At 38.2% G+C, this 72089-nt stretch overlaps 1 protein-coding gene and 1 long non-coding RNA gene across 3 annotated transcripts; both read left to right on the forward strand.

Moving 5' to 3' along the window:
- Nucleotides 1-680: 680 nt before the first annotated feature.
- Nucleotides 681-32764, forward strand: RFT1 (RFT1 homolog). The gene is made up of 13 exons (XM_063291873.1): nucleotides 681-842; nucleotides 6702-6787; nucleotides 8426-8542; nucleotides 9670-9859; nucleotides 10877-10978; nucleotides 11597-11731; nucleotides 13760-13838; nucleotides 16387-16437; nucleotides 21664-21794; nucleotides 23243-23387; nucleotides 25508-25613; nucleotides 30791-31040; nucleotides 31894-32764. Exons 1-13 carry the CDS (start codon nucleotides 780-782, stop codon nucleotides 32059-32061), a joined length of 1623 nt encoding a protein of 540 aa, XP_063147943.1. The 5' UTR covers nucleotides 681-779; the 3' UTR covers nucleotides 32062-32764.
- Nucleotides 32765-41618: 8854 nt separating this feature from the next.
- On the forward strand, nucleotides 41619-46277 carry LOC134492258 (uncharacterized). Of its 2 annotated transcripts, XR_010067412.1 has the most exons (5): nucleotides 41619-41980; nucleotides 42236-42397; nucleotides 42870-42966; nucleotides 45518-45584; nucleotides 46178-46277. It is a non-coding gene; the product is annotated as an uncharacterized LOC134492258 (long non-coding RNA). The 2 variants fall into 2 exon arrangements; XR_010067411.1 differs by lacking the exon at nucleotides 42236-42397.
- The last annotated feature ends 25812 nt before the right edge of the window (nucleotides 46278-72089 follow it).

Genomic DNA, 72089 nt, shown 5'->3' on the forward strand with positions numbered 1-72089 from the left:
GTTGATCTGGAGGGGCCCAAAGATTATTTTGTCGTGGAGTTGGTCCATCGGGTCACCAAGAGTCAGACACCACTTAACAACTGAACAACAACTACTTTGGGGGGAGGGATACACATATTTGCATGTGCACAAACACTAATGTAATAAAATCTCAGTTTTGGTTTAAGTTACTACCAGGATGTACGGGAGCACCATATACAAGATTAAACTTCGGCACGTTTAGGCTTAGAGGGCATTTCAAAGAAGCCCCTCCGCTGGAAAGTCGTCAATGGCAGGCGATGGTCCCAAGCTGAGTGGGGATGCAAACCCGTCCCAAGTCCCAGATCTTGATTCCCAGTACGCCTAACTCCTGGCTGCAGGTCGGACTTGGGAACAGAGACTTGGGAACCAACTTCCCCAAACAACGCCCCAAAACACATCCGCACAGTCAGTAAGAAGACAACCGGCCAGTCCAGAGAAGGGGCACCTTCCGCGTCACGAGCCTTCCCAGATAGATTCCCGGTTTTGCCACGTGTGACTTTTCAGGGGTGGGAGCAAAAATCAAGGACAGCGCAACAGTATCGACGGCTAATCGAAGGAGTAAGTCGAACAAGCGCCGAAGCCAGCCTGAATGGCCCTTGCCGCCGCCTTTTCCTCCCCTCTCCGGATGACGGGATCCGAGCGCGACTGGGAGGAGCCATTGTCTGCTTTTCCTCTGACGAAGCTGCAAGGGAAGGGGAAGAGATTGGAGGGACTGCGTGGAGAGTCGTTTTGCATGGCGCGGAGGACGCCGGTGGAAGATGGGCTCTCAGGAGGTGCTCAGGGATACCGCCAGGCTGGCCTCCTCCAACGCCCTCTTGCAGGTACCCGCCAGCAGAAGATGGGAAGGCGCGAATGGAGACCAGAGGGCGCGGGGCAGCCGCCTTTCGCTCTCTTCCCGCCTCCTCTCCTGACTGCCGGCCTCTCCTTTCTCGACGCGGCTTATTTCCAGGAGAGATGGTGAATCTCAAGCTCCCGTTTGAGAAGAGGCTAACGTGGCCTGGGCGCCACAGACACTGCAATAAGTTGCTGGCGGAGCCGGGAGGCAAAGTGACTTCAGTAGGCAAAAATCAGTGGTGATGTGCGGTGTTTCAAAAGCTTATCAATTGATCTTGGCATAAGTGATTGAAGACTACAAGTCTTTCCCTCAAGTGCTGGGGCGGTCTATGACCCGTGAATCATAAGAGTGCAACGGCTGGAAAGGATTTTAGAGATCACTTAACTGCAACCTCCTCCCCACTGCAGGAATCCACTGCTCCAGCATCCCAGAGATGGCTGTCCAGCCTCTGTTTAAACACTGCCAGCAAAGGAGAGTCCAGAGCTTCACAGGGGAGTCTGTTCCCTTGCTGAACAGCTCTTTAAGAATTTTTCTTGATGTTCAGTTGAAACCTAAACCCAGTGTTTCTTCTGTTGTGTCCTGGAACAACTCTGAACAGTTCTAGCCTGCCTTCTACAGGGCAACCCTTCAGATGTGTGAAGATAGCTATTATGCCTTCCCAGAGTCTTCTCCAGGATAAGCATAACCAGCAGTCCCAACCATTCCAGGGCCCTTAATGTCATAGTCACTCTCTTCTGGACACACTCCAGTTTTCAATGTCCCTCCTTAAATGCATCCTGGCTTCATCAAGGCCCCAACTCCTTTTTGTCTGCACTGCTGGCCTGTATGGTCTCTCCTGCACACACTGTAGTCATGCCTTTGATTTTTTTTTTCTTTCTGTTCAACTGTTCTGCATTTGTTTTTCTGTTGAAATTCATCTTGCAGGTTTCTGCCTGTTGTCCCAGCTTGTCATTCTCCTGAATCTTGAAATTGTCCTTTAAGGTGCTTGGTTTTCCCTCATCTGTGTGTCATCTGCAGATTTGATAATCATATTACCTCATCTCTCATCCAAATCATTTATAAATACATTGGACAGGACAGGGCCTAGAATGCGGCCCTTTGATATGTCACTTTCCTCCAATGTGACATGGAACCCTTGACATACACTTACTGGATATTCAACTTTGGTTGGATATTATCCAGTTCTGTATCCATCTGATGGTAGCATAGTTAAGCCCATGCTTTGTCATCTTCTGTACAAGAATCTCAGGGGAATCTTTGGTGAATGCTTTACAGAAGTCACGCTATCTTATGTGTACTACATTTCTTTGGCCAACTAAACTGGTCACTCTACCAAAGGAGGTTAGTTTGGCATGATTTATTAAGAAACGCATGCTAGCTCCTGCTGAGCAGTGCATTATTTTTCAAATGCTCACAAACTGACTGCTTCATAATCTGTTCCAGAGTTTTGCTCAGTATTGACATCAAGCTGATAGGTGTCTGTCATTATCTGGGTCCTCCCCCCACTATTTGAATATAGCAGCAGCGCCTTCTCTGGCACTATGCTCATCCTGCATGATTTTTCATTGACCACAGAAAGGGACTCCCAAAATGACATCAATACGCTCCCTCAAGGTTCTTACTGTAATTAATCTGGTCTTTGAACTTAAACCCATTCATAGTAGTTTAGTACTTAGTAAGTAAGTACTATGTACTTACATAGTACTGAGCCTTAACTTTACTTACCTTCGGTTGCTGTTCCCTCCTTGGGTCAGTTCTGCCTAGGTCCATCTGAACAGAGTTCCCTTCAGGGAGAAGGCCAAATCAAAGTAGGGGTTGAGAAGCTCTGCCCATTCCCTGTCACTACTATCTAGTAGTGCACAATCTAGCAATGGGGCTTTCTGTTTCTTTTAATTCCTCTTACTACTGCTGCAAGCCAAACATTCTTTCGTAATTTAGCTTTTCTTACTTATTTTCTGCAGATATTAGCTACCTGCTGTACACCTTCTTGGTGATTACACCATCTTACATTTCCTGTACATGTCCCTTTAAACTCTTGGTTCAGTTGAAAACTCCCTATGCTACCTTTCTGGTTTGCTAAGATGCCCCATACGCACGCGTGCGCCCACACACACACACACACACACATTCATTCATTCATTGGAATGATGTGTGATTGTGCTTCTTGTATCTTAACTTGGAGAAGTTTCCAACCTTCCTGCATTCACTTTGACTTAAGGATCTCTCCATGGATCCCTCCTAATATTTATCTAGGCTTGTGGCAATTAGCTATCCTGTAATCTAGTGTGCATGGCAAACTATGTGCCAATTTCTTTTTCCTGTAGTATCTTGAACCCAAAAGGGTGTAGTTGTTCCTCCCAAAATTCCACTGCTCTTGGGTCTTCAACAAGTTCTCCCCTATTAGTTCGGATCAAATCTAGAAGTGTCAGTCCCCTTGCCGGAAGAGTCAGGGAAACAGTGGGTGGTACTGACCGGAGACTTCCTCCTGAGAGGGCCTGAAGCAGCAATCTGTTCACCAGAGAGCCTATCAAGAGATCTGTGCTGCCTCCCTCTGTCATGCATTTGATATATGACAGAAAGGCTGACAAGATTTGCTGACAAATAGCTCTTTCTGTTGTGTGGTGGGGAAAACAAAGATATTATTATGCGGGTGTGCTGTAGACTGTCAAACCAGACAGGAGGGAGAAAGCCTTCCTGGGCCAGATTACAGAATTTTCAAGAACAGATATAAAAATAACTGGAAATTGTAACTACCTGCACATCTATTGGAAAAACAACTTTATTTATTTTTTTAATTTTTATCCCACCTTTATTATTTTATAAATAACTCAAGGTGGTGAACATACCTAATACTCTTCTTCCTCCTATTTTCCCCACAACAACAACCCTGTGAGGTGGGTTGGGCTGAGAGAGAGTGACCGGCCCAAGGTCACCCAGCTGACTTTCATGCCTAAGGTGGGACTAGAATTCCCAGTCTCCTGGTTTCTAGCCCAGCACCTTAACCACTTGACCAAATTTGGCTAAGACTTCAGAATCCCCAGAATTTCCCAGGTCTTGTCCTTTTCAGGGCAGTCTCTGAGGCTGGCTGCAGCTGTTCTTCATCCAGAGATCCAGAAACCTCATAGATTCTAACCTCATCCTGGAGTCTATCCAAACCTCCAGAGCATAAGAGTTTTTCTTGTCAGTTTCTGTTTGGCTTTATCTTCTGGGAAGCTTCTTGATGCCATTGTCCCTCCATAAGCATTTCCTGTGCTCAATTCAAAAATTTCCCTCTTCCCTGATAAGTTGGAGGGGTGGACATTGTTGCCTCTAGCTCCTTTGTTTTCTCTTCCAGGAGGGCTATTAGCCTGCACTTGTTGGTCTTGTTATCTTCAGGAAGGGAAACAGACATGCAGGTGATGAGAACAGTTTGTTCTGTCTCCCTGTGTCTCTGAGAAACAATAAAAACATCCCCTGCTAAATTCCTCACTTTCTTATATGCCCCCTGAAGTTGTCTCAGCTGGGTCAGCAGCAAACGATGTTCCAATCACAGTCAGCAGCACTCAGGGAACAGTAGCAGTTGGTCAGTGGCCTCTCCCCCTCTTTTGTTCTTCCTTCCTCTTCCTCTGCTTTCTTCTTCCTCTGTTAGTTAGAACAATACAGAACTGCTCCTTTGAACATACTTAGTTTTGTATTTTAATCTCAGTTAAATTACGACATTATCACAACTAAGAAAAAATGGAATTTGCTTCTTATCGCTTGAAAATACACACAGTTTTGTTATTTAAGAAGTGATTTATTTAAACATTTCTGGACTGCCAACTTCCGAAGTTTTAATGGTAGTTCTGTTTTCAGTTATTATTTCTAGCAGTGTTACAAAAAGTGCAGAATGACCATGGTAATTTTGGTATCAGTTTCATGGTTTTCTGCATATTTTTCACGAAGGAGATATATTGGGCATAAGGGTTCTGAGCATTGCTTTCCCAACATTTCCCAGAAATTCCCAGCATTTAATCTGAGAAAGTAATTCATAAAAACTACCTATGGATTCAGTTATTTAAAGACATTTGTGGCAAGTGACAGAATATGTAAAGGCTAAGCCTAACAAAGAATGTTTGCCTCAGAGAGAATTGCATATCAGCATCACATTTTTTAACGAATACTTACCATTGCATTTAAAGCTGTTTCTGTTATATCTCTTCTTATCCTCCTGTTTTCTCTATTTCTCAGATTAAATAGGTAATTTATTTCATGTTCAGTTCCATGCAAGGAGTCAGATGGTTCTCATTTCAGAGAATTGGATGCAGTTCTTATGCTCTCATTTTACTATTTTATGCAGAGTTGACAATGAGATAGGTAGCATAAGAGGATTTGGATATGCATGTATTGTAAGGCTAAACATTTTCCCTGATGTTCTTTCTAGTGATTCAATTAATGTCAAAACTAATTTAGCCCTACAAGAGATGTGCACAGTAGTAGTACATTGTTGAGTTTCTTTTATATATGTATATAATTTTATTGAAGAAATCTTTTACAAGATAAAAACAATACAAAAATTAGAAAAGAAACAAGAAAATAAGAATAGTGGATAAGTAAGAAAGAAAATAGAAAATAGAAAAAGAAAGAAAAAATATTATAAAGAAGCAACTTCTGATCTTTTTGACTGTGGTTATAAATGCATTTATATTTTACTCTCTCTAGGGTTACATCATAATTTCCTTCTTTCCATAAGCTGCCCTTTCTCATTTTCAAACCCATAAATCACAAGTTCTTCTTCTCTTTTTTCAGCAAAAAGCCCATAAGGAATTTCTAGTCACTGATAAATGTAGTGTTGATTTTTCTCTAATCAAACAAGTTAATTTTGCCATCTCTGCTAGTTCTGTTATCTTCACCAACCTTTCCTCCATTGTGGGTATTTCAGAGTGTTTCCATTTTTGTGGATACAATAGTCTTGAAGCTATAATGGTCGAGCAGCTACATTGTTGAGTTTCCATGTTCAAAATAAGCAAATCAAGAGAAAAGACACCTAAAACTGCTGCCTCTAATCTGTAGTGCTAAACCAGGAACCAAGGAACCTGTTATGTAGAAGAATTCTATGAATACAAGAGGATTGTAATAGAGGCAGACTCAGGATTGAAAATATTACTTGCCCTTTAAACAACTGATGGACAATCATCCTGCAAAGGCTACCAGCATTGCCCTATAGTAGTGTTTCTCAACCTTGGCAACTTCACGATGGGTGGACTTCCCCAGCTAGCCTTGCTGGCTGGGGAATTCTGGGAGTTGAAGTCCACGTATCTTAAAGTTGCCAGGTTGAGAAACACTGCCCTATAGATAAGCACTAGCTTCAAATGAAGGGCATATTTAATAGCTGTATGGCAATTAATTAAGGATCATTCGAGCCAAGCTATAATTACAATATTGTTTGTAATTATTTTCCATCCTATCATGTAGAATCTTATATAAAAACTAGCAGTAATGCTGATGCCTTTTTTATAAACCTTTGGCTCAGATTTTACCATTCTGTTCTAGAACCTAATACTGTAGGATGGTTCCTTTTTCATGCCTGTAAGGTTTATTTACTTATACAAGCTAATATTTTCATTTTATAATGAATGTTATTAATATTACAAATCAAACTAGTATAGTTAAGTTCTAAATGCATTCCAAGTGTTTCATATGCCGTGGCTGTGATTGGGTCTAAAGGTGAGAGAACAATAGTTTGGACTTAATCCCTTATAAAGGCTTGCTCTCACATATATAATCAATAAAATAAAACAAACAAAAAAATAAATGCCTGTTGAAATCTGAGTTGATTTACAGGTTGAAAGTTAATGTTTGATTAATTTCACTTTTCTTTTTACAGGTGCTATTCCGGTTAATTACGTTTGGGTTAAATGCTTTTACTTTACGTTATGTATCAAAAGAAATAATTGGTCTTGTGAATGTAAGGTAATAAATCATACTCATTTTATTAAAAAAATGAAATATTAATGGTTCCAAATTATAATAGTTTTGCCTCTATTTTATGTTTGGAATGAATTTGGGTAAAATTTCCAACTTTCTATTACTTGGCAGGATCCTGCAAGGAGACGTTTTGAATTTTATGGATGAGTCAATGTCTGCATTGAGGTCTAAATTCAAATTTGAGTTTGTGATTTAGTTTCTTGAATAAATGCCTTTTCCTCTAAATTATATAATTATCTAGTGGCTTTTGAAAATGCTGTGTTTGCAAAGCATTTCTGATTTTAATAGGTATTCAGTAGTTCTGAGTGTTTCTTGAAAAGACAGTTTTGCTGTTTCTTCATTATTTCAAAATGTGAAATATACTGGGTTTAACTGTACACTATATATTCCCAAATTTACCAGTTTCCCTACCTTCCCTTAATTCACAGAAACCTTGCCTTAAAAAGAATAGCCATGTCTCCAGTACTACATTCCTGTCTTTAAAAGAGAGCTGTGCTGTAGCTTGATGCAGACTTAGTGATACCTTAATGTAATATTTTTAGTATAGTTATTCTAGAGCAAAATTACTTCTGAAAGAATCTGCCATTAAAGATGTAACCTGATCCACCAAAAGCAATAGAACTCTACCAGAGACTTAAGAAAACCTTGAATAATGTTTTCAACGTACACTGTTTTATGATTTTCACTTTATATATTTCTTGATTTTAATGTTTATTATGAGACACTCAGGAAACTTGTTTTTAGACAGGTGAAAAATAAAAGTAAGTTTATTTTTAGTTTAGTAAGTTTAGCAATGCTGTAAATATTGGGGATGTGTAGATAAATCTGTGGTGTAAATTAATAAAAACCAATTCCACTTTTCTTGATACTGTATAATATACTCAGTGAGTTACCCACAAAATAGTAAAATATTGTAGGATTACTTTGTTTCTGTACTTACAGTATTACTAAGAAACTTAGTGTAACATTTAAACATAACTTAGGATCCAGTGAAAAGAAACTTAAGCTAACCTCCCAGGGGATCATTCCCAAGCATGAATATATCTTCCAGTTGTTGTATTCTGCAGTTCTGTCCATTTCAGTTGCATTACCCCCCGCTTAGCAAAATACATGTAATCAAAGTAATATCGAAAAAGTTCACCGAGATTTTTGATATAACCTCAGACTTTTAACAGCTAAATTTAAGAATTCTTTGAAAGAAATGCCTATGGATTTATAAAAGGTTAATTTCAAAAAAGTGGTCTAAAATATAAATACCAATTTGAAAATGCATATTGGGGCACTTCATATTGCCTCTGTTTAAAAAAAAAGGAAGCAGGAGGAAAATCATTTATAAACTTACTAATATTCAAAGATCTAAGTTGTGCCTGACACAACACGTATACAATTTTGCGGCCCTCCCTGGTTGCATGTGACTCCTTGGTGAGCACAGTGCACAATTGAGAAGCCTAAGGTAATCAAATCTTTGATACTTATTATTGATAGTTGCTATAGTTATTAAATCTAGTTAATAAAACTGTATTAACAACAATAATACTGATATTATTGATAGTTTAAATTATCTTTTTAAAATGAAATTACCTTTTTCTTTCTTTTTCTCCCCTTTTCCTCCCAAAACATTAGACTGATGCTGCTTTATTCAACGGTAATTTTCTTAGCCAGAGAAGCGTTCCGTAGAGCTTGTCTGAGTGGGAGTACAAGGAGAAACTGGACCCAAACATTCAATCTTTTATGGCTAACGTAAGTTTAAACGACTCCTTTCAACATTTTGGTTATTTTCTTCTGCAGCAAGCAGAAGACGTTGCAAGGTTTGGAGATGGGTTAGAGTTAGCTAAGAGTTAGGGTTTAAGCCATTTCCTATCTTTGAATGAGACAGGTAGGATGTCTGGATTGATAGTGGGCACTCCAACTTTCAATCTGAATACTTTTTATATTATCAAAAGGAGGAGTTGCAGGATTTTAAGCAATTTTGCTTGCACTTTTGAAAAGGTAGGGGAGCTTGCTTTTCAAGTCATGATTGTGTTGAAAAGCAGGCAGTTGAGCTCAGTTAAGATAGGATATGAAATTCTTAAGTCACTTAATACTTACCTAAATTGCAACTGACATCTTTGAGTTTATATGCAGTAGTTCATTCCAGGTATTTAATTTTAATGCATATATTAATTACTACATCTCCCTAAACCACATTTGAAGGGTGCCAAGTTGAGAAAAGCTGCTGTACCGTTCTTGGATGAGAATTCTTCTCTTTGGAAGAATTCTTGTTCTGCTGCCTGGAAAGAGAAGGCAATCTCCATTTTTTAATGTTAATGTTCCAAAGTTAAATAAACTTTGGAAGGTCAATGCTGATAGAAAAGATTGGATTTTTTATATCATACTCTGCTTGTATTTTAGTAGGAGAAATGCTTGTGCCTTGCCTTTTTCAGTGAGTGAAGGAGCAAATACAGGCATGTGTGTGTGTGTGTGTGTGTGTGTATCCATGCTCATACATATTTGCATATAGCACCTGCAAATTTGCTGTTTTTGCTGTTCCTATTTTGCTTTTTGTATTGGGCTATTAGTTTCCAAAGAGCAGTCCTACCCTGAAGCACTGGATGAAAAATGTAGATTTCTTGAATAAATAAATAGGTATGCAAAAATCTTATGAGTTGTAATGCATTCTAAGGGGTATTGTAACTAAAATACAGAAATAATGTATTCATACATATGTAGGGGAAAAACAGATGCATGTATTTTTTAAGTTTATTGTACTGATTCTTGGTTTGCTAAAAGGGGATATAGATTTTTCTAAGAATTCACTGTTGAAGATGGGAGAGAAAAGAACAAGTTCTGAATTTTGGCTTAAGGGTTTGTCTTCTTAACTTTTGTAGAGTTCCTTTGGGCGTATGTTGGTGTGTGTTCTTGGGCTGGATCTGGCTAGATATACTTGAAGTTCCTGATGAAAATGCAGTTCCTTACTATAACTTCGGAGTACTTGCTTTTGGTCTTTCTGCTGTGATTGAACTCCTAGGTGAACCTTTTTGGGTTTTAGCTCAAGTACACGTATTTGTAAGGCTAAAGGTTAGTGAAATTATATGAAATTGTATTTCTTGCTTCTTTTTAAATTACAGTACTGAACAGATAGATGTCTGAAGTTGAAAAACTTTATTCTGACACAATAGCTATCTCTGTTAGTGTCTTATATATAAAGTAGTGATTACTAGATGCATTAGGCTGGATCCAGGCTGAGGGGGATAACCTTATTTATAAAATAATAATAATATTAATATTAATATTAATAATAATAATAATAATATCCCACCTTTTATTTTTATGCCGTTCAAGGCAATGTACATAATTCTGTCTCCTGTTCTCCTCACAACAATAAGCCTGTGAAGTGGGTTGGGCTCAGAAAGTCACACCTCTGGCTTTCATGCCTAAAGGAAAACTAGAACTCATAGTCTCTTGGTTTCTAGTCCAGCACCTTAACCACTACACCAGACTGGCTAAGCAGCTCTTAGAAGTGGCAGAAGTGCTGTTGCACTGGCAAAATGAGGCTTACATAGATGTAGCCTTGCAAAACCCACACCTGCATAGCCAAAATGCAAGAGGATTCTTCCTTTTCACCTTGTTTTCATTATCTTCCTTTCCCCTTGTGAGCTGATGATGGCTTTGTTTATAATGCAGAGCCATCATTGCAGGTCCAGAGACAACATTTGGGACTAGAAGATTCCTTCCATAAGAGTGCTTAACCTGTTCATCATATCTGAGTCCACTGAAATCAACAGGATCTTTAATCCTAATAACTGCTTGATTTTCCTGAGACAAAGCAAGGGTAACTTAATTGGGGTCCAACGCATTATTTGTGGCACAGAGGATATGGATACCCAAACAATTGAAAATTTCATCCTAAAGGAAAATTGTGGTTGAGAAGTTTCTGCTGTTGTAGAGGTATTCATGGCTCTTCAGAGCTGCATATTTTAGAAATGTTTCAAAACAAGAATTCTGGATTGCATGATTTTTGAATCTGACACTTAACAGTAAGTATTATCATTAGGAATTTGTGTATCTAATAAGATCTTTGTATGTTCTTTACAGGTGATTGCCGAGAGTTTTTCAATACTTTGCAAATGCTTTTTGACAGTCATTCTAGTAGTTTTGTATCCACACTGGGGGCTCTACATCTTTTCCTTGGCCCAGGTACAATTTTCTGCCTGCTTTATTATTGTTTGTGGGATCTATCATGTGAATTAGTTGTACAAACTGGCATGTTTTCCGTAAGCCACATCACATTGATGGTGTTCACAAGCAAATATGTTTATATCCCAGTGTACGACAGCCACATACAACTTTTAATTTAGCATGATGGACAACTGGATGGAAGGCTAGTATATGCTTGCTTCTTGTGCAGAAGTACCAATGCTGCTTTGCCAAGGAGGTGAGGTGAATTATAGGGGCAGAAGTGGGTTTGTCTTGAAAATAATCCAGCACTAAACTTCCCACCTGTAGCATCCCCCTCATCATCTTAATTTTATTTGGGCCAAGATGAGGTGAGTGCTCAGCAATGGTCCAGTGTGAGCTGAGAACTGAAGCTGCCAGGTTCCCCCTTAGAGAAAAGTCATACTGCTTGCAGCCTGTGGCCCTTGGCAGCTGCCTCACCATGTTGATCCTTAAGCAGGGGCAGCCACCATTGGAAGTGGGTGTAATTGGGTGACCCTTGAATGTTGCCAGTGTTCTCTTTTGTTGCTGTTCAAATGGAAATGATGCTGCACTCTCCTGTTGGCTATAAAACCAATGTGAATTATTTTTCCTTTGCAGCTTTTATACACTATCATTCTAGTATCATGTTACATAATATATTTCATGAAATTTTTGGGTTCTCCTGAAGCAACAAAAAAATCATTTCCTATTACTGGAATGGTATCTTTTTTGCCTGTTTTTGGACAAAATGAGGTAAGTCCAATAGCTTTAAAAACCAGGTAACTGTCATTTTGGCACAAGAAAACTTTTTGTTCATGAGTAGTTAAATTGTCCTACGAAATTCTTAGACTGAGTATATAGATGTACCAGGTAACTGTTAATCAGGTTTAGTACCACACTCATTTCTCAGATCTCAGTTGGTTGCATTTTTTGATACTTACATTTTATTGTCTGAAAAAAAGCATGTAATACTTGTGCTTCTGTGTGCACATTTTTATTATATAGTAAGTTCATTTATAACTTGGATATTCAATATAGAAAATAAAAAAAATCAGTACCTGAAATGGTCTGAGGCATTTTTGCTCATAGGCTTTTTATGAGACCTAATTCTGATACTTAAACAAAAGATATATTTCTGTTTCCAACAGAACAGTCTTGCTATAAAAATATTTTTTTGTCAAGGAACTCTAACAAAGTCTTGCAAGTCTGATTGTGCTGTACCTTCTCCTCCTTCAGTGAATTAGGGAGGCATCTGCCTGACCCGCTTCCGAATGTTATTTGGCTGTCCTGGACTTTAAAAATGCTTCAGCCCCTTTTGCCTAGTAAACAGTTCCTGCATATCTCTGTCAAGGTCATCTTCCTTACTCTCTACATCATGTGGCACATTTCTGTGCATTAAAGGTTTTCTGTACCTCAAGAAGTGACACCTCAGAGCACCTATCTGTCCAGCTTATACATGTAAGATTGTAAAGAGGAAATACCAGGAAAATACTTTATTAACTAGCATCAAAGGCCATTTGTTTATCATTGTTGAACTATTCTAGAGTAGTTTTTGAGATAATGGGGAGGTTATTTGACGTTGAATGGAGTTACCAAAATAATTTCAGAGAAGAAAGGATTGAGGTGGCATGAACTACTGTAAATTAACCTTATTGAGCAAAAATACATTTTCAGACATTCTAATATTAGGTTTAAGTTTCATCTAGTTGATTTTTATTTATGTAAACAAATCTTTAGATCCAGAAATGATTGTATCTTTTAGAAATAGCAAATGCGTTATATCGTACAGAAAATGACTTTTGCTAATAGCTGGGCTAGCTAAATCATCTTGTACACAGATCACTGTTCAGAAAAGTATTAGAAAACCTTATATTTTCTCTGTCATAAAGACATCGTTTATTCTAATATGAAAATACATAGTTAATTCTAATACAAAAAGACATGAGTAGGCTAAAAGGACAATGTATTTTAATGTTCTGGTGAACAATTCAGTAGGAGATGTTATAATAGAAGAAATCTCCGTGATCTGCATATGAAAACCTGGCTGTAGAGATGAAGAGTCTTCAACATTAACACTTGCAGAAAAGATAACACACTAGACCAGGAACCGGCAAATATATGTGTGTATTTGTATTTAATTAAGACCTTGTATATTTCAAATCAGGCGACATTTTCAGAGGTTATATCAAATAATACTTGGTTGAAGAACATTATGTACAAAGTTTGGAATCTACCTTCCTTTATCCACTTTCATCCAAACAGCTTAAACAATTTTGCAAGCTATCTCTTACAGTATCTTATAAATGAGTCTATTTTATAAATGAGTGCCCACATGGAGAATGATATTATATGAACTGGTAATCAATACACTAAAGTTCTGATGTGAATAAGGCATCTCCAAAAAATGTTGGCTTGATCCCAGAAATTGCAATGGGAAATTGTCTGGAAGCTAGTTCATACAGTGCACTCTCAACCTGATTCCTTTATCTCTGCATGGGAGTCTGGTTGATGGGAGCAAACTGATGGGGGAAGTGACATCATGTGTATAATCCCAGTTCCCAAGTGCACGCATGTCATGGCACATGACATCATTTTTTAACTTACTTTGGCCTGTACTTGTATATATCCAGATTAGGTTAGAAAGTATCAGTCATGGCCTTTTTTCTGTGAGTACAAAGGATGGTTGGAATTATATGCATATTGTTTACAATTTACATGTTATATTAATATACTTAAGATTTTGTTTCCTTAATTATACCTAATTAATTGTATATATTTCAGGATATTGTTAACTGGAAAGAAGCAAGGCTGACTTGGAGTTTCTTTAAGCAGTCATTCCTAAAACAGGTTTTAACAGAGGGCAAGTATGAAACTTTCTTCAGCTTGAATTTTTCATTCTCAGTCCCCTTTTGCCAAACAATAGTAATAAAAATGTCATTAACTGACACTTCTGCATTTTTTTTAGAATTGCTGGTATAGGCTTAGGCTAAAGAGCAGTGAGACGCATGCTGTTTCCATGAGACTTTTTAAAAATAAAATGTATCTGTTTACTCTTGGTTCATTGCGAAAGGGAAGTTGTAGATGAGAGCTTGAATCTACATAGGCCATTTCATGAATGAAGAGGCACCTTATATTCATGGAAGGTACTGAATTCTTTGAAGACTCTTTGATGAAGGAAGAGAATCCAAAGTATCTGCCTACTACTTCTGCTTGCAGCCCCTTATTGATATCTGTCTGTCTGTCTGTCTAGTTTATATAGCCACCCATGTCCCAACTGTGACTCTGGGTCACAGGATTAACACCAAACCAAAACAGAACACAAAAAGAAAAATAAGAAAAGTAATGGAGGCTGAGGACAAACCAACTCAATCATAAGAAAGACGAACTCACAGTGATGGGCACATCTAACCTCCAGACCCCATACCTGAGGGAACATCCATCTTCAAGGACTTCTGAAATGCTAGCAGGGTCAGGGTTCCATGAATCTTGGGTTACAGGGTTTCAGAGGGCAGGTGCTAGAACAGAAAAGACATGCTTCCTGGGTCCTGCCAGATAGCACAGTTTAATAGACATGCCCACCTGAATAGATTTCAGGGGCAAACACAATCAGAGAGAAGTGGTCCCACAAATAACTTGGTCCCATGCTAGGGTGACAACCAGCATCTTGAATTGCACCTGGGAGCCAGTGCAGCTCATGGAGCAGTGGTATAACATGGGCATACCAAGGTGCACCCAAACTGCCCACATTGCTGCATTTTGGACCAGTTGTAACTTCCAAGTGACTTTCAGGGGTAGCCCCATGTAGAGTGCATTGCAGTGGTCTACTCAGGAGGTACTAAGGCATGAGTCACTGCAAGCAGTGCTCCTGAACCAGGAAAATATGAAGTTGGCACACGGGATGGAGGACCCCAAATTTGCACACAATTCTGACTGGACAGTGCAACCCCATCAAGGTCCAAAGATGAAAGACCACAGACCCAGGGGCCCTAAAACCCAAGCCACTTGGTCTTGCTAGGGTTGAGCTGAACCTCTTCTTCCCTAAACTCCCACAGTTTCCAGACACCAAGAAAGAACCCAAATAGCATCACTTGCTTGGCCTGTGGTAGAGATGCATAACTGAGAATTATCAACATACTGATGATAACTCACCCTGTGTTGGCAGATGACCTCACTCAGTGGCTTCATGTAGATGTTGAATAGAAATGGGGAGAACCCAGAGCCCTGAGAGACTTCACAAAGAAGGGGACTTGGAATAGGTCTCTCCCCTCCATCAACACTAACTGCAACTGGAACTGGAAGAAGAAGGAGAACCACTACAACACTGTGTCCTTCCACTTGAACTCCCTGAGATTGTCCAGAAGTATACCATGCTTCAATGTTATTGAAGGCTGCTGAGAGATGAAGGAGAGGCAGGATGGACACACCAACCCCCATCCTGCTCCAACCAGAGGTCTTCCACAAGCATAATCAATGTTGTTTTGGTCCCATGCCCTGGTCTTAAACCTGACCGAAAAGGGTCCAGATAATCTGCTTCCTCCAAGGCTCTCTCAACAACCTTCCCTAAAAAGGGAAGGTTGGAAACAGGATGAAAATTGTCCGCATGGTTGGGTTCATCAAAAGTTACTGAGTAGCAGGTGGATCACTGCCTCCTCAAGCCTTTCTCTTAAGGATGAATTCACGATTGCCTGAACCTAGTCACATATCGCCTGGGAAGCCTTAGCTTAACCAAGAAGGACATGGATCTAATACACAGGTTGCTCAACTCACAGCCTTGAGAACCCAGCCTGCTTCCTCAGGACCAACAGGATGGAACTCATCCCAGGTAGCATAGCCAGAACTTTTGAACAACTGTTCGAAGTCCAAAACGTTTGGAGTTTGAAAAGGGCTGCTTCAACCAGTCTGGAAATGTTTTGAACTCAGGGTAAGACTGTTTTGACCTTAAAACAAGTGGTTCAAGCTTGAATGAGCTTCCTGACCCAGCTCCAACCTGGCTTTTTTAGTAGGGACTGAGCAGTTGAATTTGTTTTTAGCTCCCCCCCCCAGTGGGTGAATGCCTTCTTTGTGCAGGTTATTCATTGGTGTTGGGAAATTTATGTTCATCTTGTAGACTGTTTTTGTCTTATTACTTGTTGGGCATCTGTAAGGTGCTCAGAGTCAGTTATGATTGTAACAGCATGTAAGCTTAGTACATAAACATTGAAGTGGAAAGTTTCTAACCTGCAGTGTTTTAACTTGCACGCCATTTTCCATATTTCTATAGCTAGTAATACGTTTATAAATATTGACACTGAAATAGAGTGTATTGCACATGTTCAAGATACATCTGAGGTTTGTAACTCCATAGAAGTTTGTAAGTACAGTATAATGGAGTAGGGAATAAATACTAATTTGAAGTATTAATTTTATAGGCGAAAGATATGTGATGACTTTCCTGAATGTATTAAATTTTGAAGACCAAGGTAGGAAAGACTTTTTAACAGAATTTACATAGATGGAAAAAATACGTTAAAAATCTAAAAATAGTCTGAAAACATTTTTATCTGATTTTGAATTTTGATGATAAATATAATAAGGGTTTGAGGTATTTCTTTGGTGTGTTTTCTAATACCAGCTAAGCTGATTATGTGGTTAAGGTTATAAGGTATCACTTAGAATTGATTCTAAAATCAAATGCTTTGGACTGGCAGGAGGTGCAAATGGGGCACCTCTGTGCAACTCTTCAAAGGAGCTATGTCTTTTCTCTCCATAATGATATTCTAATATCAAAATGTGGAATTACCTGGATTTTGTTCCCATTGCCTTGTAAGCAAAGTCGTTACAGAAGATTTTTTAAAGTTATACCACCAATGTCAGTTAGGGTAGAGCTGCATTGAAACCAGATCCAATCAAACCTTTATTATGGCCATAACCCCAGCAGTCAGATATAGATAAAACAAATAAATGCATATATATATATATATGTTTGTGTTGGTGTGTGTGTTTGTGTGTGTGTGTGTATCTGCAATTTTTCAAACTTGAGAGAGATAAGGGTGCAGATTAGGTAACCTGGGTAGATACATCCAAACAATGGTCAGATGGGAGAAGTGACAAACAGAAGTCATATTTTCTTGCGGAGAAGTTCTTCAGGATAGGATAGATAGGCATTCCCTGTAGAGAGAGCCACAAAGGAACAAATGGTTTAAGGATTCTATTGGGCCATCCCCACAAGGACATATATGTTGGTGTAGGGGAGTAGTTTTGTAACATCATAATAGAACAGCAGAAGGCCATATCTAGCCTGCCCAAAGGGAAGGCCTGGTGAAATTTCAGGACTGAGATGGTTGAGAGGAAGCTGGGACATCCCCACTTGGAAAGAGTTCATATGCTGTGAGACTGGGAACCAAACTTAGATTGATTTGAAAATCAGTGTCCCAGACAGGCCCGCAACTAGGGTCTCTGTCACCCAGGGCAAACATGGATTCTGTGCCCATTTTGGCGCCCCCCCCAGTGCTCATTTTGGCACCCCCCAGCGTGGCGCCCAGGGCACATGCCCCGCTTGCCCCCCCCCCCCCCGTTGCAGCCCTGGTCCCAGATACGCTGCTTAAGGATACTTCTGGCATTTTCAAAGCCTAATGGGCAAAGGGTGTCCAACAAGAGTTCTAAGAAGTGAAGTTTGTCATTAACTTCTTTTAACCTGGTTGACTTAATGTGTTCTCTAAGAACCAATAGGGCCAGGCTCACTGGGAAAACTTAATATTTTTTAAGATTAACTTTAATTTTTGACTTTAGCCAAAGATTAAAACAATAGTACCAAACTATCTAGCATCCACAGAGACCAAGCCCATATCTAAATGCAGAGCAGCGTTCTGAATATATCTTGGGACTGCAAGGACTGATTTAATAAACTTACATTGAATGGTTTCAAAGATACCTTTCTAAAAGTACAGACTTGGACACTTGGAAGAAGTTGGGACCTTGGCTACAGAGACCTTGCAAGCTGCAGGGACAAAGTAGGCTCCCTTCAAAGGAAAGAATCTCAGAATAGGTGAAGAGCTATGCTGAGCAACACTTGCCAGATATAAAAAAAAATGTCTTCTCCAGCATAGTGAGGCCTGGAACAGTACTCTGAGATACTTGAGTGCCTACTTGTTCAATAGCACTCCCTTTAGTTTGCCAGTTACAATTTTGTAATAGTTTTGTGCAAATAGTAGGATTTTAGTTTTCTGATAGTTTATTTGTTACCATTCCTTGGAGCAGAAAGAGGCCGAGGCCTTCAGTGACCTTCTCATTAACACCTGAGAGACAGACATGATCATGATGTTGTCAGCATATAAAAGAGTTGAAACTACTCAAAGTGCTAATGCAGGGGGTGATGAGCAGGGATATAGAGGGTCTGGATTATTGAGTTAATATAGAAATTAAAAAGTAGAGAGGATAGAAAACACCCCTGCTACACCCATATCTCAAAATGGTGTAAGAATGAGGGAATGAATGAGAAGGTGAAACCCTTTATCTGTTGAGGATCCCCTTAATTTTTCCACAGCTTCTCCCTTGGAATTAAAGTCTGATTTAAAATCAGTTGAAGCCTGTGAAAAGAGAGTCTCTGAGCTGAGAAGAGTTTTAAGCAATTAGTTTTAAGTAGAGATATTGCTTGCCGATTGTATTAAGCAAGTTGATAGGTCTATTACTGGCAGGTCTATAACTGGCAGGGTCTAATTTATTTCATTTGTTTTGTAGAATAGGATAAAAATGGTATGATTCCAGTCAGTAGGAAAACATACTGAGCTGCTAATATGCAGGAAATAGGACATCCAATACTGGAGCCCACCAGTCCTCCTTCTCCTCAATAATCCTGGGGGGATAAAATCTCCCAGAGCTTTTCCAGGTTTTAGTTATGAAATAAAACCCTTGAACTCAGAAGTGGACAGTCAAGAAGAACATTTTGAGCTGGATTTTCTAATGATTCCTTTGTGAAAATAGTCTGGAAATTGTTCTCTAAAGATGCTTCAGCTTTGGCAGACTGAATCAAAGCCTCTATCATTAAGGGAGCCATTGACTAAGTGCCACAACCTAGAAAGGTTCTTGAACTTAGCAGGTGCAATTAAGCTCCCCCAATCCTCTGTTATGAGTTCTCCTTTCTTTGATTTTAGAAGGGCTTTGTACCTCATTTTTAGCTGTAAAAGTGACTGGAATGTATCTGGAGAGTTGTTAAGTCAGAAAACATTTACCTCCGTGGGCCAGGCCTTTTTTCCTTTGATGCAATTGGGTTTGGATCTAAAATGGGAGAAGCTAGGACAGTCTGGCGCAATCTTGATTGAAGAGAGTGAAGTGGAAGGATCATACACTGGTATTACGTTAACGTCTGCTCAGGGAGGTGTGCTAGGACCGTTTATTTCAAGCATGCCCCTTTGTTGGTGAACTAAGAGGGTAGCAGTTTTTTCTGGGAATTTGGTACTTGCTTTAGGCAAATTAAAGGGAAGTGATAGTTGTCAAAGCAAATTCTAATACAAAATGAGTTATTGATGAACTTAGGTGCATAAAACCAATATATAATTTATCACATTCACCCCTTTGGAACTTAGAAAGTGAGTTCCCCATTAGAATCCCCCTGGCAGTGCCATTTAGAAGTGCCATTGCGCATTTGGGCAAGCAAAAATCTGGCATTGTGCTTGTGTTTGGACTGTCAGACCTGGGAATAATAAGCTCCCTCTCTGGCAGGGAAGAGGCTGAGCTAATAGGAAAGTGTCAACCCCCCCAATGCATGCATTTAGGTTTCCTTCAATTACTACTGGAACATCTGGGTATAAATATAGCAAATTAATAATATAGTTGTCAAGAAGTTCCCATAGACTGTTAATGTCATATGTCTACAAAACGGAGGGAGGTATCTGTTATTAAATGTAATAGTGCCACTCTTAAATTTAAGGAAAAGGGCTAGTGTAATCACAGGGATAGCAAATTTAGTGGAAGCAATTATACTCAGCCCTCATGAGGGTCTCCCATTTTTTACATGGGTGATGCCCTAACAGTTGAGGGGACATATCCAGGTATAAATAGATCATCCATAGCTCAAGTTTCTTGGAAAAAGAAAATGTGAAGAGCAGTAAAGTAATTCAAGAAGGTTTCTCACTTTCCATCCAGCAATGTTCCAGGAGAGGATGGAGATTAAATTGTAATCATGGGGGAATCAATATTAGGGACATCAACTGATGACCTGAGTAAACCCTCTGGGGGAGATGGGAATAATTGAATGAAGTGAGGATTTGGTGAATCAGCTGCTAAATGGTGGGAGGCAAACATTATCCCTAATTTATTTTGCCTGTGGAATCTTCCATTAATGTAGGTGAATGTGAGGCAGGAGTTTGCTTTGGACCAAAAGGGTGGGGGTGGGGGAACCTGGGAAGGGCATAGGCCCAACTGGGGGACAGCATCAATGATTGCAAAGTTTGAAAACCCTGGGATTGGGGGATAGCTCTCAGTGAAGTAGCTATTGGTACTTCTGTGGAGATACCAGAATTGTGGAGAGTCACATTCAGTATGAATTTATGAATAGGTCATTATGGCAATTCCTAATTATCTCCTAGTGGTACCGTATGTAAACTTCAGTCATGCAGAGAACTGATTCTAAGCATATATTTCCTTTTAATGGAGGTAATAGGTGGAATTAAGACATGCCACATACAGGATAATGGCATATAGTCATCTGATTCCATGTTAATGAAGAAAGGAAATTATATATGCTGCATTGGATAAGTTGAGACCGCTGACTTTCTAACCAGGCCCCCCCACTCCTGGCCTTCCTAAAAGGAGTCAAGACTTGGCTGTGCCACCTTGATGTGGCCCTGGGAAATTTTACTGAGACTGTTATTTCACTATCTTGGCCTTTATATTTTATATTTCTTATATTTATGTATATTTATATTTTACAATAAATCTGTTTTAATGATATTTTAATCTCTTATTCTTTTAATTTGCTTATAAACTGCCCAGAGTCGTTACAATACGACATGGGTGGTGAAGAAATATGATAAATAACCTGGCATCCTCTAGATATGCTGGTCTTCATTTGCCAATGAGTTCAGAGAGCATTGAATTATAGGATTTAAGTCCCAACGCATCTGGAAACCATCAAACTGGGGATTTTTGCTATAGATCAATGGATATGAAATAAATGCAGAGTCTTAGTGTTTTTAAAATTCTGCACTTTGAAAAGGAATAGGTTTTTTTTTTTTTTGGAACTTAAAATGATTTTCTATTTGTATGAAATACGTCACAGGAAGGATATTTAATAATTGTTTGGTCATTGTAGTGTGAAATGCAATGGGCTTCTCTATTTTGTTGACTATTGTTATGAAAAGAAATTACCGTATTAATTTTATATTTAATTTTTATTTATATATAAATATAAATTATAAAATTTATATAATTTTATATATCAATATAAATTGATATATTGCCTTTAGTATGGGTTGCAAGTGCTAGTCATAGCAATTTCTGCTGAACATTGTAGAACATTATGTATCTATAATACTTGCAATATTTATACTCTTAATATCAGTGCAAAATGTGGAAAAATGGTTTTAGGTAGGGACTAATTTATTTTTAGCATATTGTGAGCAGACACATTCTTACTATTCATAGTTTTGCATTTTAATTTTTAAGAAATAATGAGAATATTAACTGTATTTTTCTCCTCCTTTACAAAGGTGTATATGATATTATAAACAACCTTGGTTCTTTGACAGCCAGATTTATATTTTTACCAATAGAAGAGAGTTTTTATGTGTACTTTGCTAAAGTTCTGGAACGTGGGAAGGATATTAAGTTGCAAAAACAGGTAAGTTTAGTCTTATCATTCAATAATTTAACATAAAGGATGAAAATATTGATCAGTGTTATCTAAAACATTAATACATGTTTTCAACTGGAAAGAGAGAGGGAAACCGATATGTGTATAATTAAGCTTAGAATGGAGAATGTGCGCAAGCTTTTTTTCTTCTCATATTATAGAACCTCTATATTATAATAGAGAGCCATTCAGTGAAATTGAATGGTGAGAAAATGAGGACAGGTAAAAGGAAGGAATATATCAGTTTTTGTTAAATTTTAGAAAGGACTGACTGAAGTTAATGGAAGGTCTAAAAGGCTGAGGGGTAATGTATGGATGATGGCCTCAGAGGCAGCATGCCTCCACTATTGGTCCTGGGCAACATGAACCAGAGGGTGATGAACCGTTCATGCTCTACTTCAGGAATCCCTGGAAGGATTTGTCTGGCCGATTTCAGAACACAGTGCTGGTCTTCTGTCTGATCCAGGAGGCCTCTTCCTACGTTAATTGGCTCTCGGGTGGTTTACAGAATCAAATAAGAAAAGCCTTCATGTAAAATGGTTTCCAAAGAAAGTTAAAGGGATGTGTGTGGAAATAAAGGTGTATGTTCAGAATATATAAAAATATGCTAAAATTATACTGGAGCCTGTGATTTAAAAGCAGGATTTTTCAGTCAATTTCACTGTAATAAATGAGTTTCAGTGAATGTATTTAGGACTGGATTGTTAGCTTTTGAATAAGTATGAATATACATTTCACATAAGAGATTGTAAATAAAATGCAAGGTATTATGTAGAAGTAATTGAAGTCCAACCTACCACACAGGGCTTTTACTGTGGGGAAAAATTGGAGGAGGAAGTGTGCTGTCTTGAGTCCTGGAGAAAAGATCTAAATCTAAAACAAACAGTGCAGGATGATTAAGGCTTGGAAATCTAGGCTGCAGAAATTTGGAAGACCATTAAATGGCATCAGAGAGGGTTTTCATCTGCAGTCATCAAGTGGGCATCTGGATTTTTGCAGCCCTAAGTATCACCTTTCTTTTAAGAATTGGTTGATTTGCTATGGAAGTAAAAAAACAAACCAAAGTCTGATAATAGTTTACTAGGAGTGTTGAATGTTCTTGCTTTCCTTTACTGCATTTGAAGGTAACTTTGTTAAATGTACTGCCTTTCCCGTAGCAGATTTCCCAGTGAAATTAAGATATTTTTAATGAAGAAATGTATGCGGATTAATTAATTTATGTCTATACCATTCAGCATATCACATACATCTAAATGTGCCTACTATCAAGCATATTTTGTAAAAATGGCCTTTGTTAAATTATTATAACTTCACTATGACTACAAAACTAAATATAGCACATTATAAAATCTAATTATTCTGCATATAAGTTTGGCATAATAATCTTGAGCATGTTGTTTTGTTGCTTCCATTAAATAAATATAATTCCTTTCTAGGATGACATTTCTATGGCGGCTGCTGTATTAGAATCACTGTTGAAACTAGTGCTTCTGATTGGCTTAACCATTACAGTATTTGGTTACGCCTATTCAGAGTTGGCACTGGATCTTTATGGAGGATCAATGCTCAGTTCAGGATCAGGTAATACCTGTTTTCTTTCTGAACATAAACATCAAATTATGTTGTGAAAGCCTCTTTGATACACATTTATGTCTGAAAAAGATACGGAAGATTCGGAAGATTTGACACATAGCAACTGATATATTACAACTGCATGTTATGAAGAAATGTGATGATTACAGTAGGTCTATGGCAGGAGTTAGCAGTTCTGGAATGGAAACATACAGATGGCCATTAGATGTCAGCAAAAGAGTTTTCTGTATCTCTTTGCTGCCATCTCATAGTTGTCCAGATTTTTGCAGCCCAGATCTTATAGCCTTAGATTTAGTGCATGTTTGCTAGGGCTGTGCAATGACCTGAATTCAAAGAGGAAAAATGAATCAAAATGTGTGTAGACATGCATGTTACACATATCTGCATTTCCTTAACCCAAACACACAGTTTCTTCATGATCAGGAAAAGATGCTTGCTATTTCCCTTCAAATCTGACTTGCTGCGTAGCCATACTTTGTGTAGCTGGATTTTTGGTGCTACTGTGAGAAGTTACACATCTCTTGAATAGTACAATGAGGTTGCAGTGCTATGGAACCTGGGATGGTTTTCTGGGTGCCATATCCAGAAATATAATATCTTTCTTTGATGGAAAGATAGGCAACCATTTTGAAAGCAGACTCTACATAGAGGAACTAGGAAGGGGAATTACGCCTTGAGAACCTTTTTTTAAAAATAAGAAAGAAAACAGGAGGGCAGGGGAAAGAATCATTCTTGCTACCTCATAATTTATGTTATGTGATCCTTCCCAAATGAAAATAATGTAATTCCCTCTGAAAGTCTCAATAGTTGTTTCCATGTACTTTCAAAATCAGTGAGAAAATGGGAAGAAGGGGCAGTTTTCATGCAACTTTAGGCTTAATCCTAAATAGCACCCAAGGGTTTAGGACAAGCTGAGAGCAGACATGAACTAATTGAGAGCCATGATCACAGTTATATTCAGTGTGTACTGTATGTCAATGGCAAATTGCTTGAAAAATCCAACTCAGTCACATTTAGCTCAGAATTGTTGGATTTTTTCTTTGAGTCAATGGTATACTTTTGCAGTAATAGTTGCCTTTATTTGTCCAGGCAGCATTGTGTGTTGTCACACACCCAACCTGCAAAGTTTTAGATTAGCATTGGACAATATGTGTGGTTGTCACTGAATTTTATCTCTTGCTTGCAGTCTTGGAGAAAGAGGACTGTTCTAAAAAAAAACCCAGCTTCCATGGAGCAATATATTCCTGTTGGTTATGGTTGAATGTAAAATATGAACATGGAGAGACAAATAAATGAACTCTACTGTCACGTTGTTAGTGGTTTAGCTCTGTATTCAGTTCATCATTTATAATTGGAGTAGGAAACCTCTGCTCTACAGATTTTGCTGAACTAAAGCTTCCAGCTTCCTTCACCATTGGCCATGCTGATTGAGGTTGCACAGGGAACAGTAGTCCAGTATCATCTGGAGAGCTGAGGTTCCCCATCCCTGATTTAAAATATAGACACAATCTTTCCTTGAGACTTCAGAGAGCTGCTATAGTTGAAGTAGAAATTATCAGTCTGCTTATTTGGTTTGACTCTGTATGGCAGCTTCGTATGATCTACGTACATTTATCTAGCTTTCAAAGGGTGACTCAATTTTTTAAATATAAAACTAATTTTGGAATAAGCAGAATGGGTCAGTCAATTGTATTTTGGCATCTGCCATGTTCGTGAAAATGATCCATAAATTCTGTTAATGGAATGCACATTAGTAGCAGCCATCTGGCTCGCAGTAGACTTTTTGATGGCCTTCAGAATTGAACAGTTTGCCTAGTAAAGCTTTCTCTGTCATCATTGGAGACCAAGAAAGGAGGATTGTCGGTAACTGAAATGCACCCACAGTTTAACCCACACTCAGACCTAATTATTTGTACTATTTCTTATACTGTGTTTGCTTTGAAATTGAATACTTGAATACTTTTATATTGCACAGGTAAACTAGATTTTTTTAAATAGCTAGATTGTAAGTTGATTGTGCTCTTAGAACTTATTAATATTTTTATTTGCATTTGTGCACAAAATTTAGGTTATATGTAATTAATCTACTTATCACAATGTTTAATCAGGTCCAAGTCTCCTTCGCTGCTATAGTTTGTATGTCTTGCTGCTTGCTGTTAATGGGGTAACAGAATGTTTTACATTCGCTTCAATGTGTAAAGAAGAATTGGACAGGTAATGTAAAATGGCCACAACTACTAAAAGTTAATTTTAATTCCATATTCTCTGTAACTTTGTATGAAGAAGAGAGTTCAGATTGTACAAGTCCCTCAGAATAAGTGATAGCTTATTAAGTTTGATAGTTACACTCTCTCATGAATAGAAAAATGTATTCATTTATATGAGGAACCATTCATGAACTGAAAGATCTAATCTAACTGGGAAGTTTACTGATTGCTAGAGAAGCAGTTTATGTACATAACTCACTTAGTCCCTGAAGGTTCACATAGACATATAATCAATTAGAGTTGAAGGGTTGATTTTAATTAAGCATCTCAAATAAAAGTTAGGGGTGTCCCCAGTAAATGAAATTGCACACCTGGGTATTGTGGGTGAGGGGTGAGGGTGAACATGAACCTGGGTCTGAGTCTTCCATTCCATTAGTTCTACCACTTAGGCATAGGAAATACTAATGAGTACAATTCTCCAAAAGGGTAATAAATTGTGAATTGTTTGTAGTAGATAGTTTTCTAATATATCAAAGGCTGAATTTCAAGTCTGTATGATATAACCTCAAGCTGTACTGGGGGTATGTGTGTTGAATTGGTTAGATTCTTACCTATTTGAGGTCCTAATAAATAAAACTTGTTTGTTGGTGTAGTTCCTATTGCACATTTATTTGCCTACAGCATGAAGCAATTCACCTAATTATAACAGAATTTATTCTCATTATGTATAATAATACTTGATACTGGCCTATTTGTAAAGAAGAGTTAACATTCAGGTTAGAAGCTTTTAATTAATCTGTATGTGTCTGCTCTGTATTTGGAGTGGGGAAAACATTTTTTTCTATTTGGACTGTTCCTAATCCAGTGGAATAGAGGCTTTCAAAATTGTTCAGCCCATGGAACCTTAGTTAAAAAAACAAAAATCCTTGAACCTCTGGTGTCTGCTTCTGTATGTCAGTTGACAAGCCCTGCCCTTTCCACCATACCTTAGAAAAATTGCTATGGGTACCTCCAACTGCATTCAAGTGATTCCCCTCCCTCTTTCCCCCCTATCATGGAACTCAATAAAGTTTTCATGGAACTTTGGAAAACCTGCAGTAGCTTTCTTCCTGTAGTTTCTTATCTTTATCCTATTGGGTCTTGCTAAGGGCTTACCAACTGCAAACTTCAGCAAATTCAAACTGCTTCTTCTAAGTTTCTGGTCCCTTTCTTTACTCTTGCCTTCTTTCCAGCAGATTCCCAGTTGGGTTTCCTATAAAAGCTTGGCAGGAAGAATGTTGATTGCTAGTACTGTATGTACTCAGAGCATATTATAGCAGCAGTACTCAGCTGGTCAATATCCAGAGGCTTCCCAAGAGGCCGCCAAGTTCTCAATTTCATAATTTTTCTGACTCTTCCATTCTGCTTGTTGTTTGTCCACTATTGTGGAAAATGCAGTTTAATGGATTTTCAAATTTTTATAGGAAATACATGATAGTTACAAAGAAGAATATAATTTATAATTTTGTAATGTTCCAGTAACTCTACATTAACAATTATGTCCTTAGATAAAGATATCATAGAGGTGGGAGGTAAAGAATTAACATGTAGACAATGAAAAGGTCTTTTCTTTCTTTTTGAATGAATGAGAAACAGGACGTTTGTTTCACTTTTGCAATAACCTGAAGCAGTGCCTGCTACTGTTTTGGTTTCATAGACAAATTCCTTGAAGTAGAGTGCCAAACACCTGTCCAAGTATTCAGAGAAAAGCATGGCAAGAATATATACTATGTGTGGGGACATGGGGAAGTTGTGTGTATCTGCCTTGCCCGCAATGCGCTATTTCTAGTGTTCCTGGCTGAAGGGTAATCAGCACAGTTGGAATCTCCTTCTGGGATGGAAACATGGACAGTTTGGTTGGCTTATTCATACTCCTCCCCGATACACTATTTCCCTTCCCAAATTCTGTGCTTTATCCCTACAATCTGCAGGACATTTCTCTAATGCCTACATAGAGCTCTTGTTTTTCGGTAACATGGTTATTGCTAGATATGTTCCATGAAGTTCATGATACTCCTTTTCAGGGAAGATATAAATGTGACTAGCTTTATCAGCAGTCAGTGAACATCCTAGCTAGTTCATCTGCCTGTAAGGTAGCCATCCACGTAGCTAAAATACTCAGATATTCCTAATGATCCCTCATTGAAGTATCGTACTTTTTTATCTGCGTGACATCTTAAGCAGCTCTCAGTTGCATTATTTTGAGTGATGCTTTATGTAAACTTACAGCGATACAATAAAGTGCTAGTCCTGATCGATAGTTCATAAAATGGCATCAGGAACCTAGTGAGAGTCTTATTAAATATATAATGTGCAAAACCCTAAAATAAGCATAGCCATTAGTATTTACTCCTCCACCGTTCACTGCTATGGGAAAACAAATGAAGTGCTGCATTTGATCCCAGTATTGGAGAATGTGCAAATTCTACTCATTCTGCTTGATCTTGGGTGGTCTGATCTCTACCAATACCGATCCCCAAACCTTGTACTCACTCCACAGCTTCTGCTATATACAATTATTCCTTCCATGAAAATGAGATGCATTATAGGTAAAATTCTAAGTTTCAGTATGAGGGTTAGCCTTTAAAATACAGTGCAGCAGCTTCTTGGAACATAAGGTATGGCTCAGGTCTTTCTGTTGTGGCTGTGACCTAATTTCAGTCCTGTGACTGGCACAATAACAGCTGCCATTGATGGCAGCCTACCTTTACTTTGCTCTGAAACAACTGCATGTTGGGGAGGTCGTGCCTGAGAGTTGTTTATAAACTTTATAAGTAAGTAACACTTGTGAGGCAGCTCTTCAATGCAATCTATTCTGTTTTTCTTCTGGTGAAGAGTTCTGGTGCGACATATACTAACTTTATTGACTAAGGATACATCTTGTGAAGCAGTAGCTGAAGTAGATTTACCCTTGTCAGATATATCTCAGTCATATTTAACTTTATAGAAAACCTATCCCACTGAAAACAAATGATTAACTAAATGTTTTGACATTTTGAATTACATATTTAAGATAATATAGGCTGCTCTGCCAATTCATGTCACTATGGAGCTGAGTCTTTCATAATTTTGTTTTAAATTGACTTTTGATCAAGTAAAATACATTTCAGAGAGTTGTAAGATGTGATTAATTGTAAACTCCCATACCAGTAAAGCTACCCTCTAGTGTGAAAGGCAAAACCTTGAAGATGCTTATTACAGCATTCTAGTTTAAGATCAGAATAATATTGAATTAATCCTCATTTTCGTGAATTCGTTATTAATTCCCATTTCCCATGCATGGGTATCTTTAAGCATTAATGAAGTTTCTTAGATAGTGTTGAATGTGAGAAAAGCAGAGACATTGGAATATTGAAAGAATATTTAAGATAATATTTAGGTTTGGTTTGTCAGTGGTGTTCCATAGCAAAACACTTCTCTATACATAAATGTGTAGGTAGAGAGAAGAGATGCTGTTATTAAATATTCCATTCCTAATTGACATAGATACTATTATAAACCCATATCCACATAACAGAAGTACTAATATTGACAGGCAATCCTTTAAAAACACACTTACCATTCAATGTGTATTTGTGGCTATCTTTAGACCTGATTCACTCTTCAGTTCAATCTTCAGGCTTCGTCAGCTTTTCATTTCAGAAATGAAGCTTTAAGCCTGAATTTTTTAAAAAAAACCTTAATAGCAATTTGAAAATTATGATGGTTGCTTGTGTGTTGCTCCTTATATCATCCTTTTTATATCCATCTCATATTACATCATCTGGTTTGGACATAATGCCAAACTACTCTTTAGTATAACGCACAAACTTTCCCTCTCTCGAAGTATGGCAAGAGATCAGACATTTTTGCCTCTTGTTTAATTTACATACTTTATCATTATATCTAAGTCCAAAACTGATGTTAATCTTTGAAATAATGGTTAGGGGACTAAGTCAGCTAAGGTTTGAAATTGGCTTTGTCAGACATAGTTTGCTATAGTTTAGACGTAGTCATAAACTATGCTTAGTTAAAAACAGAAATGAAAGCTTCTAACCTTTTTGAGGCCACAACAAAAGATAGAAAAGAGGGAGAAAAAAGATTTAAAAAGTCATCATTTAGTATTGTGTCTCAGTGAGGCTTGTATTTATAATAAAACATTTTCTCAATGTTCAAAGCAGTGCATATATTGTATCTCACATCTCCCTATAATGTGGATCTAATCTGTCTCTCCTTCGTTACGAAGTAATTATTTGGAATGTATTTTTTCTCCACAGTGTCAATAGGAAATGTGTTTTTCTTCTTTTAAGTTTTGGGGAGGTGGTGATAGATGGGAGAAAAAGATAAAAAGATTACAGGTAGTCCTCGCTTAACGACCACAATTGGGACCAGCATTTCGGTTGCTAAGCGAAGTGGTGATTAAATGAATCCGATCTGATTTTATGACTTTTGTGGTGGTCATTAAGCGAATCACTGCAGGCATTAAGCAAACCACATGGCCATTAAGTGAATCACGTGGTTCCCCATTGATTTTGCTTGCCAGAAGCCAGCCGGGAAGTTTGAAAATGATGATCATGTGACCATGGGATGATGCAATGGTCATAAATGTGAACTGGTTGCCAAGCGCCCAAATCATGATTACATGACCGTGGGGGCTGCTGCGATGGCCTTAAGTGTGAGGACAGGTTACAAGTCAGCTTTTTCAGCACTGTTGTAAGTCCAAACCATCACTAAACGAATGGTCGTTAAGTGAGGAATACCTGTAAACCTCTTTTCCCTTCTGACCATACCTGGAACATTACTGCTTTTAGATTAGATTGATAAGTTGTTTGGAAAAGGGCTGAACAAATGGATGGACAACTTACAAATGTACAGAAAATGAGCCAAACACCCCTTTCAACCCTTGAATAAAATTACATGGTTTAACTCGCTTCCCGAATCAGTCCCAAGGGAGCGATTGGGAACTTACTACTACATCTATGTTACAGGCTATTTCAGCTGGAGACTTGCTGGTTCCTAAAGCTTCTAGCCAATGAGGCCTACACATATGAAACCAGTTAGAAGTTTAGTTCAAGTACTCTAAAAATAATTCCATCTCTAAGTCAGTAAATTGCTAAGATGCTGAAATGTATAAAATATTTTCACTTACTTCATTTTTGTTTTTAGGTATAACTTTGTCATGCTGGCTTTGTCCTTTGTATTTTTGGGCATGTCTTACTTCTTGACCCATTGGCTAGGGAGCATAGGATTTATCCTTGCCAACTGCTTCAATATGGGGATCCGAATTATGCACAGCATCCACTACATCTACAGATATTTTGGACACAGTCCTTATAGACCTTTGAAGGGCCTTCTTATTTCACATTTCCTGCTTTTTGTTTATATCATCAGTGGAATAAGCACTAGAGTTTCAGAGGTGAGTGATATTGTTTTTTCTTCCAACTTTGTTTTCATTTGGTCAAAACAGGTAACTAAACTAACACTTTTTTCTATCATTTGGAGAGTCACTTTGTGAAGTGCCTCTTTAACCCACTGTGTCAAAATAGCTGCATCTTCTGAATTTGTCCGCTTAAAGGCCCTTTTCTGGTCTTATGAGCCTAGAGAGAAAAGTATCTTCTCTGGATGCCCACACATGCTCAGAAGACCAGGATGGAGTCTTGAACATACCAGACTTTCAACAGAGGCAGCCACCTTGATGATCTAGGGAGACCTTGCAATTGGCTTGCACAGTCCTACTGTTAAATAAACTGCAACACAGTCTTAATAAGCAAAGTGAAAACATGACATACTGCTGTTCCATGTACGTAGATAATACCCGCAAATACATCTGAATGAATGTGGTGTGTCTCTCCATGTACTTAGTATGTCTGCATAAGCTACAGTATGAAATATGTGGTACGTGATTCAAGTTTTTTTATTCCATACATTGTTCAGAAATAATCCCAATTGGATATAAATTACTTTTCTTCTTAAAATGACTTTAAAAGGTTTGAATAAAGCTCTATAGTGCTTGTCATGCTGCAGTGTGTCTAGCAGCTTCCATCCTGCCAGAGTTCAGAATGGCTTTGGATCTGGCACTTGGATCTGACACTTTTAAGTGATAGCTGAACTACCTGGAGCAGGGCAATTTTGCAAGAAAATGATTGAGGAGCAGGTTATAGTGTGTATGAAATACTAGCTTTCCTTTACCTTTGGATCAGAACATTAACCTGGAAGTAAGTTAGGTTTGCTTTCTTTGTCATAGTAATGTCAGTTTCTTTTCTTTGTAGGTGTTCTTGTGCTGTAATAAAGGGTGGATGGCCAGATTAATTCACGTCACAGTTGGAGCACTTTGCCTTACAGCAACTCTTGCTACGATATTTTTCACAGAGACAATCTTAATCCATTTTGTTAGGATGCATATTTTATCGAGATATTCCAAAGAAGGATTAAAATAATGTTAAACCTGTTTGCAAGTATTTATATAGTATGTATGCATTTGCTATAGGGGATTTGTATTTACATGTATAATTATTATACAGAGTAAAATAATTATGCAATGTTTCTGATGATTATTGGATCTAGTTATTGAAATAGACACAGTTGGTTAGAAAATTAGGTTTTGAGTATGAAACGTTTTAAACTGGCAACTTTGCCAGGTGCAAGCAATTTGTAAATAGAGTTGTTTTGTAAGTATATTTTATGCTGGAGGTTACTGCTGATAGTTAGTCTGTGTGTATGTTTGTGTGTGTGTATTGATTATGTGCCATCAAGTTGTTTTCAACTGCTAGCAACCGCATAGATAGATTTACTCCCTGAATATGTGTGTGTATGTTTATGTGTGTGTATATATATGGAGGGGCGGGGCACAGATAAGTAGCTGTTGTCCACTGATTTTATATTCAACTGCAATATATTCTAGATATGCTAGTCAACTGCTGTCTAAACTTGATGGCTGTTAAAATGTTAACTTCCCCAGACAGATTAAAACAGATTATCCAAAATGTTTTTCTGTCTAGGCAAAACTGTATTTTGGATTATGCTTCATTTTGGGGTCTCTTGCTTAACTGTTTGTGTAACTGAGACTTGACAGCACTGCTTTATATCTTCACATTTGCTCTATAAAATTCTTACAGTATTTATAAATATCTTTGGCATTGCCTCCATCTAATGTGATTGACCGGTATCGGGCAAGTGCTTGGCTGCATAAGTGGACAACATTTCACACCATGGGACTTTACCCATCTCTTCTCCTTGTCCATCAGTCCCCACGTACCACCAGAACTGCTTCAGAGGGTCCTGGTTGTTTGGAGTATCTTTTAATGATACACACGGAGGAATTTGAATGTGAGCCAGTGTGGTATAGTGGGTAAGGTGCTGGACTAGGAGTGGCAAGAGCCAGGCCCTACTTCTCTCTCAGGCATGGAGGCCAGTGGGTGACTTTGAGCCAGTCATTCTCTCTCAGCTTAAGAGTACCTACTCACACCAGACCAGTGAGGTAGAATGTGGTCCGTAACCTTCAGTGAAGAGGATTTCATTCTGCGCTGGATTGATTTGGGCTGATTATGAAAACCTGGGGGAAACAGTCTGGTGAAAGCTATTTTGTTAGTGGGAAGGGATAACTGGACATTACTCAGGGATTAAAATAGTAATTAACTGTGCTGCTAAAGTAAGTACAAAACCAAGCATATGGGAATTTCTTTTACTTAAATTAGAAAAATCATAATTGACTGTCATAAGGAATTTTAATTCACTTGCATATACTATTTAAATATTACAAATATATTTTATAAATATTAAATATTTGAAATATAACATGGAGTTTTATTTGCTTATAGCAATTCTATTTTTAAAAAATAATTAATATGAAGGCATGTTAAAACATAATATTTAAAGGGAATGAGGAAAATTATCTGGAAAATTGGAACAAGCAAAAGCCATAATAAAGTGTTAACAGAATAAATATGGAAAGATTTATATACTGATGTCTATAACTGTAGCATGAGAAGCATTAGTAACATAATGTTTAATATCATGATTGTCCTGCATCAATGTATAAAGCATAAAATTTAAGTGTTTCTGTAAAACATTCAGCTAATCTGTTCCCTTCAGTTTGAGGTGTTACATTTGAGTACCAAAGTTCAGGTAAGCTGTCCTGACTACCAGGAAACACACTGAGACAATGACTTGGTCTCTAATATTTATTACTAGTACTTAACAAGAATCCTAACAAACTGAGGAAGCGTGGGAAAAACCCAGCCATATAAACCCCGCAGGTTAAGGCGGTCCCAATCTGCCTCTTGGAATGGCTCACCAATTCCTCAGTGCTACACATGCGCTTGACAGTCTGGGTGGGAGCCCCCTGCTCGCCATCCTTACTCATGACATAAACCATGCTTTGTTAAAGTCAATGGCAATTATGTTTCATTATATTATTTGGTATAAATATTGTTAATCTTTATTGTGTTCAAGCTCCAGGAAACCTTGGAAGATACATTTGATTTGTTTTCTTTTTCTTTTTTAATAAATTTTATTAAGTTTCAAGAGAAGAGTAAAAACTACAAAAAAAAACTACAAAGAAGGAAAAAAGAACTAAAAAGGTGTGAAAACACAAGAGAAATTTTTTTAAAATTTACAAAAAGTTGTGGCTTCCGACTTTAAACAGCAAGGATATACAAAAATTTCCATAATCAATCTCTTATTCTATATTAAACCAAAACCACATTATTTCTATAAATCATTCCACTTCGGCACATAATAAAAATCACTAAGTACAGTTACTCTTCCCCCTTATATTAAAATTAAAAAAATTAATATAAACCTCCTAAACATCTTTCTCCCCTTCAAAAGATAACATGTATTTAATTATCCCCTTCCTACTACTATTCTATACATTTCTGTCTACTAAAATAAGAATCAAGTTAAAAAGCACATAGATTGTCTGCTATTATACTTGATAATAGAACAGTTTTAATAGTCTTAATAAACCCAAAAAGACAACTCAAAACAGTTACCTTAAATCAAATCCTTAAAACCATCCAAATAAACACATTTTAACCTTAATAATCTTAATCCAAATCTTTAAAAGCAAATGACATCAATCAAACCCTTAAAGCAAACCAGACAGACATTCTATAATCCTTAGCCCTCTTCAAAATAAACCAGAGCATTTACATATCCCCACAATGTGCACAGAGCTTTTCTCTTAAAAGAATCAAACAGCCTGACTGCCCCCCTCAAAACTTTCAACTTCTTTTCATGGCATCCCACCAGAAAGTCAATTTCACTTGTGGCTTGCAGATCTCTCTCTCCCTTAAATTTCTCCAACTGCACTATCCAATCTTCATCCAGCATCTCAGTAAAAATCCCAATCTCACTCTTAGAAGAAAGATTTCTATCACTGTTGAATTCCTCAATTTCATCCACCACATCCCCAGCCTGATGGCACATGTTAGATCTCATATTTTCCACAATGTCCTGAATATCTTGCATTAAAAACGTGGTAAAAGTCAGAAGAAATCTGTTCAAAATCTTGGTGGAAGTCAGAAAAAAATCTGTTTAAAATCCTCCATGTCTCACGCAGTAGATGATAGCACTCCCTAGGAGCTTAACCAGTGAAAGTCAAGGATATGAAAAAGTTCCAAAATGTATTTACGCAAGCAAAAGTGAGATAAGAAGGCAGTTCCCAAGGGAAAGTGGAAACAGATGAAGGTTCAAATCAGCCGATTCAATGTGTAGGAAGATGCTAATATCTTCAAATTTAATACAAAAATAATAACAGGAAGACAATTGTTTACTCTCAGTCCTCCTTTATACTTGGAAGGAGAATGAAATCCAAAACTTAAAAAAAATTTTTTTTTAAAGAAGTAATCCCAAAAATAACGATAAGCACCAAGAGAGCCAGCTTCTACTTGCTGTAGAAAGCCTCTCTTGGGGTACATATACTTTTAAAAAAATACAATTTGGTGATCTAGAAATGGGATGGCCGGTCTTAGTTTCCCTGTAAGGCAACAGTGTGACTTGGAAAGTGATGACATCCCTGCCTCCCAGCTGGCTCTTACCAGTTGAGCACAAATGCTGTTTGCGATCTTCTGGCTGCAAGGAGCTGTCCGGAGGACAGATGGGGTGATTCCAGGTGTTTTTCTTTATCCAGAAAACGTTTCTGGGCTTCAGGAGAGCCTGCATGAGCCCCAGAAAAGTTACCACACTGTCAGCTCAGCCTGCTAAGCCCGTGGGCACAGCTGCTAAGTCCACCATTCCCCACCGGAAGCCCACATTAGTTTTTTTTTTCCTGGAGTAACGAGTGAGTGGCATTTCCAGAAAGAGTGAACGGCTGATCCTTCCATGCCATTATTGTCCCAGTGCAGAGCCAGAAATGCTCTACAGTCTCTCGCACAATCCACACTGCTATTCCAGAGCACCCTTAGTTCTTTGTAACTTTGAGGGGTGCAAGGACTTGTAGGGTCAGGGGGACCTAGTAAACATAGTTTCCTCTCTGCTGCTCTTTGCTGGTAATACAGAGTATTGGATCATTTGAGCCAAGCTATGAATTTGGTATTTATAAATTTAATTCTAGTGTTCTGAGTTCATAACTGCTACATTGAAATGATCAGCTTTTGATGAACTGAAGGCCTCTTCATTCCTGAAAAATGTTTCCATGTACCTGTGAAAGATTGGCATGCACAGGATGTATTCAATATATGGTGGGTAGAAATACTGGCCTCTGTTTCCTACTATGCAATATATTGCTACAGCTGCTGCTACTGCTGGCAAATTTATGACTGTCCTTTAAACAGCCTTCCCAAAGTTGGCTCCTTCCAGATGTGTTTGATTTTAACTTCCATCATTCTTAATAAGCTGTCTAGGTGATACATTCAAAGGTGCACAGAACTGAGAGTGAGTTTGTAAGGATCAGAACAAAGCATTCCAGATTAGTTCTTTCCTTTTTTAAATTTGATAAAACCATCTGTGTTTGGTATTGCAATATTTAGTAACTGTATTAAGAACATAAATCCTGCAACCCAACACACTAGTGAATAAGCTTCTTTGGACAGAATAGGAATTCTAAGGAAATAATCCTACAATCATGCTGTGTGGTCTGGTCCAAGCAAGGCATTTAATGTTATTAAAAATGAGATTCCTAACTTAGGTGTGGTTATTAAAGTGTTAGTGGGACACAAGCACAGACTAACATGGATTAGTCACAAATATTCTAAAGGCAGGAAGGCTATAGATTGATTATGTGAAACTGGGGAACAAGGAGAAGATGAAGGCTTATATAACCAGCAACAATTTTTGAATCTGGTCAAGTAAGTGAAATACCAGTCTTTTTTCTGTACACACAAACATATCTGTCTGTCTTTCTAATACATATAATTTTGATATAAATGTTATATAAAATATATTTTAATAATCTATTGGTGTTGCTAATCAAACATCAGGCACAGAAATAGGTTTTGTGAAATTTAGAGGGGAGGCCGTTGCTGATATTAAATTGCATCCTCTCTCACTGTTCATTTATTTAATGATGATCAGTTCTACTATTTCATTTTAGTTTTCAAATGAAAAGCAATGGAATATCAGGGGAATGCAGCAATAATGAACCAAATTGATTCATTAATGAAATACTGTTTTAATAGCTATATTAAGAAGCTTGCTTTAAAACCTGTAACAATGAAGGAAATTGGTTCAAATGATGTCTATTTTTTACATGTAGGTCTCTTTCTACATGGCTAATTCATGAAAATGTTTACATTTACCAACTTTTTCCCTGGGCAAATGTAGCTCTTGAGCTAATCTGCAAATAGAAACCATTTGGCAGTACTTGCCTGGCTGAATGAATGTTAAGGACAAAATCTCTAGTGCTCCTCCGCTTAAAAAATTCACATGACCTTGCACTTTTCAAAAGTTGATTTGGTTCTGAAACAAAGCAAAGGGTTGTAGGGCTCAGCTGGATATACTGGTACTAAAGAGATTTCTCATGCAGTTGGGAGGATGTTTTTCCTAGCTATTGTGACCAGTTTTGCCCACTCAAGGCTGATGCAGTAATACCTTTGTACCTGAAGCCCATTGTTACCAGGTGCTTTGCTAATAGCAGCAAAGAACTTGGTGGACTTCCTCCTGCTTGGTTGTGGATTTTGATAAATCAATAAGTCAATGCCATATAAGTAAAATCTGGTCCATCTGTGCATATATCTCCCTTCTTGCTTACCTTGACTTCCAAGGCCATGATAGCTCATAAATCTAGGTGGACTCTATAAAGCACAATGCCCTATGAGTTCAGTACCCATATAGGGGTTTGAACAACATAACTATACTAACTAATGACTGTGTGCACTTGATGAGTCCCAAAAAGGACAAAACAAATCGCACATCACCTGATGGTCAAGAAATGTGTAAAAACCAATGACTGGGACAGCTTACAAATATGGTAAAACAGAATTCAGCATGTAATTCACTTCACATCTGGAGGGTAGACTCCAGGTTAAGACTGATCTTGATTGTAGGTAAAGGTAAAGGTAAAGGTTTCCCTTGACGTAAAGTCCAGTCGTGTCCGACTCTAGGGGGCGGTGCTCATCTCCGTTTCAAAGCCTTGGAGCCGGCGTTGTCCATAGGACACTTCCGGGTCATGTGGCCAGCATGACGACTCGGAACGCCGTTACCTTCCCGCCGAAGCGGTACCAATTAATCTACTCACATTTGCATGTTTTCGAACTGCTTGGTGTGCAGGAGCTGGGACGAGCAACGGGAGCTCACCCTGCCGCGCGGTTTCGAACCGCCGACCTTCCGATCGACAGCTCAGCGGTTTAACCGTAGTTATGGTTATTTCCTGTCATTCTTCTATTAACTGTAAGTTTAATGACATGGAGTGCAGAGGGTACCTTAGCTCATTTTCTGCATAAAAATTCTCATAAAAATTCTGGCAGATTTCAGAAAAAAGAAGAAAGAAAGCCTATCAGAGTTTTAATCCACTTTGCACTCACAGCTCATATGCATTCAGTTTGATATCAAACATGTCTCTATTGAAAATGTAATTATTCTTTTGAATATGCTGGTTTTATTCCTCCAGTGTTCTGCATCTAGCAAAACCTTGAGGAGTGGAACCCATTTGTTCCAACAACCTACGTGAGGCTGAGTAAGGCAGAGACAGAGCAGGTGCTTGAGAGCTAATTTCTAATCAAGAGAATGAGAAGCCTTTATAGAGAAACAAAAACAAGCTGAAGTATCAGTATGAGAAACAATGGAATAATTATTTACCTAGGTAAGAATAGTCAGCTTAATTTGTGGGAAATAAGGATCTCCTTCACACTCCACTGTAGCTGAAGAAAATAGATGGTGAAAACTTCCATTTCAGGCACACATTTGTCCTTTGCCAACAGACAGCTTTACTTCTCATTGAACTACTTGGAGTACCACTGAACTGAGATGTTAGCAGATCATACACAACTCTTCAGCTATCTTGAGTTATCCAAAGATAGAGCACAAGGTGATCCTAGCCTTATCTTCCTCAAGCCTACCCTGGACAGTTGGTGCTTTGCTCTGGAAAGAAATATTCCTTGTGAGAGCTGACGGATTTTACTTTCCAGGGATTTTATCTTTTTTTTTTCTGTTCTTGTCAATGGCACAGAAGGATGATAACAGTCATTTGTCAGAACTTCAGGGCCCATTTTTCTGGTAAGGCATGTTAGTGGTTAAGGCAATGGGCTAGAAACCAGGAGGCTGTGAGTTCTAGTCCCGCCTTAGGCATGCCCAACCCACCTCACAGGGTTGCTGTTGCGAGGAAAATAGGAAGAGGAAGGAGTATTAGATATGTTCGCCGCCTTGAGTTATTTATAAAAATAATAAAGGGATAAAAATTAAAATAAATAATAAAAATAATAAATAACTCCAAAGGCCTGTATGTAGCAATACCTAATCTGCTGTGGACTGTAACAGCAAGAAATGTGAAAATTAGCCTTTCTCACATTGGTATTGTCAGATGTCTCGAAACTACCTTTTTTAGACTCCCCTACCTCCTGGCTGGGAATTCTGGAGGTTTTAGTACTGGGACATCTGGAGGGTACCTGGGGAGTTCACTGCTTACCTTAAAGCTCTAATTGGTCCAGACTGGCAGGTGGAGTGACAAGGGTGAAGTCATTCAGAGCAAGGATGAGCATGTGCAGCCAGATTCCTCGTTTAGCACTTAAATGAAGTTAGTACTTTTGATTACATTGGATATCAGGTTCATTGTCTCATTGGTAGGGGCTGGGCTTTGGGTTCCTGACCCTCAAAGTCAGAGGAGGCTGCCTCACAATGTGATCATATCAGTGTTTAGCTTCATCTGGGGGCAGCTGTTGTGGTCTTTAGATAGATGGTGTCCTGTATGTCTGATCTTCACAGTTCTCTCAACCACGTACTGTACATGAAGAATTTCCATTAAGAAACAACTGCTTTGAGTTGATGCTGGCTAATCAGTGTTTTTCACAGGGTTATTTGTTTCCATAGTCAGAAAAGGAGGACTGTATTGATGTGAACTGTCCTAAAAACAGGATGTGATGCTGTTGCATAATTGCTTTCTTTCATTAGCTTATTACTCATTGCCTACCCTGTTGGAAATGTGACTGGAGCAACAGGTTTTATACTTCTTTTCTAGAAAATCAATGGGAGGGAGAGAATTTATAACAAAGCAGCAGTCGTGGTTCATTCTTTATTCAGTTGTACTCTGTTGGCGTTCAGGTTGACGTTTTCAAATGTTTAAGGCCGTTCAAAATAAATGCATAAAAATGAACTTTTCACTCTCATTGATAACACATAGCCTACCTTTCTTACTCATCCTTCTTCCTGAGAATTAATCCTAGAAATGCACCATGAGAGAAAACAAAAAAGAAATGAGTCAAAAAGGAGGGCAGGTGTGGTTATACAGGCTTCATTTACTCAGCACCTAATAAGTCAGTAGGTCTTTGCTAGGTGGCTTTGAGTCAACTCAACAAAGTGCTTTGTGTTGCAGAGGCAACACGGTTCTCTATGTCCGGGCAAGCAGGTGATGGGGTTTGCCTCAATAAGGCACTGAATAAGTGTTACCTTGGCTGTTGTTTCTTGCCACCTCCTCTGTCACTTGCAGAAGCTAGAAGAAGCTTCTGTCCAGAAGCTACCCGGATGCAGACATCTCTTCCGGATCTTGCAAGCACTAGAAGATTTTGTGGAGTGCTGGGAGAGAGAATTGAAGCAAAAGAAAACCAGTGGGGCAGCCCATATTGGAAGCGAGCAAGATATTGATAGAAGATTTGCACAGCCCTAAATAGCAATTTTTTAAAATTATTTTTAAACCTAATGTGTCATTTAATCCTGACCTTAGTGAAACCATGGTTAGAATGTAGCACCTTAAAGGCCATTTTTATTTCAACACTTTTCAAACTTCCTGCAAGGCCATCTCTGTTTTTCCTGTTTGTTTTCTCTTTCTGCTGGGTAAGCAGGAAGGTGGCTTTTAAAACATTCTTTAAAAGGAACCAGGTCATGGAGGGTGTCACTATGCAAAGTGCCTGCCTCCTAGCAAACCTGGACTGGCCTTGGTTTCCTGGATCATCTGGAATTAGGTATCAGCTAACTACCATGTCATGGTTCATGCTAGAGTAGACTACATGCACAAACATGCTTAAAGATGGTGGTGGCCATTGTTTTTGTCTAATCTAGAGGTAAATGTTCGGAATTTTGAAGTAAATCAGGAAGAGTTTACTTAGCACAAGCAGTAGTAAAATAATTGTTCTTCTTTCACTTCAATTATATAAGTAGTTCCTTTCAGGTACTCAAAACTTCTTGACTCATAATTATTTCGCTTAAAGCATATGTTTTATTTGGTGAGGTTGTAACAAAATACAAAACAGATTTTTCAGTCCTGAAGGCTGCCCACCCGAGCTATAAACTGCTGGTAAAGTTTGAAACAGCATTGTGCTAACATTTCCGGTACCTCACAGGGTTGTTGTTGGGAAAAAATGGAGGAGGGAGTGCTCTGCTGCCTTGAACTTGTGGAGGAAAGGCAGTGTTCTATATCTAACAAATGAAGCAAATGTTTCAGATTATACCTACAGTAGAATAAGTAGTGGCAACATTTGGGTTTTTGATGATTTTTGATGATAAGTTCACACATTCCTTTTCATCCTTGCAGCAGTAGTTATGCATGCAAGATGGTTTCTTACAATCTCAGTGGGATCCTTCCATGTATGGACCCCATGAGTAAGGTTTGGAGTGAATCAGTCTGAACATATTCCATCTTATAATGGTCTTTCCATTTTTGTTTTCAGAACTGGTCCTAACCCTTTTAATTTTATGAGCTGGCATTATCTTTAGGGAAAGCCTTTCAAGATGAGTGAGCCAGTTTGTTTGGAAAGAGATGAAACCCAAGTAAGGCATGTTAGCTCTCCGCAAATATTTATCTAATTCTAGTCTATATGTTTGTTTTTTAATTTGACAAGGCAACATTTGTGTAATGACTGAAACATAAACCAAGAAAATGATGTACTTGAAGTCAAAGGGTGCTAAGCAATTACACTGTTCTGATAACAAATTGGTTCAAGTCGCCAGATTTGAAGTATGATGTTTAAGAGTATATGCCCAATCATTTTCATCAATTTCATAAATTGCTTCTGTGGATTTAAGTTTTCCTGCGCCTGTGAATTAGGTGTGAAGAAAATGCAGCCACTGAATATAATGTTACTTATATTGTCATAAAAACATTTGCTGCTGTCAATGAATTCTGCATGGAACAGGAAAGGGGAAAAAAAAGATATATCACCCCATCTGTTTTAGCTATATCATCAGGTAATACAGGCATATTGGACTGGAAAACCTACTCCCTGATTTAATTGCTGATCATAAAATATTTTGGAATATTGTCCGTTGATCAGCTACAGTATCTTAGTTTTGCTGGGCAAGAAAGGGAGGCGACACAATCCATGAGTTTGTTTATTCATTCATTTATTTATTTATATTTCCAATTTAGTCACCCCCATCTCACTCAAAGAATGACCTATAAGTAAGTTTGCACAGATCTGTTTGTAATATGTGCAAATTGGCCACTAATCATACATATAATTTACAGTGGACACTTATTGTCAATTACATGCTACTATAAAATACAAATATTAACTGTCAAGGTTCATATACTGAAATGCAACATATGAAAGCTGTCAAGTGTTTATCTGGTGGCAATTTGAAGGAACAAAGGGGCAGAAAATATTTGCTTTAGATTGGTTATTCTGCTTATTCTCTACCTGTCTTGTATGTTTTTCAGGCAACTGAAATCTATTCCCTAATCCCTGGCCAGCACAGCCAATTCTAGAGCTGGCTGTGAATTATGGCATACATCTAGAGGCCACCAAGTGAGGAAGGTGGGTGCAGAAGAACAGTAGCAAAATAATATATGTGCCTTGAAGGGCTTGGCCTGTTTTATTGTTCAGGAGGGAGTGGTTTTGCCTTGAACCTGCTGTATTTGGTAACTCTGCCTTTTCTCCACAACTGCTTTCTCTCTCCTAAGAGCAATGGCTCTTTGCCATCTTCAGTTCTCCTTTTGTCAGTAGTATAAATATATATTGATTAAAGTCACATTTTTCTCTTTAAAGTCAATAACCTTTGAATAACATTAGCTGGAAACTCTAACAAACATGTCCAGCGATGGAGTGTTTGCTGAGGTGAAAGAAGCACTTTATGTAGAAACTTCCATGAGGAAATGTGGATCAATCTTAGATTCAGGGCTGTTCCAGGTTTCTCCAGGTAGCCAAGATGGAGATGATGGGATGTGGCTTAGGTCTATTGGGGAAAGTCTGGCAGCAGCATGCCAGCAATGTGGTCATTAGATCATGTGACTGGATTTGCTAATGTGGTTATTTTCATTTCCCCTTAATGCAAGAATACATGGGGTTAATTGCGTTGTGAGGATATTAAAATGGCTTCCCTGTCAGTGAGTTTAGCTGAAGGACATAGCTCTCCTTCAGTCCTATTGCTAGGCAGGTCAACCATCTGGGGGCACAGTTGTGGCCTTGCAGAAAGTGCTGAATGGAACATCAGGCTAATAGTTACATTTCCCCCATGATGTATTTTCTGTGATATAGGAGTTATGGGCAGCACATTGTGGGACATTTTAACAGGTTGACAATGTCAGGGGATCTAACTGCTCAGGCCTGCCATTGCTGTTGGCAGCATGCCAAAACTGAAAGATGTTCCTCTCTTATTACTCTAACATTTACTTGAATGTGCATATACTAGCATGGAACCTATGTATATAAACATATTATATGATATTTTTGAGGAACTTCTGTTTTTTGTTTTAATAGAATCTCTGGGACGCGGTGGCGCTGCGGGTTAAACCGCTGAGCTGTCGATCAGAAGGTCGGCGGTTCGAAACCGCGCGGCGGGGTGAGCTCCCGTTGTTAATCCCAGCTCCTGCTCACCTAGCAGTTCGAAAACATGCAAATGTGAGTAGATCAATAGGTACCGCTTCGGCGGGAAGGTAACGGCGTTCCGAGTCGTCATGCTGGCCACATGACCCGGAAGTGTCTATGACAACGCCGGCTCCAAGGCTTAGAAACGGAGATGAGCACCGCCCCCTAGAGTCGGATTCGACTGGACTTTACGTCAAGGGAAACCTTTACCTTTACCTTTACTGTTACCAAAGTGCTAGTGTTATAAGTTCCATTCACTTAATTTCAGTACCTTTCATATAAGAGAGCTTTGTTGTCTAGCACATTGTGCTCATTTTGTGAAGATGTCCTTTGAACATGGGGTGGGGCAGAATATGCACGCGTCTCTATAATCCAGAATTTAGCTTGTTATCAGGTTTTTTTCCCCTCCCCTTCCAACCTTACGCTTGTGTAACAAATATTAAGAACGTGTGAAATTGCAGAAAAGAGATCCTGGTTTATATCAGCATGTTCCTTTCACTTCCTACTGAATTTTTCAGAAGCTTTGTCTGAGAATACTTCTGTCATATCCAGCTTGAATTTGCTTTTGGTGAAATTGTGATATTGTCCCCAAAGCCAGGAAACAGAACTCATTCCAACATCCAGAGAACCAGTGTTTGGGTTGGACATTGCTTGCTGCCTTTTGAATAGTCACAGGCTTTGAATCTAACCCACACTGCAAAGTAGTTTGAATGTAAGAGTTGAGGAGTACAATGGATAAATGGTGGAGTAAAAAGTATGTCTGTGTCTGTGTGTATATATATCTTCCTTGATTCACCACTGTATGTTTCTGTACCTAAGTATGTATATTCATCTTGGCCCCTACTTAGACAAGTAGGATTAATGTTCTGAGTGCTACCTAGAGATCCTTGACAAAGGATAGCTTTTTGTCTTACAAATGTTTTGTTTTGTTTTTTGTTTGTTTTTGCCATCCTGTTGGATCGTATTTGCACAGAGGAAAGTTAATCATTTGAAACACAAAAGCAGCATTCTGTTTCTTCTTACCCATTCATTTTTTTAGCCAATGTTCATTTATTTCATTAGTTTACTTCATAAAGTAACTGCATAAGTTACCACAATGGAGCTGCAATAAATTATATTTACTGAAAATAACTATGCAATTAATTTTCAGATGATTTGGCTGCAATGTTTTCCTATATATAATAGAATTATTCAAACACCCACGAACATTTTACATGCCGTACTGGAGTGAATTAGATCAATCAAAAATTAATTGCTTCCAAAACATCAGCACAGTCTTCTGGGATTCGTTGAATTTCAATAAGTCACAATAAAGTCATAATAATTGATGTAGCATGGAATGCTACAATTGCCAGTTGCTCATAATGTAAGTTTTATTAACTAAGCAGACTGGGTAAAAAATGAAAGAAAAAGGGAAAGAAAAAGAAGTTAAATATCAGGTAGTAGCTATTGATGTTAATTTGATATAATACATCATGTTTACTCTTTGCTTGTGTTTAAGATGCCTGTCCATGGAGATGATTCATAGGAGATTGAAAATATCTACACATTCTCAGAAGCCTCTGAGTGTGAGTACAGCCTTTGCTGATTTTATGCTCACTGTACCCATCTGTGGAGAGCTCTTTCATTATCTGCAGTGCTTCCAGTGTTGTTTATCCACAGCCACTGCTTTGCATAAAGCCACTGGAGCTCCTTTCTAGAAGTTTCTTTGTTTTTCTCTGCTACTCCTTACCTGCTGAAGGATGGATAGCAGTGGCACTAAAGGAGCTCTTCACCCAGGATGATAGCATTTGTCAGAATGAAAAGATGCCACAATAAGACTCATTTTCAGGCTTGTATATTCATTTTTAAACATTCCGTTTGAGTCTATTACACCTATGGAATCATAGCTATAGGAGATCTATTACTGCAATAGTTGGATATCTAATTTCTGTTATTAGTAAATTTATTGTTATTCGCTCTTGAAAATGCAATTACGTGAAAGCTGTTCCATATCAGACAAATCAAGAAATAATGCTGCAAACTCTTCCAGGATTGCGCATGAAAGGGCCAATGCTGGCTGATCAATACCTTGAAATTTGGGGGCTACTAAGATGCCAAATGAACTATAGCTCACTTCAGGGGAAATATTTATTTCAAATGATACTTTTAGTCTACCTAGAAAGAACTGAAGGAAGATACTCTGCATTTGACATCTGCCCACATGCTGCAAGGAGCTAAGTTGACTGGCCATTATTACCTTCTGATATCATGTAAGTGCGTTGATGTTTGATATTATGATACTAATGTAATTATGTAAGCAACTGATACTAATTTGATTATTCACCTTATTATAGTAGAGAAATTATACAAGATTTTCTGAGTGTATGTATGTGAGTCCTCCATTATTTGAAACAGTGTCTGCCTACAATTTGCTTAAAGCTGTTCTTTGAAAGGAAAGAACAGAGCCATTGTAGTCTTTTTGTTATCCAGTGTTAATAAAGCCATCAAATGTTTGTAAGCCTATGACTTGATATATATGTGTTGACACTGAAAGTAGATGAATTACTTGGCTTTTGATTTTATGTCCAAAGCTGGAATCCCCTAGCTCTTGTTCTGTGTTAATTAGACTTCTATTGATATTTGTTGGGGTGTCTGTGAGGTAATGATTTTCAGTACTGAAGATCTAACAGAAGCAGCCAGATATGTGGGGATGGTGAAAGGTTGTGTCTTTCCTGTATGTTTTCCCCACCCAGTCTCCAGCCCAGCATGACTCATATGCCCTTAAAAGGCCTGATGGTTTCTATTTGAATAAACTGTTTTTAAAAGTTCTTTCTGGTTAGTTTTCCAAAGCTAGCCTTTGAGTCAGTTCAATTTTTGTACTTTTCCTCAAATATAACGAATACTTTATTTTAGTTTTATTGCATTACAAGGTTGAAACTTGCCACTCCCCTGCCCCAAGCTCAGCCTGTCTTTAGTTTGAATTAATATTCTTCTCTCAATTTATATATCAGATCTTCAGCAGCTTTCAGGTGAATCCATATGAAGCTGTTTACTTGTGGTGATGTAATAGTATGTGGAAATGACCTTGGGAGACAGGTGGAAGAGCCACAGACTAGACAACAGTCAGATAAAAGGCAGCTGAGTCCGCAGAAGGAATGTGAGCATGACAAACATCTCAGAAGGGACCCTCCCTAGTTTCTTGGGCTGTAAAGGCAAGCAGGGAGAGATGTACTTTCAGACTTTCAAGATTCTGTTAATGTAACCTTACAATAAAGTTAGAGCTAGTACTTCTGGGTCTGCTTCTTGGCTGGACTACCTTGTAAGGCTGAGAGGTAGATAGCTAGAAATATTCAGGTACATTTCTTCTACCATTTGGTCCCTAAATTAAACTACTATACTCTTGGTAATAGAGCCAGTTTGGTGTAGTGGTTAAGGCATCAGGCTAGAAACTGGGAGACCATGAGTCCTAGTCCTGCCTTAGGTACAAAGCCAAATGGGTGATCTTGGGCCAGTCCCCCTCTCTCAGCTGTAGGAAGCAGGCAAGGGCAAACCACTTCTGAAAAATCTTGCCAAGAAAACTACAGGGACTAGTCCAGGCAGTTGCCAGGAGTCAACACTGACTCAAAGGCATAAACAAACAAACAAAAAACCAGTTAGTAATATATTTAGATTTAGTTTCTGGAATACTAGGGGAATGAAATTTAGGTCATAGTAACATAAGGCTGAGTGGAACCTGTGGCTGATTTTGAAAAGCTAAGTAGGGTTGGACCTTGTTTTCAAATTCAAGTTTAAATTCAAATTGTTGGACCTTGTTAGTATCAGTAGGAAATTAGCAGGAGTCTCCCAGGACTGTAGACTGGGAGATCAAAACCACCCTGGAAGATGACAGAGTTAAACCATTTCCATATTCACAAGAAAATTACATGGGCATGCCTGTGGAATTCCCAAGAACTGAGCTTGACTCAAGGAAACTAATGTTATGTGTTGCTTGATTATTTACTTAGTTACAGGTAGTCCTTGTTTAACAACTGCCTTGTTTATCCATCATTCAGTTATGACAGTGAGGAAAAAGTAGCTCTATGACCAGGTCTCATATTTATGACCTTCGCAGGTCTGTAAAGCAAAGGAAAGCTGAAGTAAGATCATAAGCACAGACAGTTTCACTTAGTGACTGCTTCACTTAATGACAAAGTTGCTGGTCCCAATTGTGATCACTAAATGAGGACTATCTGTACTTGTAGATAGTTGCTGTTTGTTTTTTCAGTTATCTCTTGGATTAATTGTACTGTATTTAAAGCTTATTCTATAGGTCACTGGTTTTCAGGAATTTGTTACCTGCATCTACATATATTTCATTGCTGAGTCCACATGTTTCATATTTATTTCCTGATAGTGGTCCTTTCTCCTTTCCACCATTAGTTCACTTGGCTGAGCTCAGTAAAGCTACAATTCTTCTTCTTTACTAAAATGCTAAATTGCCACAGTGGGAAAATGATTAATTCTACAACCCTTGCCACAGAACCAAAATGGTTTGGAAACTAATTCTTCTAATATATTACATTTCCTCAGAGGTCCACAGGTAGGTTAAGATCTCTTTGTCATACAACTAGTATCTCTACCCCTTTCCTCTCCTTTCCTTTCTTCTTCCTTAAACCTGACCTTTAACTTAATCATGCTGGTGAACGGATAGACATTTTTGTATTCAATTCATTAACCACGTTTTTGCCCGTGAAAATCTGTGGGTCAGCGCATAAACATTCGGTTGGGATGGTCTCCTTTGTCTTTTGAATCGCACTGACTGAGTTCAGCTGCTGGACAGCTGCTCATCCACTCTTGCATCAAACATCTATCAAATGGGTGGTGGGAAATTTGTCCTCATTTGCATTATAACAGCTTCTAACATGATACAGTAGCCACTTGTGGAATTCCAGCAGATTCCAAATGGAAGCTGTATGTGAAGAAGCAACAATCTTTTTTTTTTAAAATAGCTTTGAGTGCTGGTGGGTTGCTTCTGCTGGGATCTCATGTGGGGCCAATATTAGCTACCAGTTACCTGCAATAGGGACAGAGCAGTCTTCCCAGATGGTTGGGAACTGCAGTTTCCTTTTTGGCTATGAAAAGTACCTGGTGGGGAAAGTTGAAACATATTACACTGTTCAATTGCTAAAATTAAGTATCTCCTACTCAGAGGGGAGGCTGCCCAGGAACCGTGCAGACATCTGTCTTGCAGGAGCTATCCATATCATAACAAACATCCACATGTATCACTGAATTGATGCTGTTAAAAATCAAGTTCTTCATTTTATTCTTAACAATAAAATATCAGATGTGTTCTGGCATTTAATATTTCATAACTTTATATAGAGATACATTTTCCAGGTGGGGGGGAAACCATAAAACCGATTTGCATTAATTTTTAATGGAAGCTAGCCCTTCTAGTATTAGGAAAACTTTCCCCTCAGTCTTGAGTATGTTCATACACTTCTGTATTATCTGTCAGCCTGCCGTTAAATGAATATACTGTAGAATTTTTGTAGAGCATCAGTTGCCTGTGTGAGACATAATTTACAGGCCAGCCTTGATGCTTCCTCTGCTAGCAAATAAGAGGTTAAGCCCTGATCACTGGTAGTATAAGAAGTAAGTTGCAGAGATGTGATTCTCATGCCAGTGCTTCAGAATAAGGTGCCAGCTAGTTTTTTTGTAGCATGACTAGCCTTGGGTTATCCTGTGGAGGCCTGAGGCTGACATTTCTTATCATGAAGCTTGAAGTGGTGAGGTTTTCAAAATTATATTTCAAGACACAAGATTTTGAAAAAAAATACTTATTTAAAGAAAAGAATGGATTTGTCATAGCTGCTTGCTTTAGCAACTGCCAGAAGAATTTAGTTACTGGCATTCGTGTGCCATCATTCAGAATTTGAATAAAGTTCTACAAACGGATCCAATGGCATTCCAGTTTGTTTTCACAGCAGGAAGAACAACAAAGCTTCAGGTACAATCAAAATGGCGTATTTGTTTTTGAGAATAAGTCCACTAATTTTGATGTGGTTTCTCATGAGAATTAGTCATTTGTGCCTCTAGATTTATTAAAAATTTATTAAACAAATAAGTATACATAATTATAAATTTTATAAATAAATAATGTATTCAATACATTTAATTTATTCATTAAAAACTATGAAAATAACATGATTTCCCTACATGCTGCTGGATAGAAGTTCTCCTTGTGGAAACATTTTTCTAGGGGGAAGAGTGTTACTATTGCTTGTGTTAAAAAGAAAAACTGGTGCAACTATGGCAGTTTTCTTGGTTTTGATGAACTTCTTGTTAATTGCATGAATTATCATTCAAGCTGTCAATGCAGATGCCTTTTTAATGGGCAAGTGAGACCTTTGAACAAAATTTGTCTGCATCCATGAGAAAGCTAAAAATAGTTTGGCATATTTACACTAACTGGGCTTTGACAATATGGGCTTTAACTGCTGTTCTTTTACAGCTAATAAATTAATTCCCAGCACAAAATGTAAAAATGTAAAAGACTAGCATAACAAGTTATTTACAATATGGCTTTCTTTTGTTCCTTCCAGCACAGCTAATATTTCTATCAGGTTGATCTCTGTTGTTTTACAGAAGATGCAGTCCTGAGCAATAAAAAAACCTATCACAGTAGGACAGCTGTGCTCTCTTCATGCCTCCCAGCTGCGTCCCAGCTCTTAAGGCTCCACACTTGTTTCTTTGTAGGGAAGTAACTTTCTTTTTAAAGATATAGTCCTAAATAGTATTTGGCTAAATAGTGCAAAGGTCAGGCATATTTAAAGACAGGCATCCGTATAAAGAGATCTTGCATTAAGAAATCAAAAGCCATCATCTTAAAGAGTTAAGATAGTTTTTGTCTACCCTAATAACAGCTATAAGATTATTTGCCTTACAAGTCCAAAATAGGTACCTACCCTTGAACTTCATCCAGAAGCTGCAACTGTTGCAAAATACAGCAGTTTGGACAAGGAGGAGGACACCCAATCATGCACATATTACATCAGTGCTGAAACAGCTGCACTGACCACTTTAGTAGCTAATCCACAAGCAGCTGGATAAATAAAAGGCTGTGAACAGTTTGGGATCAGCTTTCTTGATAGGTTGCCCTCCAGAATGGGTGCCTGTGAGGTTATTAAGATACTTAGGTCAAGGCTCCCTGGTTATACCACAACTGACTAAATGGGCAGAATGGTGGAAGCCACTGGTGCCTAATTTATTACAGTAGTGCCCCCCCCGCCCCCCCCCAGGAAACCCAAGGTATAGGTGGTTTTTTCATCCAGGTCTTTCCAGTTTTATTTAATTCAGATTTCTAGTAGGTTGCATGTTTTGGCTTTTGATGTTCTGTGCTTTTGATCTTTAGCTTTTATTGAACATTGCATAGAATATTGTTTCCCTTTTATATTAGCAAATGGCATATTAAGAGGTTAAATGCCTATTAAAATATTGGCTGAAATGGCTAAAATTAGGCTTTTCTAACTGGTGGATATTAGACTTCTCTATGTGGGTGTACAAAGTGTGTGAAAACAAATAACAAATGGGATAAACAAACTGCTCTATAAAGTGTGGCATTTGCTTCGATCTTAATTCCAAATCAAATTGCAGGTATGGTTCTTAAATGGCTACAAACTAATCAACACTCATGGAGTGCAATTTACACTGCATTTTCATCTGGAAGTGTAATGTTCTTTACCAGTCTTAATTCATTTTAATTGATTTAGTTATCCTCACTTCTGATTTCCATAAGATGAATATTCTATAGTGCCAATATATAATTCTAGGTGGCTTAATCGAATGATTCTGGCTTTTTCAAAGTTGGCTGGCTTATAATTAATGGAAGCATTCATTTAAAATATGACAAAGTTCAAACCATGAGTTTCTGGGTTGAACAAGGTACTCTGTGTATGTTGATATTGTCAGAAAGTGACAATTGACGAAGTGATATTGTCAGAAAGTGGGTAATAGGTTTTAATATGGGTTGAGAGAAGAAAAACAATAGAAAATATAGCAAAACTGATCTCTCTTGTGTCAGCAGGTGGAGCTAGTAATCTATAAAAAAATATAGCTCTTCTTTTCTACAAAGGAAACCTTTGTTGTGACTTCAGAAATGTGATTTTCTATTTCCTTATGTTATCCTTAATATAATGAAACAACCCTTCTTAATGAAGTAGCTAAATTGATTGCTGACAAATGGGGTCAGGCAAAGTGTGTAATCTTTAGCTTCATTTTAAATTATTTCGGATGGAGTGCAATAAAAGTATCTTCAAGAATAGCTGTCCAACCCCATCAGAAGGAAAACACACACTTGTTGCTAAAGAGGACAAAATGGTTTTTCTTTGTGCCTGGGGATTTAGTGTGCAAGCGTGCACTCCCTCTCTCTTACACACAGCCGTTTGCCTTGAGTGGATCAAACCATTTCAGCATAATAGAATTTTTGTATGCTTTGATTGTTTTCAGTAAGGCATGTGGCTTTAAAGCAAACAATTTTAGACCCAACCACCCCACCATAACAAAGCATACGAACTCAAATAGGAACACTAGATAATTTCACAAATTTAAAAGCATGAACTATGCCAGTGGCAGAGTCTTAGCATTTAGACAAGCGATTCAGAATGCTGATGTCTCTGCTGTTGGAAGTTGGTTTGCATACTGCAAGCCTAGTGAGAGGAAGGTAGCACAGCCATTTACTTTTATTTGCATAGGAGATTTTGGCCATTCAGATTTTGGGCAGCAGGCCTGAAAGAAAGCATATATTCTCTCTCATCACCTGTCGACATCAGATACCTGGCCCACTCCTTTTACAGTGGAAGATGATCTCATTATTATCTGACCAGCATCAAGGGCTGTGATATAATTACTCTACCCTCTGAAAGGCTTGTCATCTCTCCCACTCCAAAGACATCAAAACAATCAAAAGTTCTATAAATGATTATTTTTTTTCCTCTAAAATAAAATGTCTCAATACAAGAGAAGAGGGGGTGAAGTCATGAGCACACATAAAGCTACTTCTTTTTCCTCTTAAAGAGAGATTATTTATAGTCTTTCTCTGTCAGATTTCTAATTATAGCTGTTTTTTTCCTTTCTCAAATGGATGCGTATATACTTTGAGGTCTATACATGCTTGTTTGAATCTATTAATTCAAAATTACAGAATTGGAAAGAATCAGATATTCCCTGCTCTGTGCAGCATCCGAAATGAAGGAAAAAACTAGAGTAACACTTACCCTTGTCCTCCTAGCTTTTATTTATATACAGTTTTATTTACATTCAGTGAAGGAGAGCTTAGCACCCTCAGCAGAATCTGCCCTAGTGTCCACCACCTCTTTACAATTAGAAAGTATCTTCAAATGTTTAACCAAAAGGAGTTTTTCTTACAATTTCTCAGGGCGCTTGGTCAGAATCAACAATCAAAGGATTGATGAATTGGGATTAGAAGTGTCAGACTCTTACACGCTTCCATATTGCCAGCTACCTTCCAATCCCTCACTAGCAATTTGCTATCACCTCCAATCATATTCACTCTGTTGACTTGGAAATATGCCAGTTGACCTGCTCATAAACAACATAAGAGTTGTTTACTTGAAGAGTATCTGGAAGCTACAGGTGATCCAGAACACGGCCACGTGGTGATCCAGAACATGGCCATGTGGTGCCCCAAGATCGGCACACGTAACACCTTTGCTGCGCAAGCTGCATTGGGTACCAGTTTGCTTCTGGGTCCAATTCGAGGTGTTGGTTATCACCTTCAAAGCCCTACATGGCATGGGGCCAGGGTACCTGAGGGACTGCCTCATCCCCATTACATCTGCCCATCCCACCTGATCATGCAGAGAGGGGATGCTAAGGACCCCGTCTGTAAGAGAATTTTGTTTGGTGGAGTCCAGGAAGCAGGCCTTCTCTGCAATAGCTCCCGCCCTCTGGAACATTCTGCCCCTGACAGTGGGGCTAGCCCCATTGCTCCTGACCTTCTGGAAGAAACTGAAGGCTCTGCCACCATGCTTGGGGCAGGGAGGGGAGTAGTAATTCCGGGGGATGGCTGGTGTGTTAGAGTGCTCCTCACATACATACGATCTTTTACTGCCATCTGGATTTTTATTTTATATTTATATGTTGTATTTGTATTTATATTTTATATATTATTTATGATGATTGTTTTTACCTTGTTTTAATCTTGTTAGTTCTATTGTAAACCACCCAGAGTCCCTCTTCTGGGGGGAGATGGGTGGTGGCAAAATTTGAAAAATAAATAAATAAAGAGGCTCATCTGTCCCTCCAGCTGACCAATAAGATTGTGCAAAGAGTATCATTCAGTCAGTGCACTGCCTCTTGAATTACACCCAATCCCCAGCAACCATGGTTTTCTGAAAACAGGGAGGTTGCTATAAAAATAACTGCAAAAGAAAATTGACAAAACATGGGGCCTAGTTGTCCAAGGGACTGCCTACCTCCAATTGTTTCTGCCTGCTGGTATGTTTGGGTAGAGTGGGTGTGCTCTAGCTCCCTTCAATTTAAATGCTGTCATCTTGTGGGACTGAGGAAGGGTACCTTCTCTGTTGCTGCCCCTGCCTTCTGGAACAGCATCTCCCCAGAGATGTATATGGTGCCTGCTCTCCTGGGGTTCTGGAAGGCCCTTAAACCTGGCTGTGTTCCCAGGCCTGGGGGTATTGTGTCTGTGCAGTCCTGTCATTTTTTTTTATTGTTATGGTTGCTTCTAGTCTGGGCTGCTACATTGTGTTTTATGTTTTTAGTGGTTTTAATTGTATATTTGGAAACTGTAAGCTGCCCAGAGTCTTCTGGAGTGAGTGGCTATAATAAATTTAATTAAATAAAAATAAATAAATAAAAATGCAAGAAATGTGAAGAAATCCACAAACATCACCACCACCACCATCACCGGAAAAAAAAAAAAATCCCATTCCTGCTTTCTTTGGTGCTATGACCTTTAAAAGTAGCACACCAGCAGTTTTGCAGTTTGGTGACCATGGCTGCATGTTGCCAGAGTAGCTGAATTGGGGAAATGGATTGAAAGAAAATATGGATGAACGATCAGATGCACTTTACATGTGGAATCTTTGGGGGATCAGGGGCGAGAACCTTCACTGCAGCTGCTGCACAAGAACTGACTGCAGCCTGCAAGCAAGAGATGAGATTAAACAAAAACTGTCTGCAAAGGGAACAGGTCAGGTGTAGCAGGAGCTTTCTCAAAACTTCAGAAGAAAAAGATGCTCAGAACTGGCTTTGGTGCAGTTTTTCAATAAACTACAGCAGAGTCAGAAATAAATCAGTTCAGCTGACATCATGAAAAGAATTGGGTCAGAAATTGTTACCCCTAAGGTAAAAACATCCATCTGCTATACTTCATTTGAGGAAATATATGGACTAGTGGTCTCACTACCATATCAGCCAGATAGTCACACATGAAATGGTGGGATGGAGTAGAAGTAAATCAAAAGTAGAAGTAAATCAAAAGATTAGGAATGATTCCACTAAATCCAGGTTGTGTGCCTTAAAACCCTGTTTCTGCAGAAGGACACTGCTCCAAATAGTGCAATGCAGTTCTTCACCAAAAAACCATATACTGGAATGTTTACATCAAGGAAGGTTGCAGAGAAATTGCACATGCATTTTAAAAATTATGATGCAAATAGGCACTAATAATTGAGCACTAGTTTGCCTGTCTCCAAACACAACTGAGTTTAAAAGAATGTTACATACTCATTCATTTAACACCTATCCCAGTAAATTAGTAAAACACAGTATTCAGGATTTTAAAAAGCATCTGGAATGACAAGCATTGCTAAAGGAAAGTTCTGCCTTATCTATATTTGAGAGTATGAACAAACACAAAGATAAAAGTGATCTAGTAGACCTTGTAACTTCTTAATTGCAACAAGTTGTTGACAGTCTCTCACCAAAAACTCCTAAGTCAGCTAAGCAGTCACAAGATAAAAGGACTGATTCTCTTAGGGACTAGCTAGCTATTCATTAAAGAATACACAGTACAATGTATATCTCTTACAGAGGATTTTTTCAGTAGGATCCATCAAGAATTTGAAAATGGAAGAAATTGGTCTTACCTAATTTATTCTAAATAATTTGGGACTAGGAATAAGCAATGGGGTGGCCAAAATTGTGATGAAATGGTTCAAAATGGTAAAACCCAAGGGGACAGAAGACAGTTAAAATCCAAACAGAAGACCTGAAATGCAGGAACTTTGGATTGGGGCATGGGTGGCAAGGACCTCTAATTTGGGGAAAGGAGGGCCAGTGGTTAAGTTTTGAATTAGGAGGGCATACTGTGGGTCATTTAATGAAATGGGCACCATCAGGGTGCTTTCTTGTTCATGAAATGGCTGCCAGGTCAGAAAACCAGCCATTGACCTTAACGCTTCCATCTGTGATGAAGTTTCTTATCCACCACACAGAGGGTGGCCCAGAAGTATTCTTGGAAATGAAGCAGTGATGCTGATAGCAGCTCATGGGAGAACCCTAAAGGTGGAAGAAACAAGGTGGGTAGGAAGCAGCCTCTGTCAAACAAGAATTCTGGGGTTGTGACAATGATCAGCGCCTAGTAGTCCTGTGTTTCAGAGCCCCTTGTGTTGTTTGTTTGACCAAGAATGACTGTATGCCCTGTACATTTGGAGATTGTGCTGAAGCACTGTTTCTCAGCCTTGGCAACTTGAAGATGTGTGGACTTCAACTCCCAGAATTCCCCAGCCACACATCTTCAAGTTGCCAAGGTTGAGAAACAGTGCCATAGCAGAAAGAACTGGGAGTGCTGACAGGTACACTTAACTGGCTAGGGAATTCTGGGAGTTGAAGTCCACACATCTTCAAGTTGCTAAGGTTGAGAAACACTCTGCTGAAGTATAAGAATGTACAGGTAATCCTTATTGGGGCCATTTAGAAAGCTAATTAGTGGGGATCCTCCAGCATACATAAAAGTGAGTAAGTCACATGTTAGCTTAGTGGTGACTTTTTAAAATGTTCTTTTAAGCTGTACTAGTTCATTCTGAGGGACACGATGGCGCTGCGGGTTAAACTGCTGAGCTGCTGAGCTTGCCGATTGGAAGGTCAGCGGTTCGAATCTGCATGATGGGGTGAGCTCCTGTTGCTAGTCCCAGCTCCTGCCAACCTAGCAGTTCGAAAACATGCCAATGTGAGTAGATTAATAGGTACCGCTTCGGTGGGCAGGTAACAGCGTTCTGTGTAGTCATGCCAGCCACATGACCACGGAAGTGTCTACGGACAAACGCCGGCTCTTCGGCTTTGAGACGGAGATGAGCACCGCCCCCTAGAGTCGTACACGACTGGACTTAATGTCAAGGGAAACCTTTACCTTTACCTTAGTTCATTCTATTGATCCATTGTTATCAAATGTTATTAGTATAGCAGCTACTTTAGTACTTTACAGCATTTCAAAAAGAAAAGGTCTTTAGGATGTAATCTTCTGTTTCCAGGGAGTAAACCTCAAAAAACTCAGTGGAATATCTTTTCAATAGGTAAGTATAAGACTGCACAGTTTACCATCTAAAAATAGATAAGAGACAAAGGAAAGACAGGTGGCCAGAGGAGGAACAAAAACAGTGTACAATAATGCGCAGTTTTAGATTTTGGAAATGAAGACATTAAATATATTTATGGGGCATTTACAATTAGTGTAATTGTTGAAACTACTAATCTCTCTGCCTTTATTAAAACTATTCTCAAAAATTCCTTTAACTTCTTTTTACAGTCCTCTACTATTGTTTCCTTTTGTAACAACATCTCATTTAATCTCTACCTAAAAGATCCATTTTTTCCTTTTAAAAGTTAAAGTCCCTGGATTGTGATCTGAAAAAGTCTTTGGTAATGTCTCGACTTTATAATCATTAATAGCCAAAGTCTTAGAAGTCCAAATCACATCTGTTCTTGAAAAAGATCTGTATCTTTCAGAAAGGATGGTTTGGGATGCAAGTAAAGCTTTTGTAAGAGACTATTTTATACAATGTAATAGTGAATTTAAAAAGAAAAGAGAAAATACAGATGATTTTGGATAAGATAAAAAAAGGAAGAAGAATTTTTAAAAATCCCCAGGGATGACAACTATTACTCACCAAATTAAACTTTTACAGAGGCAACTATCTATGTTAACAATGAGAGAGATGGAAATAAAGATGAACTATGCAAGACAAAGAAATTTTGAATTTGCAAATAAACCAGGGAAATGGTTAGCATACAAGTTGCAAAAAGAAAAGGAAGTGATATTAAAGTTAGAAGAAGGAAGTACTGCAATAACAGATAATGTAAATATGCAAAAAGTGTTTCATCAGTATTATACTTTATACAAAGGTCAAGAAATTTCCTCGGAAAAAGTGGATGAATATTTACATAAACAGAATTTATTGAAGATTACAGAAAATCAGAGACAAATTTTGAATGGACCTATAACAATAAGGGAACTGTGTAAAGCTATTAAAAAGACTAAAACAGGAAAGGCACCTGGTCCTGATGGGTTTCCAACCTTACTATAAATGTTTTGAGGATGAGCTTTTACAACCTTTGTTGTTTATTTGTTCAGTCGCTTCTGACTCTTTGTGACTTCATGGATCAGCCCACGCCAGAGCTTCCTGTCAGTCGTCAACACCCCCAGCTCCCCCAGGGACAAGTCCATCACCTCTAGAATATCATTCATCCATCTTGCCCTTGGTCGGCCCCTCTTCCTTTTGCCTTCCACTCTCCCTAGCATCAGCATCTTCTCTAGGGTGTCCTGTCTCCTCATTATGTGGCCAAAGTATTTCAGTTTTGCCTTTAATATCATTCCCAAAAGTGAGCAGTCTGGCTTTATTTCCTGGAGGATGGACTGGTTTGATCTTCTGGCAGTCCAAGGCACTCTCAGAATTTTCCTCCAACACCACAGTTCCAAAGCATCGATCTTCCTTCTCTCAGCCTTCCTTATGATCCAGCTCTTGCAGCCATATGCTACTACAGGGAATACCATTGCTTTAACTATGCGGACCTTTGTTGTCCGTGTGATGTCTCTGCTCTTAACTATTTTATTGAGATTTGTCATTGCTCTTCTCCCAAGGATTAAACATCTTCTGATTTCCTGACTGCAGTCAGCATCTGCAGTAATCTTTGCACCTAGAAATACAAAGTCTTTCACTGCCTCTACGTATTCTCCCTCTATTTGCCAGTTATCAGTCAAACTGGTTGCCATAATCTTGGGTTTTTTGAGGTTTAGCTGCAGGCCAGCTTTTGCACTTTCTTCTTTCACCTTCATCATAAGGCTCCTCAGTTCCTCTTCGCTTTCAGCCATCAGAGTGGTATCATCTGCATATCTGAAATTGTTAATGTTTCTTCCAGAGATTTTAACCCCAGCCTTGGGTTCCTCAAGCCCAGCACATTGCATGATGTTTTCTGCGTACAAGTTGAATAGGTAGGTTGAGAGTATACAACCCTGCCGTATTCCTTTCCCAATCTTAAACCAGTCCGTTGTTCCATGGTCTGTTCTTACTGTTGCTACTTGGTCGTTATACAGATTCCTTAGGAGGCAGACAAGATGACTTGGTATCCCCATACTGCTGAGAACATTTACAACCTTTACAACAAATGAATATTATTCTACAGAATGGAAATATTCCTGATAGCTGGCAAGAAGATAATATAGCATTAATATCTAAAGAGGGACAAGATTTGATTTTTACAAGAAATTATCAAGCAATATGTTTATTGAATAATGACTATCAACTGTTTACCACAATTTTGGCTGAAAGGTTGAAGATAACTTTACAGGATTTTATTCATAAAGATCAATGCAGGTTTTTACCTAAAAGACAATTGCGAGATAATATTAGAAATGTTTTGGATATTTTGGAATGCTTGGAGCAACATAATGAAAAACAAGCTGCACTGATATTCTTAGATGCAGAGAAGGCCTTTGACAATTTGAATTGGATTTTTTGTTTAGAGTTCTGGAACATATGAACGTTGGAGACAATTTTATTAAATGGGTAAGATTGATTTATACTTCTCAGAAAGCACAAATAATTGTTAATGGACAACTAACAAAACCTTATGAGATTCAAAAAGGGACAAGACGCTACTTTTGTCCATTTTAGTTCTTGAGGTACTGAATGGAGACATAATACAAGACAACAGAATTATGGGACTTAAGATTAAAAAAAGAAATTTAAGGGCATTTGCAGATGATTTGGTGCTAGTTTTGGAAGATCCACTAGAGGGAGTTGAAACAATGGGAAAATTAAAGGACTTTGGTATGTTAGCAGGTTTTAAGATTAATAATCAGAAGACAATAGGTGTTAATAAAAATATGAAATTAAAAGATCAAATAGAACTTATGGAGAAAACTGGTTTTAAGATTGAGAAAAAAGTAAAATACTTGGGTATTACTATGAAAGATGAATTGTATGCTATTTCAAATAATTATGTTAAGACATGGAATGAAATTAAGAAGCTTATGTTAAGATGGGAGAAATTAAAATTGTCACTGTTGGGGAGAATCTCTGTGATAAAAATGACTGTTTTGCCAAGAATGATGTTTTTGTTTCAGACAATACCTGTTTTGACAGCTGATGTACCATTTTAAAATGGCAAAAAGATATATCTAAATTTATATGGCAAGGGAAAAAACCACAAGTTAAATATAAAGTGTTGCAAGATGCAAAGGAAAGAGGAGGACTGGGTTTACCAGATTTCAAATTTTATTTCACTGCTTGTTGTTTGGTCTGGATGAAAGAATGGATGTTGCTGAGAAACAAGAGACTTTTAGGGTTAGAGGGTCATGACCTGAGATTTGGATAGCATGGATATTTATGGTATGATAAAGTTAAAATTAATGTGGATTTCAAAAATCATTTTATTAGATGTGCCATATTGAGAATACAGAAAAGATATAAACCCAGGTTGTGCCCAAAAACACCTTTATGGATCTCAGCTCAAAAAGCATATCATAGAAGTGAAACAGCAAAGGTAAATGGTTGACGTACCAGGAATTATTTAAAAACCATCAAGGGGAATTTAAAATTAAATCAAGAGCATAAGGATATAGTTGTCAATGGTTTTCCCATTTACCCATTTTCCCATTGAATCAGAAAGATTCAAAATGGACAAGAAGACTTATGATATGGAACAAAGTAAGACAGAATTTGAAGTACAATTATGGACTGATGATAAACATGTAACTGCTAAAGTGGATAAACTTTTGTTGAAATTTGAAACAGGAAGAACTGGTTAAAAAATATGATAAAGTGGGCTAAGAATTTTGGTTATAATATACAGATGGATGAATGGGAAAATACTTGGTTAAAAGGGTTGAAATCGACATTGTGTTATGATCTCAAAGATAATTTTTATAAAATGAAGTATTGTTGGTACATGACACCAGATAAATTATCTAGAATGTATAAAGGCATTCATAATGTATGTTGGAAATGTGAACAACAGGAAGGGATATTTTATCATGGTTGGTGGACATTTAAAAAACTAAAAAAAAATGGATTCCAATATATACATTGATACAGAGGATTTTAAAGATTAATATTTAATTGAAGCCAGAACTTTTCCTTTTAGGACTAATGGAGAAACAGTTAGAAAAAAGCCTTGGAAGATTATTTCAATACATGATTACTGCAGTGAGATTATTATATGGACAGAGATGGAAAGATTTGACACTACCTGCTATGGAGGAACGGCTGGTGAAATTGACAGATCTTGCTGCGATGGGTAAACTGACTTCTTTGATTAGAGAAAGGACACTATCTACATTTATTGGGGACTGGAAATCTCTTATGGACTTCTTGCATAAAAATGAAAAAAAAAAGGAACTTGTGATTTATGGCTTTATTAGACAGGGTAGATTATAGAAAGAAGAGTACCATGATGTAAATTAAGAGAGAAAGTTTAAAATATAATTGTACTTATAGCTGCTGTGAAGAATATCGGAAGCCACTTCTTTGTATCTTTTTTCTTTCTATTTTTCTTTACCTTTTTCCTTTTCTTGCACTTTTGCTTTCTCTTTGCTTTCTTTTTCTTTTTTCTTCCTTACTTTATATTAGTTTGTATTAGTTTTTATCTTCTCTTTATACACACACACACACACACACATACACACACACATACATACACACATACATACACGTATATACGTACCGTATATACATAAATACTGATCTCTCAGATCTATCTCAAAGCTTAAAACGTTGACAGTGGGCTTATCAAAATCTTCATATTTTACAATGGGCTTCCTGAAGCTGTCCCTTAGAAACCTATTAAATGTGAACAGGAAACTAAACCCAGAGTCCCTGGGTGGAATTAAAGGGCTGATCACAATCCTGCTTTTTGCTGAATATCTTCATCTCAGACATGAAGCTGTCATATTACCTTATTCACACCTGGCTCCTAACAGTTCTGGCTATCCTTTATATTTTGAATAGTGTCACATTTTGTCATTATGGAGGAAAAATGTGGCTAATGTTATTACAGGTCTGTGTTTGAATACAACCATGGATTTAAAGCAGTGCTTCTCAACCTGGGACCTTTTCAGTTATGTTGAGACTACAGGTGCCAAAATCTTACGCATTTTTCAAAAGGCACAAGGTAGGGAAGATTGCTTTAAAGTTTCACAATAATTCTTTTCTTTTTCTTTTTGCTTCCTCTGTACTTTGTTGTAGGACAGTAGATCTAAAGAAACTCTACACTAAAATAGCACTTGTATTTCTAGATATGTATATATTTTCCTACAAGGTACTGCATTCTAATCTGTGTGAAATGGTGCATATTTTCATACTAACTTTATATTACTTTGGGAGAGCTTTACACTTCAACTGTTTTTAAAAATGAGCATACACTCATCCCCAGAAAAATGTAATTTCTCAGCTTCTTTTCATACTATTGAGACAGAAATTTAAAATTTTGGGAATGTTCTAAACAAAATTCAAAGCCATCAGATCTGCCCTGATACAACAGCTACATTCAGCAATTCCCAGCATGAAAAGGACCATGACATATCTGCTTGCCATGTAGCTGTTAAAAATGGTCATAAAAGAAGATGTATCTTTCTTTTTTAGCATTGCAAACTTAATGAATACCCAGGGAGTCAAATCCAGACTTTTAAGAACTAAGCATTCAAAGCCATCAACCATAGACGAGTGAATCTATTGGCTTTTCTTTCCCCCACTTTTAGATTTCTTAAACATTCTTTCTGTCCTGTTTAATAAGATATTTGCATTTTAGGACTTCTGGTGGGGACATGGTGGACTGAACAGCTGTATCCGCAGGCTCCGTGGACAGAACTGACAACGTGGCAGATTTTTGGGCTCAGGCAGGTTTTTCCTGAAGCCCAGGAGCATTTTCATGGACAAAGAAGATGCTCGGAATCATCCCATCTGTCCTCCTGAACAGCGACTTGCAGCCAGAGGATTGCAAACAGCATTTGTGCTAATCTTGTAAGAGCCGCTGGGAGGCTGGGATGTCACCATTTCCAAGCCACGCTGTAGCCTTAAAGGGACACTAAGACCAGCCACCCCATTTCTAAATCACCCAATTTATTTCTTTTTAAGTTTGTGTACCCTAAGAAGGGCTTTTTACAGCAAGGAGAAGCAAGCTCTCTTGATGCTTATTGTTATTTTTGGGATTAATTAAAAAATATATTTTTTTAAGTTTTGGATTTTGCTTTCCATCCAGATATTAAGGAGGGTTGAGAATATGTAATCATCTCTCTGTTGTTATTTTTGTATTAAAATTTGAAGATTTTACTATTTTCCTACATGTTGAATCTGCTGTTCTGAACTTTTAGCTCCCTGCTGCTATTTTCTTTGAGAAACTGCCTGTTACTGTACTTTCACTTGTGTAAACATCTTTCATAATTTTTCCATTAACTCCTGCTTTCTCTAGTTAAGTACCTAGGGGCACCATAATCTACTGCCTGAGATATGGAGGATTTCAAGCAGACTTTCTCAGATTTCTGTTGTGAGCTTAAACAGATTCTTTTCGATTCCTGTCAAGTTGTTAGGCAAGATATTCGGGACATTGTAGAGAACATTAGTTCTAAAATGTTAGGGATGTTGTGGAAGAAATTGAAGAGCTTGACAATGATAGAAATATTTCTACTAACAGCAAGACTGAGGCTTCTGTTGAAATGCCAGATGACGGTTGGGTAGTCGACTTGAAGAAATTAAAGGGACAGAATGAATTGCAAATTATAAATGAGACTGACTTTCTGATGGAATGTTACAGAAAATGAGGGGTTGTTATCTATGGGGAGTTTTCTGCTGAGAAGTGAGAGTCTTTAAAGGGGGCAGTTGGGATGTTTGATTTCTTTATGAAAAATGCTTTCTATGTATAGTGGAGATATGTAAATGCTCTGGTTTATTTTGAAGTGAGGTAAGTGTTTAAGAATGTTCATCTGGATTGCTTTTAGAGCTTGTTTGACTTCACTCCTTTTTAATGATTTGGATTAAGATTAATAAGGTATAATAAGAAATGCTTGGTTTTAGGTTTAATATGATTAAGATTGATATAATTGTAGATTAATAATACCCTTATTAATTATAAGAGCAGACAATTTATATGTGTTTTAGTTTGATCTTTATTGTAGTGGACAGAAATGTATAGATAGTGGTAGGAAGGAAATAATTAAATAAATGTTATTTTGGGAGGGGAATTGATTAGGAGGTTTATATTCTTTTTTTTCTTTAAGGGGAGAGAGCAACTGTATTTAGTGATTTTTATAATGTGCTAACAGAATGATTTATAGAAATAATGTGATTTTGGTTTAATATGGAGTAAGGGATTGATTATGGAAAATTGTTGTATATTCTTGCTGTTAAAAGTCAGAAGTCACCTCTTTATGTATCCTTTAAGTTTTTTTTCTCTTTCTGTGTCTTCACACTGTTTTAGTTTTTTCTTTTTGTAGTTCTTTTTTCTTTTTTGTAGTTTTTAATCTTTGTTTTAAATCTAATAAACACTCTTACACAGAATAAGACATTTGCATTTTAGTAAGTTCTTATGGGAAAAAGTGAGTCCATCCCTAACAGAAAGAATGGAGTGGTCAGATCTTGCTTTAAAAAAACTTGCAAGTTACCCGAATGGAAGTAGTTCATCTTTTTGCCCATTAGGGCCAGGAGCAGGGAGCTATATGAGGAGACATTGTGAGATGAAGCCTTGAAAGAGACAGAAAGATGACTTGCTGTTATGGTTCTTTGGGCTTTCTTAGAAATCTGATGGGAAACAAAACCTTTTGGGGTGTTTATGCTGTGGACCCCAGTCTAATATTCTACCTGTAAACAAATCTTATATTAAAGAAATGCCATTGGTCTCAAGTGACTCCCTCCTAAGAAAGCCAACTCTACGTCTTCACTGCTGGCTTGGAGCAGAGAAACATAATAGGGTAGCTCCACAGGCCTGGCTTCCTACCTAGCAAGACCAACACAAGTAGAAGAAAGGAAGTGTGTGCGTGTGTGTGTGTGTGTGTGTGTGTGTGAGAGAGAGAGAGAGAGAGAGAGAAATTGGATATCAATGAATTGGTTCATTCTTTTTGATGACCTCTTTATCATATGCTATTTGAGACATAATAAAAATGATCCAAATTCTGTAAAAGTATGTGTTAGTATCAACCTTTTCCAAATAACAAGAAATTATGACCATTGCGACCCTTAATCAGCTGATGACCATTTCTTAAGCATTACTAGCAGCCAAGTAGGTGCATTCAGATGATATATAGAAATTCTGTATTCAGTAATTTGCTATTTATAAGTCAAGATTCTACATAAACATGGTTCAGTATAACTGCATTTCCTAACCCCCAAAGGAGAACAACTTTCTACAATACTGGCAATAAATATTAGTTAAATTAGAAACAAGATGTGTTTGGGGTATGGAGGTAGTGTTTTGAAAACTATTTTTGTCATATTCCTTTCAGTAGCACTGCTCTTTTTATTTGAATTTAATTCCCAATATTTCCACTATGCCTTTCCTCAATTAGTATTCAAAGTAGTGGCTATATTCCCATTTTATTTTAGTTCTTCCATTTTTTTTCCTATTTAAACTGTTAAACATCATTCATTCATTCATTCATTCATTCATTCATTCATTCATTCATTCATTTAAAAGGGAGCCTTGTTCCACTTCTGAAGAGAGCCAGTTTGGTGTAGTGGTTAAGGCATTTGGCTAGAAAGCAGGAGACTGTGAGTTCTAGTCCCGCTTTAGACACAAAGCCATCTTGATGACCTTGGGCCAGTCACACTCTCTCAGCCCTAGAAAGGAAGCAATGGCAAACAACTTCTGAAAAACCTTGCCAAGAAAACTGCAGGGACTTGTCTAGGCAGTTGCCAGGGGTCAAAAACTGACTCAAAGATGATGATGATGATGATGATGATCCACTTCTGAGTATAAGCCTTACAAAACACTCTTTCCTAGAACCCCTGAAGTTATTACCTAACTGGTTTCAAATTGCGCCTCTTCTGAGGCATTCTTCAGAGAACTTTCTCCACACATTGTCAAAGTATTTGAGTGATGCAGTTGTGTCATTTGAGAGATGATTGGGGGAAATGGCATAGAATTTCTAAACTTTGTAGTTGCTGAAATAAAATGGGTACATTCGGCCTAGAATATTCCCATCCTTTCCAAAGTAATTCTGGCTTGAAGTTTAGCATGCTGGGTTATTACTAGGGAGACTTTGGTTCAAATGCCTATTCAGTCATGAAGATCAGTGGGTCACCTTGGAACAGTCTCTCAGTCTAATATACCTCACAGGCTGGTTGTGAGCATAAACTTGGAGGGTGAGTCCTGTGTACATTATCTTGAGCTGCTAGAATAAAGGAAGTATAGAAGGAAGTGATGGACAATGTGCTTTTTAGGCATTAACAATTTTCTTATGGAAAAGTCTCTAATATGTTTCTGGGAACTCAAGTTTTTTTTTAACATGTTGATGGTCTCTGATTTAATCCTCCATCCTTATTCAGGCATTCAACTAGTTATGTGTTGAAGACTTGTGCATATATACTCAGCTTTGCATTAGAATAAGATTTAATTACCAACTAGCTCATTTTAATCTGAAGGTTAGTGTTTTACAAGAACCCTAAGATGAATATTGAAACCCTGCTTGAACTCACAAAGGAAAATGCTGCTTTCTGCTTTCTTCTATAGTTTGGGAAAAAGCCTCAGGAAGAGACAGAAACAGGGGTGTCAGACTGGGGAGGAGAGTTAAACATTTAGTGAATTACTTTTTTTTCCAGTGGATAAGCACAATGGCATTAACTCAAGAGCTATTATAAGAGGGAGAAAATTCAGGGGTGCTCAATGACCTTCATACTTGATGTTTGTGTCTTAATTCTGGCAGAATCACACACAACGTTAGTGGAGCTGCTGCAAAACTTGGCTGATGGTTCAGTTCCTTACAGCATTGTCATTCAGACCTTTTCATGAAAGTCTGTCTTCCTTAGTGGGCAATTTTTCAGTTGTTGCAGTACTTATAATAATTGCTCCATCCTTTATTTTTTTCCTATGTGTAGCATTAACCTGGACAGAAGGATAAACATACATCCTTATGTATCTCTGGCTGGATTCCTCAGCCACAAACTGAATTCCCCAAAGATGCTGGAACAGAGTCTGATATACAGTTATAGTACATGTGCATGAGGGCTCTTCTGTGCAAGTGTTACAAATAGTATCCTGAGGTAAGAAAAACAAAAATATTCTTCATCTAAAAATATTAGCATCTAGGTTAAAATAAATGGATGAAAAAATAAAAACAGCATCGTTGTTGGCATGTAGTATGTCCCCTACCCAACTTAGAAGATGGAGGTGATGCTTTCTGAAAGAGAACTGCATACTATTGAAAGAGGCATGAAGTTGTAATGATGGGGGACTTAAAGTACTACAACCTTTGCTGGGAGACAAATTCTTCCAAGCACGATCCTTCCAGGAAAGTGCTGACTTGTCTTGCTCACACCTTTCTCCTTCAGTGGGTAGAGGAAATCATAAGGAGATCGGCTATCTTTGACTTGATACTAAAAAACAGGGATTATTTAGTTAAAGAAGTGGTAGCATTTTGCCAGTGAAATAGATAAGATGGGTGGGAATCCTTTAAAAAGAAGGAGACACCAAAAACAAAATTTTAAACAATTCCCATGAGGAGAAAAGTTGTTTGTTTATGGTTTTATTTCTTTATTTGTTTATTTCTCAAATTTTTATCACTGCCCATCTCCCCCCTAAGAAGGGACTCTGGGCAGTTTACAATAGAAATAAAATTTAAAATTTGATGCAAACTCTAAATAATACATAAAAGATAAAAAGATAAAATACAATAAAATCCAGTAAGGTTCTACCTCAGTCCGTGAATGATTATTCCCCTCCCTGCCCCAAGGGCAATGGCAAAACCAGGTCTTCAGTTTTTTACAGAAGTCCAGGAGCGAGGGGGCTTGCCTCACCTCCGGGGGAAGAATGTTCCAGAGGGTGGGAGCTGCTGCAGAGAAGGCCTCCTTCCTGGACCCTGCCAGATGGAATTCTCTTACAGACGGGTCTGTAACATGCCCTCTCTGCATGACTGGGTGGCCCGGGTCAATGTAATGGGGATGAGACGGTCCCTCAGGTAGCCTGGCCCCATGCCATGTAGGGCTTTAAAGGTAATAACCAACACCGTGAATTGGACCCAGAAGCAGACTGGAACCCAATGCAGCTTGCCAGCAAAGGTGTTACGTGTGCTGATCTTGGAGCACCTAGAATTGCCTGCGTGGCCATGTTCTGGACCAGTTGTAGCTTCTGAATACTCTTTAAGGGTAACCCCATGTAGAGCGCATTACAATTACAGTTTTGGATGAATATATTGGATGCACCCAGCCAACTGCATTTTACTCAATAAATCACGGTTATGGCTTACATAATACTTACCTTTATCTCTGCTTAGTAAGTCCAACTTTTCTAGATGTCAATCTAATTGAACACAAGGGGGTTTCCTTCCAGTCAATGTTCCTATGACTGCACTATTAAGACTCTTTTATAATAAATCAGTCAAAGGGTTATTCCTGCATGTAGCCTTAATCAAAATATTTCCACTAGTATATTTTTCTACCACATCTGCTATGGTATGTCTCTGCACTGCACAGTTATGCTGTTGTGCCTTTGTTGTTTATTCATTTAGTCGCTTCTGACTCTTCGTGACTTCATGGACCAGCCCACGCCAGAGCTTCCTGTCGGTCATCAACACCTCCAGCTCCCCCAGGGACGAGTCCGTCACCTCTAGAATATCATCAATCCACCTTGCCCTTGGTCGGCCCCTCTTCCTTTTGCCCTCCACTCTCCCTAGCATCAGCATCTTCTCCAGGGGGTCCTGTCTTCTCATTATGTGGCCAAAGTATTTCAGTTTTGCCTTTAATATCATTCCCTCAAGTGAGCAGTCTGGCTTTATTTCCTGGAGGATGGACTGGTTGGATCTTCTGGCAGTCCAAGGCACTCTCAGAATTTTCCTCCAACACCACAGTTCCAAAGCATCTATCTTCCTTCTCTCAGCCTTCCTTATGGTCCAGCTCTCGCAGCCATATGTTACTACAGGGAACACCATTGCTTTAACTATGCGGACCTTTGTTGTCAGTGTGATGTCTCTGCTCTTAACTATTTTATTGAGATTTGCCATTGCTCTTCTCCCAAGGATTAAGTGTCTTCTGATTTCCTGACTGCAGTCAGCATCTGCAGTAATCTTCGCACCTAGAAATACAAAGTCTTTCACTGCTTCTACATTTTCTCCTTCTATTTGCCAGTTATCAATCAAGCTGGTTGCCATAATCTTGGGTTTTTTGAGGTTTAGCTGCAAGCCAGCTTTTGCACTTTCTTCTTTCACCTTCATCATAAGGCTCCTCAGTTCCTCTTCACTTTCAGCCATCAAAGTGGTATGATCTGCATATCTGAGATTGTTAATGTTTCTTCCAGAGATTTTAACTCCAGCCTTGGATTCCTCAAGCCCAGCTTGTCGCATGATGTGTTCTGCATACAAGTTGAATAGGTAGGTTGAGAGTATACAGCCCTGCCGTACTCCTTTCCCAATCTTAAACCAGTCCGTTGTTCCGTGGTCTGTTCTTACTGTTGCTACTTGGTCGTTATACAGATTCTTCAGGAGGCAGACAAGATGACTTGGTATGCTGTTGTGCCTAGCAAAACAAATAATAGGTCACAGAAAGGGTGGGGAGGTGGTCAGATGTGCAAATATTCCAGGGTTATAATTTCAGTACATTCTGGGTGATAATGAAATGTAACTTATCAGAGGATAGATTATCTAGCCAAAAGGAGTAGTACGGAGACACTGAATCATTGTTTCCATAGGTGTTCTTGAGGTGAGATAAAATGCCCCCAGGTATTTATACTGATAGTCTTGCTTTTAAGTGACTGTATTACACTGAGGTAGTTGCTTCTTATATCTGGTTTACTCTTACATATTTTGTGCATTTTTTAATTAATGTATTTTACTGTTTGCATTTTGAGTGTGTTTCTTAGCTGGTGAGTTGTGGACATCAGTATGTTGGTTTACAATGCAGTCTCTAGGTTAGAGAGTCTAGCTTGCACAGTATAACATGAGGATTTTTGGGGGGATAACTGGATTTGGTTGTATATATGATATTATGGCCAAAATGTGTCCAAAATGATCTATACTGTCCTTAGCAGTGCTGAACAAGGAGTAAAACAAGGATGTGTGGCATTCCCTTGGTTGTTTAAGTATTTCTGGAAAAATGTATAAGAATTCCTTATGATGATTTTAGAGGTGTATTGGTTGGGGATGTGAATGTATGTTACTTTGTATGCAGATGATAGCATGTTACTGGCTGAAAACTTAAATGATTTGTGGTGAATGTTGGTGAGATTACATAATGCAGTGAGTAGTATAGACCTGAAAATTAATATATCAAAGACTAAGATGTTTTTTTTAACTAAAAATGAAGTCATTTTAAGTTATACATAAAGGTGAAAAACTATATGGTTACCTAGGTAAATTGTTTCCTAAGGATAGGAAAACAGAGTGAGAAATCTTAAAAATATGCAAATGCTGATAGAAAGGTAGTGTGTACTATGTGGTCTATTCAATGAAACTAATGTTCACTGACTTCAGCAAAGGATCGTTACCTTGTCATGGTGCTGGAGCTTGAGCACCTCAATGATGCCATGAGCTAAACCATGAAGGGCCACCCAAGACGGGAAGGTCATGACAGAGAGGTCAGACTAAATGCGATCCCTGGGGAAGGTAATGGCAACCCACCCCAGTATTCTTGCCGTGAAAACTAAATGGATCAGTACAACCAGAGATATGTCGGTATACCATCGGAAGATGAGACCCCCAGGTCAGAAGATGGTCAAAATGCTACTGGGAGGAACAGAGGATGAGTTCAACTAGCCCCAGACGTGATGATGCAGCTAGCTCAAAGCCAAAAGGATGGCTAGCGGCCGACGGTGCTGGTGGTGAATGGCAAATACGATGTTCTAAGGATCAACACACCATTGGAACCTGGAATGTAAGATCTATGGGCCAGGGCAAATTGGATGTGGTTATTGGTGAGATGTCAAGATTAAAGATAGACATTTTGGGTGTCACTGAACTGAAATGGAGTGGAATGGGCCACTTCACATCAAATGACCACCAGATCTACTACTGTGGACAAGAGGACCACAGAAGAAATGGAGTAGCCTTCATAATTAATAGTAAAGTGGCTAAAGCAGTGCTTGGGTACAATCCAAAAAACGATAGAATGATCTCAATTCGAATTCAGGGCAAGCCATCTAACGTCACAGTGATCCAAATATACGCCCTAACCACAGATGCTGAAGAAGCTGAAGTAGAGCAGTTCTATGAGGATCTGCAGCACCTACTGGACAACACGCCTAAAAGAGATGTTATTTTCATCACAGGAGACTGGAATGCTAAGGTGGGCAGTCAGATGACACCTGGAATTACAGGTAAGCATGGCCTGGGAGAACAAAATGAAGCAGGACATAGGCTGATAGAATTTTGCCAAGACAACTCACTCTGCATAACAAACACTCTCTTCCAACAACCTAAGAGATGGCTTTATACATGG

Source organism: Candoia aspera, chromosome 2 (genome assembly GCF_035149785.1).
Source record: "Candoia aspera isolate rCanAsp1 chromosome 2, rCanAsp1.hap2, whole genome shotgun sequence".
NCBI lineage: Eukaryota > Metazoa > Chordata > Lepidosauria > Squamata > Boidae > Candoia > Candoia aspera.

Excerpts from the sequence above, each read along its gene's own strand:
- RFT1 (XM_063291873.1), top strand. The coding sequence starts at position 780 with ATGGGCTCTCAGGAGGTGCTCAGGGATACCGCCAGGCTGGCCTCCTCC. Across the intron at positions 843-6,701 it reads CCTCCAACGCCCTCTTGCAG|GTGCTATTCCGGTTAATTAC; the intron begins GTACCCGCCAGC and ends TTCTTTTTACAG. Across the intron at positions 31,041-31,893 it reads TAAGCACTAGAGTTTCAGAG|GTGTTCTTGTGCTGTAATAA; the intron begins GTGAGTGATATT and ends TTTTCTTTGTAG.